The sequence below is a fragment of the Mytilus trossulus genome, chromosome 10, assembly GCF_036588685.1.
Source record: "Mytilus trossulus isolate FHL-02 chromosome 10, PNRI_Mtr1.1.1.hap1, whole genome shotgun sequence".
NCBI classification, from domain to species: Eukaryota; Metazoa; Mollusca; class Bivalvia; order Mytilida; family Mytilidae; genus Mytilus; species Mytilus trossulus.
This window is the reverse complement of record NC_086382.1, coordinates 38,854,616-38,923,305: the sequence shown is the minus strand read 5'-3', so window position 1 is coordinate 38,923,305 and position 68,690 is coordinate 38,854,616. Positions and strand designations below refer to the sequence as shown.

The following is a 68,690-nucleotide window of genomic DNA, read 5'->3' as shown; positions in this document are numbered from 1 at the left end:
TTTCTAAACACGATTTAAAAACAACATTTTCGTATAATAACATCTTATATCAGTACCGTTGTGCAAATTTCCAGACTGATATATTGTTTTCCTCATCTGCATAGTATCGTCTAGACGATCGTTTAGACGATCCGGTAAGTAGTAAATTTACTGGTTGGTCTTTTTTATAGACTGCTTTATAAATATATATGTGTGTCAATTAAATCGAAATAAAGCATAGAACACTGCAACTTTAGTTGAACTGATGCATCAACCACTGTTAACCACCCCGTGGTTTATCATATACAGGATGAGAACATGATATAATGAGATATGAATGTTGAGCCTTAATGTACTTTAATCTAGGCCAATGCATTTTCACACTGAGCCAGATAAAAATACTTCCATCATGTGATTGAATTCCAGTTATAAAAACCATGTCAAAAAGTGGAAGCTCATCACACTTTGCAGCAATGCAGGAGCTCAATATATGACATCTCATATTGCTTATTTTAGAAAAAGAATGCGGTAAGGCACGTACCATTTGCCTTAGTAGGGGAGAGTGTGACATTTTATTTTGAGCCAAATCTATCATATATAGTAAACGTTTAATTCTATTGTTGAGAAAACACGGGTGTCATTCGGTTTATCGAGAGAAATGATCGTGAAAGAATATCTAACGGCGGTCAAGTATTGAGAGACGATCGTGAAAGTTCTGGTAACGGATCGTAAAAGACATTTAATGTACATTCTAGTTCAGAATCTTTGAAAAAATCGCTTAATTTTCAAAACGCAGAACAAATCCGAAAAAAACAAATATGTCTGTCAAAATGGTTTAACTTCCTCAACATAACTGTGAAAGAAGATAAAGACAATATGAAGTACTTTTTGAAAAAACACAAAAGGCGCAATGCGTGTCTATGAAATTAATTACATATAACACGCTAATGGTCATATTTCAGTTTATCGGGATATATTTGAAATTTAATCTTTGGTGTATCTGATAGTACAGTAAAATTAAGGTATGTTCTTCTCTTAAAAGCATTAATTTGTATATGAAAAGCTTGAATTTGTTGAATATCCATCAAACTTGATCGTGAAAGATTAGGCAACGCATTATTTTGATCGTGAAAGATAATGCGTGACCAGACTTATTACTAGTAATCAGAAATCAGTATTTCTTTTACCATTTGATAAACCTGCAACTGGTTGAAGCCTGTAACTATTTTGATAAGGATGAACATTAAAGCTATTTTTTTAATTCAACACTTTTAATACCTCGAAAGAAAGAAAAAAAAAAAAAAACTAAAAACGTCTCTAAATAAGTTTGAAAGATTCAGCTCTGAGAATCGGCCAAGTGCAATTCAGGCAGACCGACACTATTTAGCCAATAATATGGATATGCAAAATGATATCCATCAAACAAAAAATTACAGCAAAACAGCATCTTTCATGAGCAGTTTGAGATTGAACGATAACCAACATTTTGTGCAACAGTACTTTCTTTCTTCGCAGATGTGGATTGGTTTAACTGTATACTACAGACTATAGAGTACCAGAGCGCAAATGATGTAATGTCTCGTCTGCTTTACTTATGATAGTTAATTTTTGGAACGTCTATAATATCAAGGGCTTTTACTAGAAGTGTCAAATGCGCTTAATGTTTTTTTTTCCATCTGATGAGCTACGCCTTTTCAAATGATTTTTATAGTTCGTTCTTATGTTTTACTGTTATACCACTGTCTCAGGTTAGGGGAGGGTTGGGATCCCGCTAACATGTCTAACCCTGTCACAGTATTTACTAATGTGTCTGTCCAAAGTCAGGAGCCTGTAATTCAGTGGTTGTCGTTTGTTTATGTGTTACATATTTGTTTTTCGTTTATTCTTCTATTCAAATAAGGCCGTTAGTTTTCTCGTTTGAATTGTTTTACATTGTCATATCAGGGCCTTTTATAGCTGACTATGCGGTATGGGCTTTGCTAATTGTTGAAAGCTATACGGCGACTTATAATTGTTAATGTCTGTGTCATTTTGGTTTCTTTGTGGATAGTTGTCTCTTTGGCAATCATATCACATCTTCTTTTTTCTAAATTATGATTGTCAATGGTTCATAAAAAGAGTGCAAGGTCAGATGAACCAAGACATACAGATCTCTACAAATATCCCGTAGACCAAATAAATGTGTTCCGTTTGTTACAGTGCCTTAGAAACTGACAAATGTGAAAGTTATGCTTGGCAAATTAATTCGAAACCTAAGGTCAAAAGTTTATGAACCCTGACCGACATCCAGACATAGATATCATTCAATATATCAAATACAATTGACGTCATCGTGGTCATATATGAAACATGCAGACAGACATGTACACCATACACGAAATATCATGGCGCTATAGCATACAGGTATATATCCAAAAGGCTAGACAACATGAAACGAGCATTGCCGAATGATGCATGATAATGAGTTCGATGTTATTTGAAACCTTGCAGAAGTCGAAAATGTACACCTCATAATCATAACAACAGACAGTCATCCAAAAGCTTAAAGAATCCGCGGTCAAGTCCACAAATTTGAATCTTCATCCATGAAATAAGGCAAATTTGGGGTCAGGTGAATCCTGCCTGACGGACATGTAGTTTATAGGATCCAATATACAAAATGTGGGTATCATATAACTCGTAATAACTTCACATGACAGTAAAAAGCTTCAGCCTAAAATCATCCAACTATTTTACATTTCATTTTCTGGAAATATTAATAAATATTTTGAAAAGCTTAAACCTTTTGAGGATGCTGACCTATATAGCTTTTCCCAACATAAATAACAAATATTAATTATGATATAATTGAAGAATAATTTAACGACTTCGTAGCATCAGATCTTTCACGATCCTTTTAACGATCTTCAAAAATGCGGTACGTGATTTTTCACGATCCGAAAAATCTATTTTTGTGTAAATAGTTCTTTATTTACCAAGTTTCAGATTATGTTTATACAAAATAACTATGAGAACAATTTGATTAATTCAAATAGAATGTCCTTATTCATAATAAAGTAGTTTTTTCTAGTCGAATTTGTGAAAAAATCATGTTTGTTTACATTTTTTTATGTCACTGAAATGTCGAGAAGCAATCTGCCTTTTGTTGTTTTGTAATAACTATGTACTTTTAAAACTGGATATTCTCACATACTGATCATATTGTTGAACCATTTTGACAGACAGTTTTATTTTGTCGCAAATTTGTCTTTGTAATTAATTAAATTAGAATATGTATTGACCTATCATATGTCTTCTCGATTAAATGTCTTTCACGATCCGTTACCAGAACTTTCACGATCGTCTCTCAATACTCGACCGCCGTTTCTCTCGATAAACCGAATGACAACTGTGGAAAAGCTAGCATTAATTTATTAAATATTTTTTTATCATGAAGCCATATATGCACATTCTGAAAATGATAGATACTACTAAGAGAGACAACTACATATGCACTTCTATATTCTGTCAACATGCATCTCTATGAATTTTATATAAATTATGCGACACAAAGGAATGGTTTTATTCAATACAATGACTGTACCTTTTATAACGAACAGATGATGATAACAGAATTAATGGTTGAAATACTCAAAGATTTCCGGTCCGTTCAAGATTACAAAATTATTTGATTGTGGTGTGAACATATATTTGTTCATCATTATACTTATTTCCCCTGGAACAAAACGAAGGATAATACAGATTCCCGGGAACAAACATTACATACTATTATTTCCACTTTCATAAGAAATTTTCCTGGTTTAATGGTTTCATAATATTTCATTTGATTTTTACATCCGATTACAGATTAATCAATGTTGACCTCACATGAAATTTACCTGTACATATAGAACATACAATGGATGCAGTCTGAGTAAAACAACACAATTTTAATAAGAACTATTTTGGAACATTTATAATATAGCCAATATTCCAATTCCAATACGCCGGGAACTAGCCCAATAATACTAGATTGGCAAATTTTGTTCTCCTCAGTGAATACATTGTCATGCTTCTGTAACACCGTAGAGAGGTAATCCTATAATGTGCACACTTATCTCTCGACCAACAATGTCAAAGGAAGATATAGCCTTCGTTAGTTATTTAAAAATTATGTATCAAATATCAGATACTGATAGAAAATATAAAATTCAGTTGTTTCAGCGTTAGAAACTTGAAAAAGCAGAGCTCGCCCAATGATTCTCCTGTTTTCTATATTTTCCTACAAGGTATGTATATGGTTATTATCGTGAAATTATTCAACATTGACGCTTGTATATCCAGTATTCACATCGCTTAGAAGCAGACTGCGATGATCTTTGAAATAAACAGTCTTTGTAGGAAACAGGAGGAGTATACCAGAAGACGTTACACGTATGCTATAATTGATGTATATTGCTTTGTATTATCTGTTCACCCGTATTTGCATAGTAAGATTGTCGATAGCATGATAATTATATATTTGAATATATGTACTGGTAATGTCACATACAAATAAACAATCACCTGTCACATGTTTTATCATTTTTTTATCAATATTTGTTCATTTGATACTCAACCTTTTTCCTAGTTGGCTGGTGAAAGATTACAGAGGTAACTATATTATTAAATATGTAACTGAATATGTATAGTGAATAATACATGAAAAAATCCGTATCATATGTCGTATCATCCCGAGACACCAATACCAGCCCAAGGACCTCATGGCATGTGATACGGATTTTGCCATGTTTTATACGCTTTGTCATATATTTCAACAGACGAGTGTATATTATATGAACTGTTTTCAGATCCATAGCACTGGGTTACCTTGAGTTCTGCTTTTGTCTTGTGTCAAAGGCCTTAAAAGAACTGCTCAATTACTTATATGAAGCACCTGGGTTACCCTACAATTTGCGTGCTGTTGTTTTAAAAAATATTTTGTTTATAATTGTATTTTTTTTTGTTTTTATTTTTTTTTATAGTTCCATTTAGTGTGCCAAAAATATGAAACCTTGACGTTCGTGACGTCACATAACAAGCGATGGCGTCATCCAATAAATTGCGTCACGCCCGAATAACTCTATTGGACCTATTTTGAGGAAAATCTGTCATAAGCAATGAAAAAAAAACTTTATGTAAAAAAAAAATAATTAGGGGTGTGATAAAGGGTATGCGATAAAGGGTAGGGGTGTGATAAAAGGTATGCAATAAAGGGTGCGCATCAAAGTAGCGCGATATGGATTCAACAGCAGGCTATTTATCAAAGATGCAAAACTACTGTATTTACTACTAAACATATGATAAATATATATGTATATATGATTATATTATTTTATTACAATGACTAATCGGGTAGTTTTCAATGTCATGCTATGTAATATTTTTTTGATGCGGTGTTTGTATTTTCAGGTACATTCTTAACTAATGAAATGAGTAAATCATTAGAAAGTTATGTGAATTTCTGTGTGAAAAGCAGATAATTCGAAAGTTCAGATCGTTTACTGTAGTATCACATTTTTTAATGTCAAAGAAATTAGTAAATATTAAAAGCCAGTTGTCCATATGCGGACACAGTGTCCATTCGACTACTAAATTGCAGACAAAAAATCTTAACAATTCATTTGTCCATGTGAAGTTAATTTTTAAGTGTATGGTAATATATGATATATGCATGTGCGAACTATTAATTTTACAATTTGGTCTATAAAAGATAAAAAAAAGTTACTACCTATTTAGTCTGCTTATTAATTTGATCTTTTGATACGTTAAATACCTAAAAGACTATTATAAAAAGTTTGTTTAGCCTTCAAATATCCTATATATAGCCCTCACTAAATACTCATATGTTTAAAACCTACGTTTGTGTTTGAAATAATATTGACTAATAGTTGTTTTCCGGATTGATTTGCATGTTCATTTGATTATTTAAAAAAAATAAAAAACATTTTCAATAGCCATTTATATATACCATTTTAGATCAGAAAAGCTATGTACGACATGAAAAGTAAAACAAATAAAAAACAAAGTCGGATACTACGCTCAATCTTGTTTAATATCTTATCGTCGTCTACGTTTATAACAGAGTCCTGCTGATCGGAAGTTATCTGGAGAGCAGAGCCAATCACCACCGGCGTTAAGGTGCTTCCCGTTACATTCCAGAAACTCTTTCAACACTATACAGTCTGGGATGATTTTTTTTTTCTGGACTATGCCGTGTCACATGTGATAGCTTCTGCGGTATCGGATCAAAATTTCACAATTTCATATGTTGTTAGTATATAATTCCATTACAATGACATGATTTGGAGAAAGGAGTAGATCCGGTAAGGGCCGATTTTGGCCTCAGATTTCAGGTTCATCTAACGAAGGATTTTGGACTCTTTTTAAGCACTTAAGTGTCTATTTTCATATATTCCATTAGTTTATGTGAAAAATTTTTACTGATTCAGTCATTAAAAACGCTCGGATTCAAGCTTAATTTAACAAATCTATCAAATGTGCCAAAACACGTCACTTTTCAGAAGTTTTTTGTGAAAAATGAAAGTGGCCGCATCCGTGTTCGTCCTCAACCTTTATATATGTTATGTATTATCATCAAATACAACTTACATTTCAATATTATGGATGAACACGAATGCGGCCACTTTCATTCAAGACGAACACCGTCTAAACTTTAACTCAAATGCCGAAATTGTGAAGATTTTAGTAATTTAGCACGTCTTAATGATGTTAGTACCCGATTGATGTGCATTGTATTGTCAAAAACAGATCGTGCCGAATACGAACCATCATCGTGATATTCTTTAAGGCGGAATCAGGTTGATGTCGTGTTTTCAACAATCGATAGATACAAATTGGATCGGAATTGAATAGTCGACGTGATCATCGACACAACATCTGCTGGAAACGATCGAAGCGAAATTTTCCGTAACAAAGTATGATCGCTGTCTTGATGAGATAAATGTTTTTACAGAACGGCTACTTTCCACGATTTACAGGACCGTAATTTGACGTTTTACAAATTAGATCAGGAAAAAGTTTCAAGGACGGCAATTAAAATCCTGTTTATGCAAGTTCATTTACATGGATTGCACATTGTTGACGAAACCTTATCATGGAGGTTATCAGTAGTTTACACTAAATATTTTATTTATCTATTTCTAAAATCAACATGACTTATGTGCAAATGTTATATTTAAGATAACATATATGATCATTAAAATGCGTAATCAATTGAACATATGTGTTAATTTACAGCGACACGTAATAGTTCTGTATTAACCCTTTCATATGACTAAGACAACTATTTTTGTGTAAAACAGGACAATTATCAGAATATATATGTACACACATTCACCTGATTCACTCACCCTCGAAATATAAATATTGATTTTTATCATATTTAATTTGATGAACAAATTATTTCATTATATAACATGTATAACAACTCTTGTTTTCATTATCTCAAATGTGTGGTGGACAGTTAAGACCATTTCGCATTTTTTTAATTTTCGCCCTTCATATTCTACAGGGTGAAAAAAACCGGACTATACCAGGACTATATTTTATATATACGCCAGACGCGCGTTTCGTCTACAAAAGATTCATCAGTGACGCTCGAATCCAAAAAAGTTTTAAAAAGCCAAATAAAGAACGAAGTTGAGGAGCATTTAAACGCGTAATCGAAAAGTCAGTGTGATAACTGTACAACATGAGTACAAAGTACAAATATAAGACTCAATTTATCAGGTCGATAAGAAGCACATTTTTAAACAATAACAAAAACAAGAAAGATGCAAATAAAATAGAGAATGGAAATGAGGAATGTGTCAATGAGACAACAACCCGACCAAAGAGCAGACAACAGCCGAAGTTCACTAATGGGTCTTCAATATTGTTCAATGCAGCGAGAAACTCCCACAACCGAAGTCGTCATTCAGCTGGCCCCAGAACAATTTTGTATACTAGTTCAGTGATAATGGACGTCATACTGAATATAATTTGATGATCTTAAAATGATGTTCAGGAAGAAACAGTATCCCTTACATACCATTAAACTAATTATAATCTTCGAAAAATCAATGTTACGAATATAACCCTGGCCTTACAACTTTTTTGGAGCTTTTTGTCCTCTTCGATCTTCAACTTTGTAGTTGTTATGGCTTTCAAACTGTTTTTTACATCTGAGCATAGTAACAAATGCCCTGTACCAAATCAGGAAAATGGCCATTGTTACATTATAGTTCGTTTCTATGTGTGTTACATTTCGGAGTCAAATTTCTCTTATTTTGATACGTTCCCTCAGTTTTTGTTTGTAACCCTGATTTGTTTTTTCTCTATCGATTTGTGAATTTTGAACAGCGGTATACTACTATTGTCTTTATTCATCAGATCGACAAGCAAATACATATGAAATGATTAATTTAAGGACTCGAAAAACAGTATAAAATTTAATTCAAGCAAAACCTAGTCAAAATTTATTGCCTCAATACACCCTCTGCATTTAAACTTTAGTGAATGATTGTTTCATAGGCAATTATACAACAAGTCATCACTTTCATACTGTTATATATATAATTCCTGAACGATGTTTTATTTGCAGATGGCGGAAGGTGGTGCAGTTTCGGGCAAATATCTAATGGTAGCAGCCATTGACTTTGGCACCTCTTATTCTGGTTATGCATATTCAACGCGGGAGGATTTTGAAACAGATCCAAACAAAATAATAGTTAATAATCCATACAATGCAGGAGCTATTGGTTTGATGTCTTTGAAAGAACCCACATGTATATTATTAGACGAAGAAAGAAAGTGTGTTGCATTCGGATATGATGCAGAAAATCAGTTTGTCGATCTTGCCAGCGACAACAAGCAGGACCGTTATTACTTTTTTCAAAGATTCAAAATGAAGCTTCACGAGGTATTACCGTATAGCGGTTTTATTTGGCGGGTGTAAAATTTCGCGATTTTCACTGAATAAGTTATACGAAATAATTTTGCGGTAATAATTTTGGCGAATACAAAACATATATCAATACATTTGCATGAACACTTTAAATTTTGTGGAATTTATTTTGGCGGTTTTGTTATATCCGCAAAAATAAGCGAAAATTTACACCCCGCAAAAATAACCCGCTAAACGTTATTATAATATGATATGTATTTTTTTTTAACTGATATTGATTGAAGTTTATCATATCTAGAACATATGACGAAGTTACAGGGGAGGTTATGACGATGCTAACGTAAATTAATATATAGCAGTTATCATTTTGTATATATAATGTTTTCATAATTTTTAAGTTGCAAGCGTTGAACAATTAGACCTCCGCGTAAACTATTTCACCGCAAGCGTCATAATATTTATCTAAATTTCAAAAGCAGGTACGAGATAAGATAATGTTGCGGAAAATGTTGGAGCTACGTCGTCGCATTTTAGCTATTGTATCTAGGGTTGATGTCAGTGCAAGACGTGAACGGGATATAGTTGTGTTTCTGCTTTTCATATTGCGATAGTTTATTTTGACCCGACTCACTTATATACTGTTACACTGAGATATTGTTAAACCTTAATAGTTGTTTTTGAATGACAATGACAGTTTGGTAGTTTTCCTTCACTATTCACATCAATGCGTACATATTAGTCACAAGTAAAGTCTCAAAAGTCTTTGGTTCAATCACATTTTGTTAATCAAAAGCTTTTGTTTATTAGAGTTTATTAAAATAAAAACGTAAATTCATTCGTCCATTCGACATTTATACATCTTTACCACTTGAGTTTACGTTTTAGTAACCTCTATTCTTCCGAGGGTGAAATAGTATTCTGTTGTAAATAAACTCAACATAGATACATGGATTCAAATTTTAGACCATTTTTTTCACCAGACGCGCGTTTCGTCTACAAAAGATTCATCAGTGACGCTCTAATAAAAAAAGTTTTAAAGGCCAAATAAAGTACTAAGTTGAAGAACATTGAGGACCAAAAATTCCTCTAGGTTTTGCCAAATACAGCTAAAGTAATCTAATCCTGAGGTAGAAAAGCCTTACTGTAGTAATTCAAAAATCCGAAGTTTTGATTATTTATAATAATGAACATATCAATGATAACTCAAATCAACACAGAAGTGCTGACTACTGGGCTGGTGATACCATCGGGGAAATAAATCTCCACCAGCAGTGGTATAGTTAACATTTATTATAAAAAATATTCAAAAATATTCAATCGATTGAAAAAAAATTTGTTCTCTATAAATACATGACTTTTTATTGTAGATTAAAATGAAAGTGAACTCTTCAAAACTAAAAGGAAGGCAATTTTCAAAGATAAAGAGCAAAAACATCATAATTACTGTTATTTGCCTTATTAATAACAAATGAGATCAGAACATTGTAATGGTGTATGTATAGACCCCTCTCACAAAACAAAGAAATAAAGGGGCAAAAGTGTGGGTAACATCCATTTATTATAAAATCTAATTTTCTAATCAAGACATTAAAACCAATGAGTAAAAATCAATGGCGGTTTATAGAAGAGAAAGTTTTTAAAAAAACAATAGATATTCACCAAGATAAAATTAAGTATCAGAAACGATTGTAAATCAAAATTAATTGATGAGGTTTTTTCATTTAAATTACAAATGATATACCTTTTAAGAAAACAATATTTATATCACATTGTGTTTATAAATGAATAAATACATAAGATTATATTCTACCGGAAACTGAAAAGATTTTCATGTTTTAATAACTTATCATTTCATGTTATGACAAAACTATCTCATTGTTCTTTCATTCCATTAATTCATTAAAATTACCACATCAATGAAAAACATCCCTTTGACTCATCAAGTCAGTATCTAAAGTGATTTAATATCAAATTAATACAATGAGAGTCTACTTTTGTCATATCACTCGAAGTTGCGAATATATTCTAAATTGGTCAGATAATACTTGGTCATTAATAGTTATTCCATGAGAACGCGGTGTGTCAGTGTAGGATCGACCCGATGGCCATTCATAAAATCAAGTTTAGAACGCCATAATCATTATGATATACTTTATTTTACTAAATAATATATACCCTATATGACCCCCCGAACACGATGTTTGAATATCAATCTATATCAACTCGCTCCACTAACCAAGTGGCCAACACAAAATCGCTACTTTCTAAAATATTGCCCCTCTCTTGTTTTCCAAATTGCCCCATTTAAGAAAAAGGATGACATCCGATTTAACAACTCGCCTCATTATTTCATTTGTATTTATAGGATTAAAATCCCACAGAGCCGGTCGTCACTTAGATAGTACTAGACTAGAGCGCTTTTTTTTTTAAATGGCACCAGTTGGTGGAAAAGTAGGGCGATTTGGTGTGGGGAGAGTTTTTTACCTCCTTTAAATACGCGGAATTACTAAGAGTTTTTATCCAGTCGTCCTGGTGTGGAGATATGCTTTGTTGGTTTATATGCTAAAGGTCTTGAGTTTAAACCCCAGTATGGACACTGGATTTTTTATACACAAATTTTGAAAGTGAGTCTTCTCCGCATGAATATTTCTAAGTCTTGTTGTGGATTTAGCACTCCCGCCAAAAAGTTACAGAACAAATGAAATCATGCAGAACAAGCAAATTCCAGCTGAGATGATCTGGTAGGGGTGATCCGGCTCAGATCACCCCCGGTAGAACAAAGGAACTTGGGTGTAATGTTTTATGTCTTGGGCTTTAAGTCGCCATAACAACATGACCATGTATTGTTTAACCTATGAAACGAAACTTGCAATCGTCAAAAACATTTTTAGATCCAACGACTAATTTGCAGAACATTTTCAAATCAATGCGTTTCAAACTTATTGCCAGCTATTTAATTTAGTTTGAAACACAGAATTTTAAAAGAAAATACAATGAAATCTTACCCTTCTGGTCATCCATGCGTAGTTACTTAGTACACATATATAGTATGTACTATGCAAATTAAAAGGATAATTAAAGCAATGTGATTGGATGAGATGTTGTTGGTATGAGCTAAATTGGATAGTCTTTGAAAAGGTATACACTATGAAATGTTGGAGCTCAGGGCACGGTCCTAAATTTCATATTTTGATACATTTTAATACACTAACATACACCTGTTTAATTTGGTAAGCAAAAAGTAAAAACACAAAAATACCGAACTCCAAGGAAAATTCAAAAAGGAAAATCAAAAATCAAAAGGCAAAATCAAAAGTCCAAACACATCAAACGAATGGATAACAACTGTTATATTCCTGACTTGGTACAGGCATTTTCTAATGTACAAAATGGTGGATTGCACCTGGTTTTATAGCTAGCTAAACCTCTCACTTGTATGACAGTCGCATCAAATTCCATTACATTGTCAACGATGTATGAACAAAACAAACATACTCAAAGAGTAAAAATGTCAAAAATAAGGGTACAGCAGTCAATATTGTGTTATCATCTTAATATCACTATAAAAACAACAAATGTAACGAAGAATCACAAAAAGGCATACATCAAATTTAACATACTCATTTTGCTTTTCTTGTACCACTTAATTTATGTATATAAAGTCTACCCGTAAAGGAAAGAAGGTTATCATTGCTGGTGTAAAAATTCGCGTTTCAAATTCGTACAGGTAGACATAAAAATAATTTTGTCGTTAAAAGTATGAACAAAACAAACATACTTGCATCACTATAAAAACAACAAATGTAACGAAGAATCACAAAAAGGCATACATCAAATTTAACATACTCATTTTGCTTTTCTTGTACCACTTAATTTATGTATATAAAGTCTACCCGTAAAGGAAAGAAGGTTTTCATTGCTGGTATAAAAATGCGCGTTTGAAATTCGTACAGGTAGACATAAAAACAATTTTGTCGTTAAAAGTATGAACAAAACAAACATACTTGCAACACTATAAAAACAACAAATGTTAACGAAGAAGCACAAAAAGGCATACATCAAATTTAATATACTCATTTTGCTTTTCTTATACCACTTAATTTATCTACATAAAGTCTACCCGGAAAGAATAGAAGGTTTTCATTGCTGGTGTAAAATTGCGCGTTTGAAATTCGCACAGGTAGACATACAAATAATTTTGTCGTTCAAAGTATGAAGGTTTACATACATACATAGTCACATAAAGTTGATATAACAAACAACAGACTCAACAGTAAATGTAATAATATTGAATAAATAAGGTGTAGTTCAAAGTATGACGGGATACATACGTACAGTATCACGTCAAATGTATGAAATAAAAAACAGACTTAACAGAAATTTAAAGTATTTTATTGAATAAATAATTTTATCATTCATAGTATGTCAAAATCCATAAGTAAGAGTAATTTAAGTAAATGAAATAATTTTGTCGTTCAAAGCATGATGTTTTTATATAACCACAGAGTCAATTCAAAAGAATATCTCAAAAATTTAACAAGCAATATTAATAAAGACTAATAAAATAATACTATAACGCGTTATTAAGATGATAACCAACGTCAGTACGGAAAATCTATACTTCAAGACCATCTTATATTGTTTTTGAAGTTGATACGGAATATTTATCAACAAGTTCTGGGTATCTTCCGATGAACTTTTTTAGAAAAAGGACGAGACGTTCTTTGACATACCCCTGGTTCATCAACTTTCTGCTCAGACACTGGTGACGTTGTACAAAGTTTGAATAGGAGTTGCAAGCTCTTGAATACCTAATAAGTTTGGAAATGTATATTCCATATGCAGGTGAAGTTGGTATATTACTACTAAGGTGGGGGAAATTGATAATTTCAAAATTGAAATCGTCTCGTTTATCATAGATTCTGGTACTGAGATGACTGTGTATGCCAAATTCGAGGTATAAGTCTAAAAATGAGGCGGAGGAAGCCGTGTCTGTGGTCTCTTTAATTTCTAGTTCTGGTGGGTATATTAATGGAACCCAATCAGAAAAGTTCGGATTGTTAATGGAAAGAACATCATCAATATACTAGTATCTGAAAGTGAAATTAAATAACCTGGCTTCTTTGATCTTCTTGTTTTTAACAAGTGTCTGAAGGAACTCCGATTCATATGAAAATAAGACGAGATCGGCAAGGAGAGGCGCACAATTCGTTCCCATAGGAAAGCCGACAATTAGTTGAAAAATTCTACCTCCAAATTCAACAAATATATTGTCAATAAGAAACTCTAGCATACTGATAACTTGTTCCTCTGTGCAGTATGTTTTACCCTTTTGTTCCTTATTAACAAAATATGCCTTATGGTATCCCAACGTGATAAATTTATAGCGTATGCTACCATTTTTATGATGAAAAGCATTGTGGATTATTTCTTTTAGACGATTTTTCAATTTCACATGGGGAATGGTTGTATACAAGGTTGAAAAATCAAAAGTTTTAATAGAACTAATTTCAGAAAAAGATCGAGATTTAAAATTATCCAGAAGTTCTTTAGAGTTTTTAAGAATCCACATATGATTAATACCACTGCGTGAGTAAACAGTTTCACAGTATATCTGAAGTCCCTCTTTAACTGCTGACAGAATTTTAGTCAATCTTATGGACAATACTTTAGTAGAACAAGCAGATGAGCCAGCAATGTACCGTTGATTGTACGGAATTTTGTGTGAAGTTTAGGTATCCAATACAAACAAGGTAAGTCCTCCGATTTGTTGTTCAATGTAATGTTCATAGAAGCAATGAAGGACTTATGATTCGCTAAAATTAATGAATTTAATTAATCATAAATACGGATGCGTCATGTGATCTAAACTCAGATTGCAATGTATCAATGAACTGCGTTTCCAGGCCCTAATTGTTAAGTATAACAGTTGGATGTCTTTTTAATACTTTACAAATATCATCATTGGGATACATTGTACTGGCCGAGGTAAATATATATATATGTGTATGGAAAATTTAATGGGTAGGTATATATGCTAACATCGACACATATTTCAGTAGATGATTTGTTTACAGATTCACGTTGCAACTATTGATGATTTTATCAGCAAATTGTGAACACTTCATATCAAATAAATGAAAAGGGATTATTATAATTCGAAATATATTTGATATTAAAATCATCTTATAAACCAATTTGAATTTCTTTTTTTTCTAAAACTCCTGGAGGATCTAAATCTGTCGGCCCAAAACATCGTCCTGGAAATACATGAAATATTCGTCAATGGACAAACAAGAAACAACAATCAATTTTGATTTTTCTAAACGTTCTCAAAGCTCTACAGTTCGGTTGATTTGTAAGAAGTCCCTTATGTCAAAACAAAACAAAAAAACATCCACGTATGCAATGCAAGCAATGTCGGTAGCTTAAATAAATGTGTTCCAGAGGTTCTGCGTCTGGTATGTATTTGGCATTTAAATTATTGTGAAGTGCCAACACTGTGAACATTTAATGTCCCCCACGTAGTTGCTTCCTATTTTCTACGGTCGACTTAAAAGTATTTAGTGCAGATATTTCACAAAGAATCGGTATCTAAGTATTATGTGTGCATATCTCCTGACTTCTTGTATGAATGTAAAAAAATGATAACACCATGACGGTTAAAAAGACCAAGTCAAACAACATGTAACCCTTAAGACTGAGCAAAACAAAATATTGTATGTAATTCAAGTCTCATTTCCGGGCTAAGTGTTCATATTCCCCGAGCCATACTCAAGGTAATATAAACCCTAAGCCTGGAATGTCAAATTATATACGCTGTCTTATACATAAATTACCAATATATTACGGATAACCTGTGCATAAATGTTTTATTTATTAAAGATTGACAATGCGGAATATATGTTCATTACCATGTTTATTTTTCTGAAGGTTTTGTGTAATTATGTATAATAATTGCGTTTTGGCGGTTCAAATTGGGGTAAACACGTTGTATATACACCAGCTGTTTTCTGATATGTACCGACATCTCTGTGATGTTATATAATCACAAAACTGGACACATTTGTAATCATGTGAAAATTTATAAGTGCGAAGAAAACAGAAATACCTGAATTATGAACAAAAAGCATTTTGCAAGCTGAAAACTGCAAATAAAAAGAATAATGATAACGTTTACATATGGTGTGTCGAGAGAATGTCGACAACTTAAATCAGATATTGCAATTCAGTGATTTTGTTTTTATTTTCAAAATATATACCATATTATAATACGTTATCAATTCATTTTATAGGGATTTCTATACGAAGAGCTATTTGGAGATTTGTTCGAGCTTTTAAACAGCATGATGGCTCTTTATTCTTTATTGAATGGATTGATTAATAGAGGTAGTAACACTCAGTATCGGCAGGTACGTTTTTATCATTTAGACAACATCTACACACACGCTTCATTCTACTAGTAATACTAGTAGTATGCCTTTATAGATTTTCCCTAACATTAATGTAGCGACCTTTTTGTTTTACAGAATTAGATATTTAGATACTAGAATAGATCTTGAGACACAATAACATTTCAAATTATATCGAGTGCGTCCAATTCCAAATTGTGACATTTTAACTGCGTGTGGATTTGAATGACGAATAAAGCATGCATTACATAAGATTTTTTTCCTGTAGTCTCGGTTTTCATTGCATCCCCTAAACTTAAGTACTTTACAAAGATGTTTCTAAAAACAATTAAACTGTGTAATCATATAGGAATATTCAGGAAATTTTCTGTTTTATGTTAAGCATGAATAAAATACGGTGACCTCAATGTATTTTATAAGGGTTATTACAATGTATCTCATATTTTATTTCAAATTGTTATCCTATATTGTATCGCCTGTACACATAATAGTGCTTTTTTACTGAATAGTTTGTTCAGAATATGTCATATTGTTACACAAACGGGTTTGTTCAGAATATGTCATATTGTTACACAAACGGGTTTCCCAGCATTTGTTTTTTCCCCTTTATCCTGACAATTTTTTTACATAAATTATCATCCTGCCTGAACATAATGTTTTGTCGACGGTCAAAAATTAAATTAACAGAGATGTGGTAATTTACTTGTAGATAATTTCTCCTTCTATGACTGCCACTGAGATTGGAGGAAAAGAAATTCCAGCAATAGACGTGTTTGCTTTATCAATTAAGGCATTGATGGAAAAAGTAATTGAAGTATGTAGAAGACAAGGAGCTGATTTCATCAAAATCGAAGATATAAAATGGGTATTGACAGTGCCAGCAATTTGGAGTGAGAAAGCGAAACGCTTCATGAGGCAAAGCGCAGAAAAGGTAATAGAGATAATCAACTACTATTACTATGAACACTATTAAGTATTGCATGTCCTTATCTTCGGCTATTCATCTTAAATATGTATCATATACATATTTTGTATACACATATTCTACTGTGGATTCATTAATTTTCGTGGGTATCAAATTTGGTGGATTGAGAAAAACTCGCATTTTCTTTGATATTTTATTTCGTCACTTTGCCAAAGTCTGCATGCAAACATAAAGAAAATGTGAAATTTGTTCAACATTTCAGTTTGTCATTTTTCTTGTATCTACGAAATCCACGAAAATTGGTACCCAACGAATAATAACTAATCCTTAGGTTTTTTTTTTGCAATGACAAGAAGCATACTGAGTAAAGATATGATAATTAAAATAACTATCAGACAATTAAAAATATAATACCATTTTGTCATAAACTTATAGGCAGGGATTCCTGAGGAAAATCTTTTGATTGCATTAGAACCAGAATGTGCATCCGTTTATTGTCAGTATTTAAAAACAGAACATATGGTCGGAGCAGAAGGAGGTTTTAAAGCATCCTCACCAAACAGTAAATACATGGTTGTTGATTTAGGAGGTTAGTTGAAATACATTCATAATTATCATATTGTACATGTGTAAGCAGTACCGTTATTTACTTTCAATATTGCAACTTTTTTTATAGTCAGATAAAATTTACATATTTGTTAAGAAGTCTATGATTTAGTTGTAATCCAATCCCGCATACCTAACAAATGTTAAAAGGGCTCTGTCACTAACATGAACATTACACTTTTTAAAAAGTTACAATAAAAGGGCAAAGAAGATAAAACAATAAAAGTGATATTCAATCATAGACAAACTGCATATTTAGTGAATTTAAAACAAAAAGTTTATCCTCTGTTCAATGTTTATGTTACAGTTAAATGACATGAGGCCATTTATCAATTAAATGTTTTTACCTAACTTTTATGGTAAATAGATCATATTAGGATAGTCAAATAGATTATGACGAACACAATGATTGATTGATGCATTTATATATATCTTTGATTTAAATATCCTGGTTATTTCTTACAATTATTTTAAACCTTAATTTGACATTCTTTCATATAACTGATCCAGTCTTTGATTACGATATTCTGTGTTTTTTGGTAACATATTGATTGTTCGTTGGTGTTTAGTGCCACTTTTGGCAAGCTTGGCTATGGTGAATTTTGACGAACTTAAGTGTTTGGCTTCTGGTTTCTTTAACTGACAATTGTTTGGATATAACAATAAGGACAAAGTGTGCATTGCACAAAACAACAGTAAAACAATGTCATCGAAAATAAAATACACTATTGCAATAATGCTTACGATTTACTTAGTTTCGAATTCAGGTTTAGAGAGACTTTCGTATTTTATATATTCTTATTCTAATCTTATGTAAAAAGTTTTGGGAATACTCTTGTATATTTCAGGTGGAACAGCGGATATAGCGGTGCATGAAAAAATGGAAGGCCATCATCTTAAAGAGCTATGCCGTGCAACCGGTGGAGCATGTGGTGGAACGTCGGTGGATGACGAGTTTTTGCTATTTCTACAAGAAATATTTGAAAGTGAAGTAATCAAGCAATTTAAAATCGATGACCCTGAATCATTCTTGTTGCTCTTGAGAAGTTTTGAGTCAGCAAAGAGAAAAATACAGCCAAATACAACAAGGAAGGTTAGTATTCACTTGCCATATGTTCCCTTGTCCAAACTTTGCGAGGATTATCACCAACAGAAAGTAGAAGAAGTCATTAATAGCTCCAGTTTACACCATGTTGTCGTTTTTAAAAACGGACATCTACGAATAGACGCCGACTATTTCAAAAGTTTTTTCAATAAAACATTGAAAAAGCTTGAATCTGTGATGCAAAAGGTTTTTGAGGATACTCGTGTTCAAGGCGTAGAAAATATTATTCTAGTTGGTGGTTTTGCTGAATGTGAACTGGTTCAAAAGACAATCAGAAGCTGCTTTCCTTCAAAACGTGTGATAATACCATACGAATGCGGATTAGCTGTTTTGAAAGGAGCCGTAATGTACGGACACAAACCGTCGTACATTTCGGCACGAGTTATTGCGTTTACTTATGGTGTATGTGTAGCTAAGCCTTATGACAAAAGAATTCATGATCGAAATCATCTTACAATGATCAATGGGAAGGAATACAGTAAAGGTCTTTTCCACAAAACAGTGGAACGGGAAACAGATTTAGAGATTGGCACAAAGATAGTTTTGAAATTTATCACATCTCAGCCTTTTCAAAAATACATCAAAATTAAGTTATATATGTCTAAAAGTAAGAGTCCAGTGTATGTAGATGAAGAAGATTGTTCCTATGTTGGTAGGTCAATCTTGACGGTAAATCATCCAACAAGAGAAGCACAGCATGTGTCCGTTATCTTTACCTTTGGCGATACAGAAATCAAATTAGAAATGGCGAAAAATGATACTGGTGATAAATATGAAGGTTCGCTCGACCTTCTATCTGAAGACCATTCCGATGAACAGTTAGAGGGTGACATTATCCCAGATATTCTGCTAATAGACAACTAAGTTTTCTTATGCATGAAATATTAAACAAACTGTAAATATGCTTATTCAAGAGAATTAAATTCAGGAAATATAAACTTCGAACAATGACAGATCTAAATGTAATGGTGTATTGTGGATGAATGCAGGTAAAGCGTTTTTGGACGATCGTAGTAGAACGTCTTAAATGAAGATTGTTTTGCCTAATTTAAAACTTCATATTTTCACATTTGCATAAATATTTCCATCCACTTGATTAGACGTGTTTACAAGATGATTATCAACCGTCGTGGAAGTAAATTATACAGTTTGAACCGAAGGGAAATGATCAGTAATCGATCTAGATCCAGTTACTTGTTACATGAATTTCATTAAATTAATTCTTTTATTCCCGTGTGTATCACAATGTCTTTCATGATAATGTGTATATCCCTTAAATATGCATGTATTTTTCCTTATACCAACACTTTTGAAATTAATATTTTCAAATGAAATGTGTATTTTTATCAATATTAATGCACAACATTTCAGTAAGTCATTTATGCCCGCGTCACACTGTCCCGATTTTCATATACGATGGACACCCGAATGCGAAAATTATACGTTCGTACGAAGTTGGTCCCGATTTCGTTTAAATACCAAAAAGTGCCCGAAGCAAGTACGATGAATAACGAAGTCTATACAATGGTGCTGAAATTATATACGATAGCAAAAGATGGACGGACGAAGCTTAACCGAAGACGGATATTTAAGCTTCATAACTGATCCGAAGCCTACACGATGGATCACGAAGGCTACACGATGGATTACGAAGGCTACACGATGGGTTATAATGATGGCGCGATGGTCTAAAAGACATGGTGTACAGCTTACGATGCATTTAAATGATATGTCCCTTTAATTCAAAAAGAGCTCTTTCCAGGTGAATATCATAATAATATAAGCAACAAATGTGGCAAAATATGACATAGAAAAAACAAAATGGTTATGGAGTAAACATTCGTGTGACAACTGAGACGATACATAAAAAATCAGAATAATGAAGAAAAAGTTGGTTTCCCTATATACGTGTACCTGCAGTGTCGGTGTTCGAGGCGCGTTTATGATTTTCATTATGTTACTTGATATGAAAAATTGACAAAAAATAATAATTTACTTGCAAAAGTAAATCCTGAGCCTGTAATAGCTGCTCTTCTTGTTCCATTTGAATTAATAGAAACAACGCTGTCGCCTTTCTTGTTCTCATAGAATCATACGATATGAGGTCCATGTTTTATGAACGTCTTTCTTAACTGTCGTATTAGACTGACCAGTGCATATCGCGCATGGGACCATTGCGCATGGCACTTTAAATGTATGTTAGCGCGAAAAATTAACTTACATTTAGCTGGATTTATTGTCTTCGTAGTACCATCTTATCGCCTTCGTAATTTTATTCGATGGCAACACGACGGGATTACGAGGTCTTCACCAAGTCGTGTTGCCATCGTAAGACCTTCGGGTAGCTTCGTGATTCATTCGTGTAGACATCGTAATGTCAAAACTGCACGATGGAAACGATGGAAACACGAATGCAATACGATGTTCAAAGATGCATTCCCGGCGACATTACGACGGTGAGGATGGTGATACGAACTCAATACGAACCCTCAAAATCGGACGCACCTTCGGGGATTATTTAACATGTTAAAAAATTTAGAACCCTTCCCGAAGTTGTCCCCCAAGGTTAGAAAAAGTGACAGATGGTTCTCCGATAGTTAAAGATGGCACTACGAATAGCCCGATCTGGATACGATCAGTCCCGATTTTGAAAATTTCCATAATTGTGTTTCCATCGGGGTAAAAATCGGGACAGTGTGACGCGGGCATAACAAAACACACCTGATTTCTCAACGTGAATACAAACAACATCAAATTAACGTTATTTCAAATACGAACTACTTTGGAAATATTAACTTTAATCTTCGAATTTCTCAATCTCATTAAAATCTGATGTTCTGATACGCTACACTTTTTTTTAATAGTAACTTACTTACAAAATTGAGAAGCAGTACTTTGAAACTGAATTTGGAACTAGGGCGATATAAAAATATTCCTAGACATTTGCGTGTAAGTGAATGCTGCAATATGGCTTGTATTGAAAATGAATACCATTTCGTACTTGTACGTCCAGCCTACAGAACTGTGAAACAAGAACATTTGCCACAGTTTTATTGTTCTTGGCCAAATAATTTAAAACTTTTTCATTTATTTCAAGCAAAATCAAAATCAATCACAATTAAACTGTGTTAAACTATCTGAAATATACTTGTAAAATTAGATCATGTACTGTGAATTAATTGTACCTTTATTATATTATGTATTGTTCTCCGCTATCTGTTATTTTGTCACATTGTATATACTTGTTTATGTATTGCCATACCATATTACTAGTATTTATGATTTCGCAAATAAAATGTTCATTCATTCATTCATTCATGTTGGAATCATCAACTCTCATGTTGGAATTATCAATTTCAATTGTGAAATTTTGAACTCTTATCTTGGAACCATCAACTTTAATCTTGTAATCAACGTAAATTAACAAAACGCTAATGAACTGTAAACACACACAATTAAACTGCGGTAATAAATCTTTATAAAAAAGCCTTTAGACATGAAATATTGTTAACTACTAACATCCACTTCATTTGCAGTTATTCTGATAGTTGTCTCATTAACAAGTTTACCACATCTTCCTATATTTATATAGATAGGTAAAAGTGAGTGTAGTTCGTTAATTTCAAAAAAAATAATTCAATGACTTCACATGAATAGTTATCAAAGGTACCAGGATTATAATTTAGTACGCCAGACGCTCGTTTCGTCTACATAAGACTCATCAGTGACGCACATATTAAAATATTTATGAAGCCAAACAAGTACAAAGTTGAAGAGCATTGAGGATTCAAAATTCCAAAAAGGTTGTGCTAAATACGGATTAGGTAATCTATGCCTGGGATAAGAAAATCCTTAGTTTTTCGAACAATTCAAAGTTTTTTAAACAGGAAATTTATAAAAATAACCACATAATTTATATTCAGCATTGTTCATGTTGACACAGAAGTGTTGACTACTGGGCTGGTGATACCCTCGGTGACGAAACGTCCACCAGAAGTGGCATCGACCTAGTGGTGTAAATAGTTATCAAAGGTTCCAGGATTATAATTTAGTATGTCAGACGCGCGTTTCGTCTACATAAGACTCATCACTGACGCTCATATTAAAATATTTGTGAAGCCAAACAAGTACAAAGTTGAAGAGCATTAAGAATCCAAAATTCAAAAAAGTTGCGCCAAATACAGATAAGGTCATCTATGCCTGGGATAAGAAAATCCTTAGTTTTTCGAACAATTTGAAGTTTTTTAAACAGGAAATTTATAAAAGTGACCACATTATTTATATTCATCATTCTTCATGTTAACACAGAAGTGTTGATTACTGGGCTGGTGATACCCTCGGGGACGAAACGTCAACCAGAAGTGGTACGGACCCAGTTCTGTAAATAGTTATCAAATGTACATGGATTATAATTTAGTATGCCAAACGCGTGTTTCGTCTACATAAGACTCATCAGTGACGCTCATATTAAAATATTTATGAAGCCAAACAAGTTCAAAGTTGAAGAGCATTGAGAATCCAAAATTCCAAAAAGTTGTGCCAAATACGGATAAGGTAATCTATGCCTGGGATAAGAAAATCCTTAGTTTTTCGAACAATTCAAAGTTTTTCAAACAGGAAATTTATAAAACAAATGACCACATTATTGATATTCATGTCAGCTCAGAAGTGTTGACTACTGGGCTGGTGATACCATCGGGGACGAAACGTCCACCTGCAGTGGCATAGACCCAGTGGTGTAAATAGTTATCAAAGGAAAGAGGATTATAATTTAGTACGCCAGACGCACGTTTCGTCTACATAAGACTCACCAGTGACGCTCATATCAAAATATTAATAGAATGGACAACAAGTGGTTTTTTTTTTATTTTAAAGAACATATATGAACCGACCGGAGTTACCACTCTTTGATATGTTAAATTCAACTATTTTGATATATTAGAGAAAAAATTAAGTTTTTACCCTATAAAGCTAATAAATTCAGAAGAGTAATACATTATGTATATACAAATGAAAATAACATATGACGACTTTCTTCCAAAAAGTTAAATTGCAAAAAAAAAGAAAGAAAAAAGACCACAAATTGCATTATTTCAAGTCAGACAAAAATGTATCAATTAGTTGGGTGAGCTCTTACCTTATGTAGGAAACTGAAGGTGAATGCACCAACCTGTTCAAAGTACTGGTATGTAGTGGTGTTCTCATCCATGTCAAGTGCACAATATTTAATCATTTGTATGAACTCTCACCTATTGTTTACGCCATGACATGATTAACATCATGATGTAAACAATGTTCACACGATATCGTATCAACAGCGATTAAATTGACAACATGAGCGAGTGACTGGCTAAAGAATTGAACGATTGAAGAAATATTGACAACGTGAGTGAGAAACTTGGAGAAAGAGAGTGAGGGAATGAAAAGAAGAGATAACTTTTAACAGCTTGAATGAGCAAACGCGAGAGAGTGATAAAATGAAAATCAGTGAATATGTGGGAGAGAGTATGAAAGAATTAAGAGGCACTGCAGTCTTTCATAGTTAGAAAGACAAACAAGTTTAAAGTGGAAGAGCATTGTGGCCCCAAAACTCCCCCAAAAATGTGCCTTATACGGCTTAGGTGATCTTTGCCTGGGATGAGAAATCCTTAGTATTTTGAACAAGTCATACTTCAGATAAAAGTAAATTTATAAAAAATGACTATACAATTGATATTAATATCAACATCGATGTGCTGACTACTGAACTGATCATACCCTCGGGGAAAAAACGTCCACCAGCAGAGGCATAGTGTAAATAGTTATCTTGTACTAGTAATATTTTTTGTTTGTTTTCTTTTTCTTAGTGAAAATAATTTTATTTAGCTAAATGTGTAATAAAGAATGGCAGGTTGAGTTTGCCTGATAACGGTTGTTTTATTTTGGAACCAGGTTAGGAATTTCTGTCAAAAAAATTCCATCTAGCTAATTGTCGATCAGATATGACCGCCAAATGCGTAAACCTTCTGATTGTCATTGTACATGTAGCTTGTTTTTGTTTTGATATATGTTTTGTATGATCGAGTCTTGTAAGTCTTTAACTGTAATGCAGATACAAATAAGAAGCGTTTTTAAGACTAGAAAACGAGATGTAAAGTATAGCGCTGAAGATCTGAAGATGTTAAGTGAGATCGAAACAAAACTATCCTACAGTTATACATTTTAAACGAGATAAAAGAAGTCGATATATAAGCGACAGCATTACTTTGTTAACTTTACTCACACTAATAGTCATATATTGGTATGAAACGGCCATTTTGGTCTGATCAGGTCTTAATCGACTTAATTTACCACTAGAGAAAAACGTTTAGACCTGTTTAGACACTCATACTCTGTTAAGATATATCGTGTTCAGTCAGATCAGACGTGTCAAGATACACAAGACAGATTCATCTAGCATTCAAATACGACTTGATTAGATCACGTTCAGATTAAATAAGAAGAAAGGTAAAAACCCTGTTTAGTTGCTGTAAGATCGTGTTCAGTTGTGTTAAGATTTTGAATATTTTGAATAAAACGGGCTACACTTTATCTGTTTTTATCAAGGGTTACTCCCCCTTTATGAATAACATCTCTACATCTTGTATAATATTATTTTGCGGTCTTTTAATATGACTGTATGTCTATTTCATCAAATAAAGTATGCAAACTTTAAAAACAATTTATTTATTTCCGATAGAATCTTTAACATTCTTTGGTTATATGAGAAAAGATTAATTGTTGTAACCGGGAAAAGTGTCATAAAAACTTTGCAGTCATGCTTTCTGACATAAAGAAGTCCTGTATGTACGCATTTCGCCTCTAAAGATATAATGATCAGTACTAAATATATCTCAAAGATGTTCTGAAACTTTTTTTGTTTCTTATGTAGAGTTGTAGTTCTTATCTATATTTGGTTAAGAAACGTATATTTTTTTAGTTTATAATTTACTTTATATTTTACACAGATGACAGATGCTTTGTGAAAGTTATTTACATTTTAATAAAAGGATTATTTAAGCAGTCAACCGAAACGGATGATCATAAACCAACTAAATAATTACCTATTCGTGGACGTATGATGAATGAAGTTCCATGTTTTATCTTTTATATAAAATGTATAAGGTTAACCGGGTTAATTTTTTTTATCATTTAAAAATAAAACATTAATTTTTTTAAATGAATGTAACAACAATATAATCATATTTCAAAATTTTAATTGACAGTTTATATTGACCATTATATACATATAAAGACCGATGTCGATAACTCCCTTGAACTTATTTTTTATCGTCATTTTTTATAGCACGAACTAAATGCAGGAGTAAATCATACCATAGAAAAATATCAAACAACTTTAGTAAAGACACGATTGATAAAATCTAATGTACGGTATATATTTCAGTTTCGTATCAGATCTTTTAAGCACCAGTGTAACTACTCATTTTGAAAAAAACAGTGAGACGCTTACTTGCTATTTTGGATATTAGAAAAATAGCTATAAAATAACGTAGCGAAATGACCCTACTTGTAGATTAGACTTTTGTTTTCAATTTTAATTGTTTTACACTAGTCATTTTAGGGACCGTTATAGCTTGGTGTTCGATGAGGGCCAAATCTCCGTGTTGAGGCCGTAATTTTGACCTCTAATTAAATTATACCATGTGACTTGATGAAGAGTTGTTTCATTGGCACAGAAACCACATCTTCTTATTTATATTAACCCGGAGCAGTTTATAACATTTTCATTTAGATAAAAAAAATCATTAAATTAAATTGATTTGTACCATATTGTTACATGTCCTTTCAAAAATCTTTAATTTTGATTGATAGTATCCATTATATGTATTGTTTTGGTCAACAAATAATGTCCAGTGTCAAATATAACACATCGATGACCACTTAGATAAGTTACTTTATAGAAACTCATTTCCTTGAATGGTAGTACACGCTAGTATTGTGTCCTTTAAAGTTAGTCTGTCTGTTTTATAATTCATAGTTTAAGGAGAAATCTTCGTCATTTGCATACGATTGCATTCAGGCAGAGAGAAATATGTTTTATTTTATTTCAGATTATTTAGTACAGATATAAAAAATATTCTTAATCTTTTACAATTTACAAAATATAATTTGATAGTGTATTTATGCACATGGTACATGAAACCTGTGTGATTAATCTTTTTCAGAGGTCTGTGAAATATTGAAAATATTACGTACCGGAAAGTCGCTATATAAACTTTGATGCTCGTAAAATTCTGTTACATGTGGTATGTTCTTACTTGAATACCTTTCTGTTTAATAAGAAAGTGAACAACAGTTATTGAAATTCACCTGAAAACGAGTAAACGAATAGTGACTATCTAACTTATTTTTCAAAAATCGAATACACAAATAAATCTCTAATTTATCCACGCTTGCCATTTGCTTTTACTGACAGGTGTCTGTTGGTATTCAATTGGACATCAGTATGAAAGTAGGCGTAACAACCTATCACAATAATCCAATCAGCTGTTTTGTATGCGATGACATACGGTCCACATAGTTTAGTTTTTTTTATAATGAATTATAAATTGATTACAATAAAAAATATTTATTATACTATAAAAACAAACAATTTCCAGCCCAAAATGACATACAATAAAATTTAGAAAGGAAATGGTGAATATGTCAAAGCGACAACCACCCGACCATAGAGCAAACAACAGCCGAAGGCAACCAATGGGTCTTCAATGTAGCGAGAATTCCCGCACCCGTAGGTGTCCTTCAGCTGGCCCCTAAAATATGCATAATAGTACAGTGACAATGGACGTCATACTAAACTCCGAATTATACACAAGAAATCAAAATTTAAAATCATACAAGACTAACAAAGGCCAGAGGCTCCTGACTATGGACAGGCGCAAAATTGCGGCGGGGTTAAACACGTTTATGAGATCTCAACCCTCCCCCTATACCTCTAATCAATGTAGAAAAGTAAAAGAATAACAATACACACATTAAAATTCAATTCAAGAGAAGTCCGCGTCCGATGTCAAAAGTTGTAACAAAAGAAAATAAATAAAATGACAATAATACATAAATAACAACAGACTACTAGCAGTTAACTGACATGCCAGCTCCAGACCTCAATTAAACTGATTGAAAGATTATGTCTTCATCATATGAATATCAGGTACAATCCCTCCCGTTAGGGGTTTAGTATCATACTATCATAAAATATATGAGAAGAACATAACCCGTGTCATGCCAACAACTGCTTTTTTTAGAAATAAATGTGTTTAGTTCCGATGCAAAGACCCTATCAGTGAATCAATGTTAAAGCTAAAATATGCAATCTTTAATGACCTGACAACAGTATCGTAACTATATCCCCTTTTAATAAGTCTATTCAAAGGTTTTGTTAGTTTCTGAGGAGAATACTGACATTTTTGTGCTTTATAAAGAATATTTCCATAAAATTTTGGATGTGAAATACCTGAACGTATAAGATGTCTGCATGTTGAGTTATATTTACGAATTATTTCCTTATACCGGTGATAAAATTTAGTAAATGTTTTGACCAGTTTGTGATATCGAAAACCCTGTTGTAATAATTTTTCAGTAATACATAAATTTCTCTCGCTAAAATCTAATACGTTGTTACATACACGAGCGAATCGTACAAGTTGAGATATATACACACCATAAGATGGTGACAAGGGAACGTCACCATCTAAAAATGGATAATTAACAATAGGAAATGAAAAATCATCTCTTTTATCATAAATTTTTGTATTAAGCTTCCCGTTTATGATATAGATATCAAGATCGAGGAAAGGGCAGTGGTCATTGTTATCATAAGCTTTATTTAAAGTAAGTTCTACAGGATAAATTTCTTTAGTATACATACTGAAGTCGTCATTATTGAAAGCCAATATATCATCCAAATATTTAAAAGTATTGTTAATTTTTTGTATCAAATGTTGATTGATGGGTCTTTGCTAATTTTAGTCATAAATTGTAACTCATAACAATACAAAAACAGGTCCGCAATAAGTGGTGCACAGTTAGTCTCCATTGGAATTCCAATAACTTGACGATTTACGGAATCTCCAAAGCGAACAAAAATGTTATCAAGTAAAAATTCAAGCGCATAAATAGTATCAAAGCATGTCCAATTGACATAGTTCTTTTGTTTATTGCTACTAAAAAATGATCTAAAAGAGTTTGAACATATGTACTCGCATTCCGACTTTTTAAATGCCCAGTTAATTAGGGATGTGATTTTTTTCTTAATAAGAATATGAGGCAAAGTGGTATATAGGGTAGAAAAATCAAAACTTTGAACAGATTCAAAATCACCAGTATATGCATGCGATTTATCAAGTACTTCCAACGAGTTTTTGACACTCCAAAAGTAATTAATTCCACTATTTTCAAAGGCCTTATTTGAACAATTTATTATCAGGTTTGTTATTGTACCAAGTGTACTAGTAAGTAAAACAGACAATTTAGTAGTTGAACACTGGCTAGAAGATGAAATAAATCTATATTTGTAAGGTTTTTTGTGCAGCTTCGGAAGCAAGTACATAGTTGGGGCTTTCATTGTGTTTGGTTCTGCTTGTAAAGAAGTAGCTAAAAGTTTATGTTTGTTACAGATGTCGTTTTCTGAAAATGAAGTCAGTTGGCATGTTGGTGACTTCGTGATTTCCTTTTGCAGAACCTCTATATAAAATTTACGTCAAATAATAATGATATTATTAGCAGCTTTATCAGCCGGGACAAATACAAATTCCTTGGCTAGTTCTGTTAGTTTATTTTTGATACGCGAAATAGGGTTTTTATAGTTATTGTTAAGAGTAAAATGTTCTTTAAAATGTTGTATTCGAATATCAATTATCTTCATTACTGAATTAAAAAAAGAGTCCAAAGATTTTTTGTCAGCTTTTTCCCGTTTTACCCATTTCAAACAGTAGACACGGAGTGAGTCGTTGATGATATTACGACACTCATTCCAGTTAATAGTTGACGGGGGACGATATTTAGGTCCTTTACTGATGAATGATTTTAACTCTCGGTCGCGAACGATGTTAAGGTCTCCTGTTATAACATGGGAAATTGGAACATAGGTGTATTCCGAATTATTGCAATTACACGACATAGGTGTATTTTCAGTGATATTTACATCTTTACACAATTGGCTATGATTAAACACATATTTTTGCGTAGATTTCTTGTCAATATAACAAATGAGAGGGAGTTCAGTATTTTCAAAATATCCAGGAATTTGGTCTTTAACAAAATGGTCGTTAAAAATACCGGCAATATTTACAAAATCAAAACCTTTATTGACACACTTTATTTTAATAAAATGTTTTTTATGATCTTCAGGGCGATCAATTTTTGGAAACAGTTTAGAATAACAATATGCCATTATAATTTGGACAATTTCATACTTAGGACTGTAATATGAAATTGTGTTGCAATCCTCTAAAATTTTATTTAATTTATTTATAGGTAAAGAACAGAGCTTGGTTAACAGATAATGTCTGCCGTTGTTTTTTGACACTATATTATTCTTAATAACTATTTACAAATTAAGACAGCGTAAAAAAAAATTAAAACATTCATAACAATTACTATTTAACGATAGAGCTATGATTTAGCGGGGATTATTATGCTATTACATTGTAGTATGATAGTCCCAGCAATTTAACAAATTGATCATCAAAAGGACGGTTGTGCTATTGTGGGCCAGGGACTTGCCGGTACGTCTAAAAACCATCTAGCCGCTTTGGTGCACTAAGCTCTCGAACCAGCACCAAGACATTGATGGAACACTATTGGGAACTTTCTAGAATAATGAAAAGTTCATGTGTGGACTTTTCAGATAAAAATAGACAACGCTTATAATCAAGACTAAACAAAGAAATATTATTATACATTGTACGGACATTTAGACTAATGCAATAGCTTTGATATAGCGGAAGCAATAAACTCGAGTGTACTAGTATCAAAGATAAATAAAAAGATTTTAATAATGCTAAAATTATTTATTTTCAAATGAGTGTACAATTTACTATAATAAAACAATTACTTACCAATAACTGTGTTTCTTTAAACAAGAGTTTTTCTTTCTTTTGTCACAACAAATTACTTTAAAGTCATATGAAACCTAAAATTAAAAAAGTATTATGCATATGATTTTTTTTTATCTAAATGGATAGTTTTCATAATAAAACTTATATGTACATATACTTTTTTCTGAAAAAAATCTTTCATTAATCAACATTTAGAAGAATTTAATTCATTTTAATTGCTTGCGTCCAGGAAGCAATTATCCGCCATATTTTCCGTATATGCAAATGAACCTAGTGAAAATTGTGATCGCAATACACGTGGATCTGTCATTAAATTAAACTATTATATGATAGTATACCTTATACATGTGCTCAATATCCATGCTTGTTTGGTGATTGTTTACTATAAGGTGACAATTAGTTTACTTCGATTTCAAAACACAGCCTTACATGAGCTGTCATATTTGTTAAATGATTACAGACAGCGAGAGGAAAAAATGACGATTATACGATATATTTGCGTAAAAAATGATAAAATCGTGCTCAGAAGATTAAGTTCATGATATATACATGCATTGGTTTAAGAATTGGATAAGCATTAAAAGCAAAAACCATCATCACTATAGTTAAAAACTTGAAACAATCAGATGTGTAGAATACCAATGTTAAATGTAACTTAGAATTACATAACGGCCGAAGCAGTTAAGTTTTATACAATAAGAAAATCAGCATACATCAAATTATACGTATTATTGATAAATACTTTCCATATTGCTTTCAATTGAAATATTTCTGTTATTTTGACGCATTACACCAATATTTATAAATGTGTCCAAACATGTAGTAGCATGTTAAAAGGATAAGAGCATTGATACAAGTCAAAGCAAGAATCAATAACATTCTGTTAGTTGATATGGGGTCTTATGTACTTTGGAAAGCATTGGATTTCCGACGGCCCATTGTGCAAATTTGTGAATCAGACATGCCTCGTTCAGCAGCATTTGTAGCTGCTCCTATCATAAAACTATGGTCTTTATATCTAGTGTTATATAAACCACATGATTGTAAACATGTGTGCAGCATATCATCAAAATATGAACGTTTTAAAGGGATGCTGGTCATATTACAAAAAAAACGAAGTGTCTAATGGGGTAAGTGGTCTAATTTATGGATACTTTACTATAGCTCCTACTGTTGATTCAATTGCAGGTCCATTTGAAAATTTGATGATTTTTAATAGGCCTAAAATATTATGTTTAAATTTACGAAAACACACTTCAACCTCTGTAACTTTCAACATAAATTAACGATATATCTCGTAATTGTAAAACATGCTCTTCTGTTACATTTTTTTTTGTGAAATTTAATTCTCCTATTCTAGCAAAGACTGAGAAGGTTAATAGAAAAATGCTTTAAATATTATCCTTTCATATGATTTCGTTAGCACAATAGGAATATTCTGAAGTAATTTGTTCAGTATTGGAACTGTTATTGGTAGCCGATTATTAACTGTACTAGATAATCTAAATGTTCCTGTTACAAGCTTATCAACTAAAAAAGATTGAGTATTGTCTGGTAAGGCTAAAATTTTATGTACATATACTATTGCTGAAAGTTATGATGATATCATTGGTGGGGCAAATGAATTTTGAAACATATATGCAATGAATAATGATATAGTAGCCACAGATAATGGGAGATGAATTGATAAGTTCATTTCTAAAAGGAAAAGTTCTAACTGTTTCCATGCCCGTTTGCAGATGGCTTGAGTAGATGGTGTTAACGCAGCTTGTGTTAAAATGTTAATGTATTCCAGAACTCCTGTAAAGGACTGTTCTGGTACAGACGTTTGCATGCGTTGAGCACTCGGAGCGGACTTTAAGAACTGTTCTACCCGTAAATGAGAAAGGTAATCAGCCTAAATGTTCTTTTTCCCAGCAATGTGTTTTGCTTTAAAAAGAATGTTGTGTTGTTAAAAATTCAAAACCAAGAATCGCACCATTTTTAAAACCCTACAGTCTGGTGAAGTTGTTGATAAAATAAACAAGAGCTTCATTGTCTGTAAAAAATAAAATTGAGTGGTTTTTCCATAAAGAACCCCATATTTGAAAGGCAAAAATAATTGGATAAAACTTTAAGGTCATAATATTGAAAGTTTTTCATTCCCCTGGAAAGGATCTATAAAACCATTTTGAACTGTAAATGTCTGCATAACCTTCTGACTTTATTTGGCCTTTTTAACTTTTTTGGATTCAAGCGTCACTGATGTGTCTTTTGAAGACGAAACGAGCTTCTGGCGTTTATACAAATTAAGTCGTGGTATCTATGATGAGTTTATTCACAACCACTGGGTCGATGCCCCTGTTGGTGGAGATTTATTTTCCCGAGGGTATCACCAGCCCAGTAGTGAGCACTTTTGTGCTGACATGAATTATCATTGATATGGTTATATTCATTAATTAACTGTTTACCAAATTTTGAATTTTTTAAATACAAAGGCATTTCTTCCTCAGGCATAGATTACCTTAGCTGTATTTGGCAATACTTTTAGGAATTTCGGTCCTTAATGCTCTTTAACTTCCTTCTTTATTTGGCATTTTTTTACTTTTTTGGATTCGAGCGTCACAGATGAGTCTTTTGAAGACGAAAAACGCGTCTGGTATCTATAAAAATTTGGTCCTGGTATCTATAATGAGTTTATTTACAATCACTGGGTCGATGCCACTGCTAGTGGAGATTTTTTCTCCCGAGGGTATCACCAGCCTAGTAGTCAGCAATTTTGTGCTGGCATGAATTATCATTAAATATGGTTATATTCATAAATTAACTGTTTACCACCTCAGGCATAGATTACCTTAGCTGTATTTGGCAAAATTTTTAGGAATTCTGGTCCTCAATGTTCTTCAACTTCGTACTTTATTTGGCCTTTTTAACTTTTTTAGATTCTAGTACTGATAAGTCTTTTGAAGAAGAAACGCGTGTCTGGCGTATATACAAAATTTAGTGTTGGTATTTATGATGAGTTTATTTACAACCACTGGGTCGATGCCACTGCTGCCAGAGATTTATTTCCCCAAGGGTATCACAAGCCCAGAAGTCAGCAATTTTGTGCTGACATGAATCATCATTGAATATTTATATATTTTTGAATTATCTGTTTACAAAAGTTTGATTTTTCAAATACTAAGGCTTTTCCACCTCAGGCATAGATTACCTTAGCTGTATTTTGCAAAACCTTTAGGAATTTTGGTCCTCAATGTTCTTCAACTTCGTATCTTATTTGGCCTTTTTGTCCTTTTTGAATTCGAGCGTCACTGATGAGTCTTTTGAGGACAAAACGCGCGTCTGGCGTTTATACGAAATTTAGTCCTTGTATATATGATGAGTTTATTTACAACAAAACAAAAATTTTCATTTTTCAATCGTAAACCTTCGAAAGCCTATAAGGGTCACAAAAGAGTATTTATGTCGTAATAACGTAAATTCGTAAATAGTAAATACGAGAAAACTATCGCATAATATCGAGATAATTATCGCGTAAAATAGTGTTTTTAATTGACGTAAATTTTAATTACGAGATAAAAAAAAATGATTATCTCGTAATAACGTGGTAGTTTCCAAGTAATAACGCGATAATTATCTCGTAATTACGCGATGATTATCTCGTTATTACGCGACGGTTAGCCCTTAAAAAGGCGACAGCATTACTTTGTTAACTTTACTCACACTAATAGTCATATATTGGTATGAAACGGCCATTTTGGTCTGATCAGGTCTTAATCGACTTAATTTACCACTAGAGAAAAACGTTTAGACCTGTTTAGACACTCATACTCTGTTAAGATATATCGTGTTCAGTCAGATCAGACGTGTCAAGATACACAAGACAGATTCATCTAGCATTCAAATACGACTTGATTAGATCACGTTCAGATTAAATAAGAAGAAAGGTAAAAACCCTGTTTAGTTGCTGTAAGATCGTGTTCAGTTGTGTTAAGATTTTGAATATTTTGAATAAAACGGGCTACACTTTATCTGTTTTTATCAAGGGTTACTCCCCCTTTATGAATAACATCTCTACATCTTGTATAATATTATTTTGCGGTCTTTTAATATGACTGTATGTCTATTTCATCAAATAAAGTATGCAAACTTTAAAAACAATTTATTTATTTCCGATAGAATCTTTAACATTCTTTGGTTATATGAGAAAAGATTAATTGTTGTAACCGGGAAAAGTGTCATAAAAACTTTGCAGTCATGCTTTCTGACATAAAGAAGTCCTGTATGTACGCATTTCGCCTCTAAAGATATAATGATCAGTACTAAATATATCTCAAAGATGTTCTGAAACTTTTTTTGTTTCTTATGTAGAGTTGTAGTTCTTATCTATATTTGGTTAAGAAACGTATATTTTTTTAGTTTATAATTTACTTTATATTTTACACAGATGACAGATGCTTTGTGAAAGTTATTTACATTTTAATAAAAGGATTATTTAAGCAGTCAACCGAAACGGATGATCATAAACCAACTAAATAATTACCTATTCGTGGACGTATGATGAATGAAGTTCCATGTTTTATCTTTTATATAAAATGTATAAGGTTAACCGGGTTAATTTTTTTTATCATTTAAAAATAAAACATTAATTTTTTTAAATGAATGTAACAACAATATAATCATATTTCAAAATTTTAATTGACAGTTTATATTGACCATTATATACATATAAAGACCGATGTCGATAACTCCCTTGAACTTATTTTTTATCGTCATTTTTTATAGCACGAACTAAATGCAGGAGTAAATCATACCATAGAAAAATATCAAACAACTTTAGTAAAGACACGATTGATAAAATCTAATGTACGGTATATATTTCAGTTTCGTATCAGATCTTTTAAGCACCAGTGTAACTACTCATTTTGAAAAAAACAGTGAGACGCTTACTTGCTATTTTGGATATTAGAAAAATAGCTATAAAATAACGTAGCGAAATGACCCTACTTGTAGATTAGACTTTTGTTTTCAATTTTAATTGTTTTACACTAGTCATTTTAGGGACCGTTATAGCTTGGTGTTCGATGAGGGCCAAATCTCCGTGTTGAGGCCGTAATTTTGACCTCTAATTAAATTATACCATGTGACTTGATGAAGAGTTGTTTCATTGGCACAGAAACCACATCTTCTTATTTATATTAACCCGGAGCAGTTTATAACATTTTCATTTAGATAAAAAAAATCATTAAATTAAATTGATTTGTACCATATTGTTACATGTCCTTTCAAAAATCTTTAATTTTGATTGATAGTATCCATTATATGTATTGTTTTGGTCAACAAATAATGTCCAGTGTCAAATATAACACATCGATGACCACTTAGATAAGTTACTTTATAGAAACTCATTTCCTTGAATGGTAGTACACGCTAGTATTGTGTCCTTTAAAGTTAGTCTGTCTGTTTTATAATTCATAGTTTAAGGAGAAATCTTCGTCATTTGCATACGATTGCATTCAGGCAGAGAGAAATATGTTTTATTTTATTTCAGATTATTTAGTACAGATATAAAAAATATTCTTAATCTTTTACAATTTACAAAATATAATTTGATAGTGTATTTATGCACATGGTACATGAAACCTGTGTGATTAATCTTTTTCAGAGGTCTGTGAAATATTGAAAATATTACGTACCGGAAAGTCGCTATATAAACTTTGATGCTCGTAAAATTCTGTTACATGTGGTATGTTCTTACTTGAATACCTTTCTGTTTAATAAGAAAGTGAACAACAGTTATTGAAATTCACCTGAAAACGAGTAAACGAATAGTGACTATCTAACTTATTTTTCAAAAATCGAATACACAAATAAATCTCTAATTTATCCACGCTTGCCATTTGCTTTTACTGACAGGTGTCTGTTGGTATTCAATTGGACATCAGTATGAAAGTAGGCGTAACAACCTATCACAATAATCCAATCAGCTGTTTTGTATGCGATGACATACGGTCCACATAGTTTAGTTTTTTTTATAATGAATTATAAATTGATTACAATAAAAAATATTTATTATACTATAAAAACAAACAATTTCCAGCCCAAAATGACATACAATAAAATTTAGAAAGGAAATGGTGAATATGTCAAAGCGACAACCACCCGACCATAGAGCAAACAACAGCCGAAGGCAACCAATGGGTCTTCAATGTAGCGAGAATTCCCGCACCCGTAGGTGTCCTTCAGCTGGCCCCTAAAATATGCATAATAGTACAGTGACAATGGACGTCATACTAAACTCCGAATTATACACAAGAAATCAAAATTTAAAATCATACAAGACTAACAAAGGCCAGAGGCTCCTGACTATGGACAGGCGCAAAATTGCGGCGGGGTTAAACACGTTTATGAGATCTCAACCCTCCCCCTATACCTCTAATCAATGTAGAAAAGTAAAAGAATAACAATACACACATTAAAATTCAATTCAAGAGAAGTCCGCGTCCGATGTCAAAAGTTGTAACAAAAGAAAATAAATAAAATGACAATAATACATAAATAACAACAGACTACTAGCAGTTAACTGACATGCCAGCTCCAGACCTCAATTAAACTGATTGAAAGATTATGTCTTCATCATATGAATATCAGGTACAATCCCTCCCGTTAGGGGTTTAGTATCATACTATCATAAAATATATGAGAAGAACATAACCCGTGTCATGCCAACAACTGCTTTTTTTAGAAATAAATGTGTTTAGTTCCGATGCAAAGACCCTATCAGTGAATCAATGTTAAAGCTAAAATATGCAATCTTTAATGACCTGACAACAGTATCGTAACTATATCCCCTTTTAATAAGTCTATTCAAAGGTTTTGTTAGTTTCTGAGGAGAATACTGACATTTTTGTGCTTTATAAAGAATATTTCCATAAAATTTTGGATGTGAAATACCTGAACGTATAAGATGTCTGCATGTTGAGTTATATTTACGAATTATTTCCTTATACCGGTGATAAAATTTAGTAAATGTTTTGACCAGTTTGTGATATCGAAAACCCTGTTGTAATAATTTTTCAGTAATACATAAATTTCTCTCGCTAAAATCTAATACGTTGTTACATACACGAGCGAATCGTACAAGTTGAGATATATACACACCATAAGATGGTGACAAGGGAACGTCACCATCTAAAAATGGATAATTAACAATAGGAAATGAAAAATCATCTCTTTTATCATAAATTTTTGTATTAAGCTTCCCGTTTATGATATAGATATCAAGATCGAGGAAAGGGCAGTGGTCATTGTTATCATAAGCTTTATTTAAAGTAAGTTCTACAGGATAAATTTCTTTAGTATACATACTGAAGTCGTCATTATTGAAAGCCAATATATCATCCAAATATTTAAAAGTATTGTTAATTTTTTGTATCAAATGTTGATTGATGGGTCTTTGCTAATTTTAGTCATAAATTGTAACTCATAACAATACAAAAACAGGTCCGCAATAAGTGGTGCACAGTTAGTCTCCATTGGAATTCCAATAACTTGACGATTTACGGAATCTCCAAAGCGAACAAAAATGTTATCAAGTAAAAATTCAAGCGCATAAATAGTATCAAAGCATGTCCAATTGACATAGTTCTTTTGTTTATTGCTACTAAAAAATGATCTAAAAGAGTTTGAACATATGTACTCGCATTCCGACTTTTTAAATGCCCAGTTAATTAGGGATGTGATTTTTTTCTTAATAAGAATATGAGGCAAAGTGGTATATAGGGTAGAAAAATCAAAACTTTGAACAGATTCAAAATCACCAGTATATGCATGCGATTTATCAAGTACTTCCAACGAGTTTTTGACACTCCAAAAGTAATTAATTCCACTATTTTCAAAGGCCTTATTTGAACAATTTATTATCAGGTTTGTTATTGTACCAAGTGTACTAGTAAGTAAAACAGACAATTTAGTAGTTGAACACTGGCTAGAAGATGAAATAAATCTATATTTGTAAGGTTTTTTGTGCAGCTTCGGAAGCAAGTACATAGTTGGGGCTTTCATTGTGTTTGGTTCTGCTTGTAAAGAAGTAGCTAAAAGTTTATGTTTGTTACAGATGTCGTTTTCTGAAAATGAAGTCAGTTGGCATGTTGGTGACTTCGTGATTTCCTTTTGCAGAACCTCTATATAAAATTTACGTCAAATAATAATGATATTATTAGCAGCTTTATCAGCCGGGACAAATACAAATTCCTTGGCTAGTTCTGTTAGTTTATTTTTGATACGCGAAATAGGGTTTTTATAGTTATTGTTAAGAGTAAAATGTTCTTTAAAATGTTGTATTCGAATATCAATTATCTTCATTACTGAATTAAAAAAAGAGTCCAAAGATTTTTTGTCAGCTTTTTCCCGTTTTACCCATTTCAAACAGTAGACACGGAGTGAGTCGTTGATGATATTACGACACTCATTCCAGTTAATAGTTGACGGGGGACGATATTTAGGTCCTTTACTGATGAATGATTTTAACTCTCGGTCGCGAACGATGTTAAGGTCTCCTGTTATAACATGGGAAATTGGAACATAGGTGTATTCCGAATTATTGCAATTACACGACATAGGTGTATTTTCAGTGATATTTACATCTTTACACAATTGGCTATGATTAAACACATATTTTTGCGTAGATTTCTTGTCAATATAACAAATGAGAGGGAGTTCAGTATTTTCAAAATATCCAGGAATTTGGTCTTTAACAAAATGGTCGTTAAAAATACCGGCAATATTTACAAAATCAAAACCTTTATTGACACACTTTATTTTAATAAAATGTTTTTTATGATCTTCAGGGCGATCAATTTTTGGAAACAGTTTAGAATAACAATATGCCATTATAATTTGGACAATTTCATACTTAGGACTGTAATATGAAATTGTGTTGCAATCCTCTAAAATTTTATTTAATTTATTTATAGGTAAAGAACAGAGCTTGGTTAACAGATAATGTCTGCCGTTGTTTTTTGACACTATATTATTCTTAATAACTATTTACAAATTAAGACAGCGTAAAAAAAAATTAAAACATTCATAACAATTACTATTTAACGATAGAGCTATGATTTAGCGGGGATTATTATGCTATTACATTGTAGTATGATAGTCCCAGCAATTTAACAAATTGATCATCAAAAGGACGGTTGTGCTATTGTGGGCCAGGGACTTGCCGGTACGTCTAAAAACCATCTAGCCGCTTTGGTGCACTAAGCTCTCGAACCAGCACCAAGACATTGATGGAACACTATTGGGAACTTTCTAGAATAATGAAAAGTTCATGTGTGGACTTTTCAGATAAAAATAGACAACGCTTATAATCAAGACTAAACAAAGAAATATTATTATACATTGTACGGACATTTAGACTAATGCAATAGCTTTGATATAGCGGAAGCAATAAACTCGAGTGTACTAGTATCAAAGATAAATAAAAAGATTTTAATAATGCTAAAATTATTTATTTTCAAATGAGTGTACAATTTACTATAATAAAACAATTACTTACCAATAACTGTGTTTCTTTAAACAAGAGTTTTTCTTTCTTTTGTCACAACAAATTACTTTAAAGTCATATGAAACCTAAAATTAAAAAAGTATTATGCATATGATTTTTTTTTATCTAAATGGATAGTTTTCATAATAAAACTTATATGTACATATACTTTTTTCTGAAAAAAATCTTTCATTAATCAACATTTAGAAGAATTTAATTCATTTTAATTGCTTGCGTCCAGGAAGCAATTATCCGCCATATTTTCCGTATATGCAAATGAACCTAGTGAAAATTGTGATCGCAATACACGTGGATCTGTCATTAAATTAAACTATTATATGATAGTATACCTTATACATGTGCTCAATATCCATGCTTGTTTGGTGATTGTTTACTATAAGGTGACAATTAGTTTACTTCGATTTCAAAACACAGCCTTACATGAGCTGTCATATTTGTTAAATGATTACAGACAGCGAGAGGAAAAAATGACGATTATACGATATATTTGCGTAAAAAATGATAAAATCGTGCTCAGAAGATTAAGTTCATGATATATACATGCATTGGTTTAAGAATTGGATAAGCATTAAAAGCAAAAACCATCATCACTATAGTTAAAAACTTGAAACAATCAGATGTGTAGAATACCAATGTTAAATGTAACTTAGAATTACATAACGGCCGAAGCAGTTAAGTTTTATACAATAAGAAAATCAGCATACATCAAATTATACGTATTATTGATAAATACTTTCCATATTGCTTTCAATTGAAATATTTCTGTTATTTTGACGCATTACACCAATATTTATAAATGTGTCCAAACATGTAGTAGCATGTTAAAAGGATAAGAGCATTGATACAAGTCAAAGCAAGAATCAATAACATTCTGTTAGTTGATATGGGGTCTTATGTACTTTGGAAAGCATTGGATTTCCGACGGCCCATTGTGCAAATTTGTGAATCAGACATGCCTCGTTCAGCAGCATTTGTAGCTGCTCCTATCATAAAACTATGGTCTTTATATCTAGTGTTATATAAACCACATGATTGTAAACATGTGTGCAGCATATCATCAAAATATGAACGTTTTAAAGGGATGCTGGTCATATTACAAAAAAAACGAAGTGTCTAATGGGGTAAGTGGTCTAATTTATGGATACTTTACTATAGCTCCTACTGTTGATTCAATTGCAGGTCCATTTGAAAATTTGATGATTTTTAATAGGCCTAAAATATTATGTTTAAATTTACGAAAACACACTTCAACCTCTGTAACTTTCAACATAAATTAACGATATATCTCGTAATTGTAAAACATGCTCTTCTGTTACATTTTTTTTTGTGAAATTTAATTCTCCTATTCTAGCAAAGACTGAGAAGGTTAATAGAAAAATGCTTTAAATATTATCCTTTCATATGATTTCGTTAGCACAATAGGAATATTCTGAAGTAATTTGTTCAGTATTGGAACTGTTATTGGTAGCCGATTATTAACTGTACTAGATAATCTAAATGTTCCTGTTACAAGCTTATCAACTAAAAAAGATTGAGTATTGTCTGGTAAGGCTAAAATTTTATGTACATATACTATTGCTGAAAGTTATGATGATATCATTGGTGGGGCAAATGAATTTTGAAACATATATGCAATGAATAATGATATAGTAGCCACAGATAATGGGAGATGAATTGATAAGTTCATTTCTAAAAGGAAAAGTTCTAACTGTTTCCATGCCCGTTTGCAGATGGCTTGAGTAGATGGTGTTAACGCAGCTTGTGTTAAAATGTTAATGTATTCCAGAACTCCTGTAAAGGACTGTTCTGGTACAGACGTTTGCATGCGTTGAGCACTCGGAGCGGACTTTAAGAACTGTTCTACCCGTAAATGAGAAAGGTAATCAGCCTAAATGTTCTTTTTCCCAGCAATGTGTTTTGCTTTAAAAAGAATGTTGTGTTGTTAAAAATTCAAAACCAAGAATCGCACCATTTTTAAAACCCTACAGTCTGGTGAAGTTGTTGATAAAATAAACAAGAGCTTCATTGTCTGTAAAAAATAAAATTGAGTGGTTTTTCCATAAAGAACCCCATATTTGAAAGGCAAAAATAATTGGATAAAACTTTAAGGTCATAATATTGAAAGTTTTTCATTCCCCTGGAAAGGATCTATAAAACCATTTTGAACTGTAAATGTCTGCATAACCTTCTGACTTTATTTGGCCTTTTTAACTTTTTTGGATTCAAGCGTCACTGATGTGTCTTTTGAAGACGAAACGAGCTTCTGGCGTTTATACAAATTAAGTCGTGGTATCTATGATGAGTTTATTCACAACCACTGGGTCGATGCCCCTGTTGGTGGAGATTTATTTTCCCGAGGGTATCACCAGCCCAGTAGTGAGCACTTTTGTGCTGACATGAATTATCATTGATATGGTTATATTCATTAATTAACTGTTTACCAAATTTTGAATTTTTTAAATACAAAGGCATTTCTTCCTCAGGCATAGATTACCTTAGCTGTATTTGGCAATACTTTTAGGAATTTCGGTCCTTAATGCTCTTTAACTTCCTTCTTTATTTGGCATTTTTTTACTTTTTTGGATTCGAGCGTCACAGATGAGTCTTTTGAAGACGAAAAACGCGTCTGGTATCTATAAAAATTTGGTCCTGGTATCTATAATGAGTTTATTTACAATCACTGGGTCGATGCCACTGCTAGTGGAGATTTTTTCTCCCGAGGGTATCACCAGCCTAGTAGTCAGCAATTTTGTGCTGGCATGAATTATCATTAAATATGGTTATATTCATAAATTAACTGTTTACCACCTCAGGCATAGATTACCTTAGCTGTATTTGGCAAAATTTTTAGGAATTCTGGTCCTCAATGTTCTTCAACTTCGTACTTTATTTGGCCTTTTTAACTTTTTTAGATTCTAGTACTGATAAGTCTTTTGAAGAAGAAACGCGTGTCTGGCGTATATACAAAATTTAGTGTTGGTATTTATGATGAGTTTATTTACAACCACTGGGTCGATGCCACTGCTGCCAGAGATTTATTTCCCCAAGGGTATCACAAGCCCAGAAGTCAGCAATTTTGTGCTGACATGAATCATCATTGAATATTTATATATTTTTGAATTATCTGTTTACAAAAGTTTGATTTTTCAAATACTAAGGCTTTTCCACCTCAGGCATAGATTACCTTAGCTGTATTTTGCAAAACCTTTAGGAATTTTGGTCCTCAATGTTCTTCAACTTCGTATCTTATTTGGCCTTTTTGTCCTTTTTGAATTCGAGCGTCACTGATGAGTCTTTTGAGGACAAAACGCGCGTCTGGCGTTTATACGAAATTTAGTCCTTGTATATATGATGAGTTTATTTACAACAAAACAAAAATTTTCATTTTTCAATCGTAAACCTTCGAAAGCCTATAAGGGTCACAAAAGAGTATTTATGTCGTAATAACGTAAATTCGTAAATAGTAAATACGAGAAAACTATCGCATAATATCGAGATAATTATCGCGTAAAATAGTGTTTTTAATTGACGTAAATTTTAATTACGAGATAAAAAAAAATGATTATCTCGTAATAACGTGGTAGTTTCCAAGTAATAACGCGATAATTATCTCGTAATTACGCGATGATTATCTCGTTATTACGCGACGGTTAGCCCTTAAAAAGGGGCGACCAGGTAATTACGAGGTAATAATCGCGTAATTACGAGAAAATATCGCGTAATTACGAGATAATAAAAATTTTTTATCTTGTAATCACGAGATATTTTTTTCGTTAATACGCAATATTTATCGTGTAATTTAGCGATAATTATCTCATTGTATCCGATGACTATCTCGTAATTACGAAATAAATTTTTAAAAACTTTTTATCTCGTTACTACGCGACAGTTTTCTCTAGATTACGCGATGATTATCTCGTTTTAACGAGATAAAAATTTGATCTCGTAATTACGTGATACTTTTCTCGTAATTACGCGATAATTATCTCGTATGTAACAAAACCCAAGCATCGCCTACATATGGGTATAAATCTCTCAGTTGATGTGATACACCATATCTTGCATTTACGATCATTTCATTTAGGCAGAATTTTGACCTTCAAGAACGCTATTAAACAAAGTATTCCAAGAGGTAACATTTTGGTCATCTACTCAAATTGTTAATGGACGCAATCACCAGTGGTTGACCGATATGGAATGTCTTGTTCAGATATGACGACGCATATATTGTGACCACAATCCCGTTCTCTGTTATTTTAATGAAATATACTGAATAAGATTTATTGACTTGTTTTTAATATGTTGGAGCTTAACGACGGATGCTACGTGAAGCAGGATTTGTTTACTCTTCTGGATAACCTGAAATCGTTCTGGCATTACTTGGGTTGTGTGTTTTCTTACCGAGTTTGATATTTTTACTTGTGGTAGTTTTTCTTTAAATGGCGTTGTTAGTTTAAAATGTGATGAAATTATGGGTTTAATATATCTTTGGTATTTTCCTCCTCTGTAAGAAACAATATCATTCTCAGTCATATTTGATTAAAAGCTATTTAAATAGCTATAAATAACAAACGGAATGAGAACAAGTGTTACCACTTTTCTTTGTTGTGTTTTGTGAACTATTGTTTGTCCGATTGTCTTTTATTAGCCATGTTCTTCGGATACCTTTCGCCCCCATTTTGTAAACAAAACCTACGATCTGATTAAAGCTGAAATAATAGCAGAGACACATATAGAGACAACAGCAAATAGCGAAAACCTTACCAAAGGCCCAGCAGAATTAGAATGGTTTAACATGTTTGTTATCTCGTAAGATTCGTGTATCACTAAACAGAAAAACACACTGTTAACATCGGTATGTTCCAAGTATTTAAACAGTTTTAGCGCAAAAACAACCACCCGACCATAGAACAGACAACAGCAAAAGGTCACCAATAGGTCTTCAACGCAGCGAGTAACTCCGGCAATCGGAGGCATCCTTCAGCTAGCCCCGAAACACATATATATATATATACTAGTTCAGTGATAATGAACGACATACTAAACTCCAAATTATAAACAAGAAACTGAAATTAAAAATCATACTAGACTAACAAAAAACAGAAGAATGTATGCAGACTTTGTCAACAACCCGAAATCAAATGTCAAAAAACATTTCGCTATCTTTCACGTATTTTTTGTCGTTTTCACTAAATAAGTCGTTGATTCTTTTTTAATTTTCTCATTCCAGTAGGAATGTTATTTGTTTTTCAATATAAATAAATTTTTAATGATTCCAATTAAGATTCACACAAGTGTTTTTTGTGATGTGAGCAACTGACGCTAGCCCATTTGCTACCGCTCAAAATCAAGCATTGATGCTGACGTTCTTCACCCGGGGATTGCCAATGACTGTCATGTGCACTTATCCCAACACCATTCGTCCAGTGCCAGCGTTTATTGTGATCCAAACTATATGACGCTCCTAACCAGACCTGTCCTTCGTCTAAATGAAAAACAACATTTATATAAATACACGTATCGTATACTAATGTCTCGTGTCATGTAACGTGTATAAAATTATGTGAGCTAGTTTTTGGTATACTATTTCATGTTTCGATATACGTAATATAATTACTAAAACATAAAATATACAGCTGTTGAATACATTAGACTACACTTGTATATTAAAGTTTTTTTTGTTTGTATTTACACCAAGGTGTCTATTTAAACAAAACTGATCGAAGATACCAGGCTTTTAGTTTTGTACTCTGGAGTCGCGAGTTGTATTTTTTGTATATTAAGGTCGTTCCTAACACTACAGGGGGATAACTCTGTAAAATCGGCTAAACGTTTTAACTACGTTGTGTTGGTAAGGGAATATTTAGCTTCTCGATGATCAAAATAAGTGCTTGTCAAACTGCTATATAACAAGTGTATTTTTGTCTGATAAAACAATTGGTTTAAATCTTTAAAAAAATTTATGTTTTTGTCACAGGGTCAAAGTAAATACTTTGTCAAAATTTTATGAAAAAAATTAAACGAGCCAAATTAATTTTAGTTAAGGTGTTGGGTAACACCTCAATCAAACATGTATAAGAAATTTTCATTATGTCTCTTTTTTAATCGTACCACTTTTATTTTATTTAAGAATGCAGTTTTTATAAAATAAGAGGCATTTAATACTCAGTTAGTACCGATGTTCAAAACCAGTAAATCTATTGTAAATATACAGACCTAAATTAAAATGAAAAATAAGAAAACAATAAAAGTACCGGATTCATTTTTTTACAAATTAAGACTCATTTGAATTGCTTACCATTGATATAAATGTCAATTATATATACATGCATGAAGAAATCCCTTTCCCTCTCTATTGTATTACACAAATGTAGCATTTGTATGAGGTCGATACAAGGATATATTGACATGAAAGATGTATATTGACTGAGGACAAAGCTTTATTTGAAACATAACTTTCCTAGAACTATTCTTCCTTTTGTATTAAGTATGTACTACTTTCCATTATGATCTTTTTTAACCTGGCCTAATTTACTGCATGTACTGATCTAAGAGCATAGACATATGCACCTTATCCTTTGTGTTTCTATCATACATAATCTTACAATGTAATATATGCCGGATGAAGTTAAAGGGAAACTTCGCAAAAAAATCAAAAATTGATATTATGTCCATTCTGTATAAAAATGCTCAAATTTATAGATATTAAAGTTTTATTCCGCTAAATAAGAGATCACCATCGATTTTAAATTTTGAGTATCAGCTTCTGCTCTCCGCCATCTTGTCACCTTCACCGATGAAAAATCCCGATATGTCTATAAACCACAAAGGAACAAAACTACAGTAAACGATGTAGTCGTAATTGCGTGTCGATATCTTGTCAATCGTACGGTTGTTTTATCTGACTGACTAACTTGATACGGAAAATGGTCTTATATTTTAAAATAACCCTATAGTCTGTTATTTTTAAACTGATAATATTGTAATTAGTTAAAAAGTCAAAGTTCAAATCATAAATAAGTGTTCCGTGGAAATTGTTTTCGAAAATCTAATTCGTTCATAATTCTTTCAAGTAATAAACTTTATTTAAATAAATTCGGATCTTCCCTCATCTGATCACCAGCATGGCTAAAGGTATTACTCCAAAGGTATTGGAAGGGGTGTAAGGTGACACGTCCAGGTATTCAATCGATTTCCTGTCCGGCGGGCTTGCAAGTTCATGCATCGTTTCACTTCTGTAGGTATTGATCAGTGTACACATCCGTTACTGATAACTTTCCATTTTGAACTATCAGGTGCATGTATAATATACATTTTTGTCTTGCGTGTCCGAAAGTGATATAATATACTAGTCATTACTGAACTCATACGCTTGTTTATAAATAACATTTCTGGTGTAAAGAATATTATTTATTAAAAAAAATAAATACAAAAAATATATTTTGAAGAAATACAAATCTATTTACATATTTTTCCAAGGGTTAATTAGGGAAAATGTAATATATACTCGTTGTCAATAGTTTAGGACAGATTGGAACACACCAGAATTATTGATTTAAAAAATGTGCGCACTTGTCGACGATTCGTGTATACATACGCCTGGGTAGAAAGTTACGGAACTATAGTCAGTAGCGCAATTTAAAATATGTATACATTTGTACATGTATACATTGAACATAAGAAAGAAACATACATTTAGGGGAAATTGTGGTAAAAGTTTTGTAAATAGACTAGTCCACGTATGCCAACAGTATGTAATCAACGAATTCGATAGACTATTGTATACCAAAAGAAGAAGAAGAAAAAAAGAAACAATTTGATTTAAATACAGGTCAATTTAACACTTGCTTTGGTTCATCGAAGTTAAGAATATAGTAAACTCACAGATTAATATATATCAATTAGATTGTTTTCGAATAAAGGACGAAATTCGTCATCATCACAATTGTTCCAACATTCATGTAAAATATATGCAACTGGACGTACACTAATAATCCCCAAGGGATGTGAATATTTTCTAGGAAAACTATTGAGTATCAATTTCGGGATTTATTTTCTTTCTTGATATTCAATGACAGCAATTAAAAGAATAAACTGCTTGTCGGATATTTGTCCGCTTTAGGGGTATTCTTGCAAGTTGAACAGACTTATAATAACATTCAAAAATAGGGAAAGATAGCATTAAATTCGTTGTCTTTTAATTTTAAACATCGTTGGTCAAATAGTTATTTAAGTATATATATACGTTGGGAGACGACGATTATTATAGAAGTCTCAGATTTTAATAAGGACGTTCCCGATTATGAATAAATTTGGTTGACGTTTTTCACACTTGAAAAGAATATCTATTCGTAATTTTTCGATTCCATTCCAATACAAAAGTATTTTTTTCTTTATTCGTACATATTATATTCCGCTTCGGTAGAGTTATCTTCAGATAGTTTCATATATTAATTAATACATGGCTTTCAAAAGTCTAAATGTAAGTGTTCTCGTACATTTTTTCGCCTAATAAAGACAAATAAAAATGATTTAGTAAAGCTATTTCTAATTTCTAAGTCCCCCTTTTTTATGAGACATAAATCAAGGACAAGACTTGTATATCATTTCATTCTGACATATGAATTAAGTTTCCTGTCTTTAACCGAAAATTGTGTATTTCTTAGTAAATTAACTTATTTGAATTCAAATAAATAATAGCACCAAATATAATTAAATAATTCCACGGCGACCAATTTTTATTTGTCACCAATTTGAATATGTATTTTTAATGTGTGTATTAAATGCTCCCATTGATCCGAATAGACAGTCACACCTGGCAAGGTGTGCCCTAGAGGCGTGGTTTAATACCGAAGTGCAAATAACAATTTACCTTTCAACAAGCCATCTACGAGTATTGCCACAGAACCGTGAACACACACATTGTATAAACCAGAACCGTGAATACACACATTGTATAAACCTAGTCATAGCAGAGATAGTAAAAGGTCAATAATAGTACACCAACATATTGTCTTTACAGATTATTGTACTTTAATTTGTTCACCTTATCAGTCCGAAAATGCATTTATTAAAAATAAATTTATAACTTTTTGTGTTGTCTACAAAAATAATTCGAATATATACGTTTAACATAGATAATTTATCTCACGAATGAGTACAATTGAACGTCTGTGCGTTTTATCTTCTTATTATCGGATGGTTATTAGATAAAGCATAAGTCATCGGCGCGCTTACGATTACGTTAAAATATGATTAAAAACCAAGACTTTTAATGATTGTATTTTAAATCCCGGCATGCAAAAATCAGGAGAAAACGTCACGACCTACAGGAAGTAGTTGATATTTTTTCATTAATTATTGAATTTCTCCTTTATTACTGCACATATAGCGATAAAACTTTGTGAATATATATATTATGTCACAATGAACATATTTAAACCATAAGTAAAAAATCGTGAATTTTCCCTTTAACTATTGCATTATGCTCCTCGTCGCTGTCAATGACTACCATATGCATATTGTGTCCAATGCAAGGATCCTGTAATATTATAAATATGTTTGGTTTAAAGTACAAACGAGAAGGTACATATAACTGGAACCAAAACAAATATAGCTATTGAACCCTGTCAGAATTATCTGAATTAATTTATTTATGTACAAGTCAAATTTATCTGGGTACTATACTTTTCATACATTATAATATGTAATATCAAAGAAACGTCCTTAGACAAATTATAAAAATAGATAAAAGAGGGGCGAAAGATACTAAAGGAGGGACGAAAGATACCAAAGGGACAGTCAAACTTATAAATCTAAAACAAACTGACAACGCCATGGCTAAAAAGGAAAAAAGACAAACAGACAAACAATAGTACACATACCACAACATAGAAAACCAAAGAATAAACAACACGAACCCCACCAAAAACTAGGGGTGATCTCAGGTGCTCCGGAAGGGTAAGCAGATCCTGCTCCATATGTGGCACCCGTCATGTTGCTTATGTGATATCAAATCCGGTAAATAGTCTAATTTGGTAGGTCACATTTATGAAAGGGAAGGGGATTGTAGTTACGACGTAAGGAACATATCTGATATCATTTGTGGAACGGTTATTCCATAACGCTCAACCATCTCGTGATGGCGTCCGTTAAATTTACGAAGGGATGATTTCAACTTCACCGTTTGAAACTCTTGGTTTAATAGCTTCCTTGTGAGCAGCAACCCTATATCAAGAAAATCATGATAGGAAATTCAAGCACGGTAATATCGTATCAATTGGGAGATATATAACCCGTATGCAGGTGCTGCTGGAATGTTGCTACTTAGAAATGGACAGTTCACAATTGGAAAGCTGAAATCATCTCTTTTATCGTAAAGTTTTTTTTTAACCGACCCTCGTTGTCAATTTCTAGAAGTAAGTCAAGATATGAAGCCGACTTTACTGTATCTGTAGTATCCTTCATCTCTAGTTCAATGGGATAGATGCGTTCCACATAGTCACCAAATTTTGAACTATTTAGTGAAAGAACATCATCTATATAGTGGAAAGTAGAGTTAACGGATATTGCTAACTTCTTATCGTTCTTCCTAAGAAGTTCCTGCGTGAAGTCAGCCTCATAATTATGACGAAATCAGTCGGCAAGTAAAGGGGCACAGTCAAATGGACAATCAAACTTTTACATAGAAAATAAACTATTAAAATAAATCTATTTTTAGATGCAATTTAATATATGAGGCTGACTTAATTGTATCTGTTATATCCTTAACTGTAGTTCGATTTGAGAGATATGTTCAACATAGCCACCAAATTTTGATTTATTTAGTGAAATAACATCATCTTTATATCGGAAAATAAAGTTGAAGTACATTGCTTACTTCTTATCTTTCTTCCGAAGAAGTTCCTTTATGAAGTCAGCCTGATATAAATAAGGAAACAAGTTGACAAGAAGATGGACACAATTGGTTTCCATTGGAATGCTGACAGTCTGTTGAAAAAAACACGCCCTCCAAACTTAACAAATACTTTTTTAATCAAGAAATCAAGCATCTTAATAATGTCAGTTTTAGCATTTTTTGTTAGTTTGAATCAGAGTGATCTTTTACAAAGTAGGATGTATCCCTCCCTTTGACAATATATTTGTAAGGCAAGATAAAAATTATGCACCTTCAGCGCTACTCTCGGTTACTTTTATAAGTAACGCACAAACCCCGTTATTTGAAGATCAAGAATGTATTACTAGTTGAATATTTTTTAAAGAAGATTATGAGCAAGATAGCACAAAACATGGATCTATTGATATTTATCTAAAAACTACATAGTTTGGGAAAAAAGAGATTCAAGACCTTACCTCAAAAGATATTTAACACACCTTTACATAATGTCTCTAAATTAAGAACTTTAACACTGTTTACACTTGTGCACTAAATGTTAGAAGTTTGATCTTATTAGTGTTATTGAAGCAACCTATGGGTAACTTTTATGGTTTTGTTTATCTTTGTTTGTCTGCTCAGATGTATTATATACTTACTTCAACTTTCGCTATTGTCTTTAGAATTAGAGAAGACTTTGGAAGACGTAAATTAAAATGTTCAGTCAACGACAAAAACAAGAAGGCTGTTTTCTTTGTTGTGGTAAATATCTAAGCTGTCATTGGTGATCAAAACTACTTACTTTTGAATATCATTAAGCTTTTTTGTGTTTCAATACGTATATCCATGCTTTGCTTAAACCTATTTAGCTTTGAGTGTTTATCAAGAAGAGCACTCCCAACAATTCAAATTCATAAAATGTTTCTATAATTTTTTTATGATTATTACAATATATACGAATCCAATATTTCTATATTTTTTTTCTATTACATTTAGTTGAATCTGAATGAAATATGATTCACCGTCTAAAAAATGTAATTAATAAGTATTTTATTTCAAAATTAAATTGAATCATAGGACTAAAACGATAAAGATACATGAGCATAAATGGAATATACCTTATGGTGGCCATTCCTGTTTACTCCCCAGGGTGTGCTATGAGTCGTTATGTAATAACAGTGCCCGTGCCACTGGTAGAATGAATGTCCACTACAATTTAAAGCATCTGGAAAAGAAAGCAAATAAATTAATGAATTGCAGCAATAATGAATTACAAACAAATTGTAGTGAAAATACTAAAGAAGGATGAGAAATTTCAAGGACATTACTATATTAAAGCATCTAATTAGTTGTTCATATGTTACTGAATGTCTTTGTATTTTTGAAGATATTGGTTTTCTTTAAACCATTTGTTGATATATCCATGAAACATAATAATCTTGTTTCGCGTTTTTTTCTCTTTTACTGTATAAATTGAAGACATGAATCGCTTGCAAAATGGTTTTGGTTATATTATATGATACATAAATTGCAATGATTAAGCCATCTTGAGATTCAAAATTTTCATCTATATGTCGTCTTTGAAATGAAAATATATAGTGCTCTGCGTTTAAAGTCGTTTCTTAAATGGACATGACTAAAAGTTTATCATATCGGTTCAACAAATTCATTTCAAGCTAATTGTGGAAAAAGTTTTCATATGTGTAAATCTATAAAAATTTTAAAAAAAAAGTAAAAATGATGCCAACATTAATATATCCCACGTTTCTGTAATGTGCTAAACAACCGACAATGCAAAAGAAACACGATAGAGATCAAAAGTAGTCGATATAAGATATCTCTATATGGAAATTATTGAATCACTGCTTACGTGAAGTTTGATTAGTAATATGGTTTGGATTTGTGTTTGCGTCTGTCCTAATAGTTATTGCCTCTATCCCAATAGTTGTTACTTCTGTCCCAATATGTTCTGCTTTTGTGGTAGAATGTGTTGCTGTTCCTCCATTTGTTATAATACTTTGAACAGTGGATGTTGCTATTTGTTTTGATGTGGTTGTTTCATCAAGATTATATGCATTGCAGTAATCGCTTGAACAACAAGAGTGTTTGAATACCGACATCAGTGGTCCCTCACACACCTAAAATAAAACATTTAGAAACGTGGTCTATCAAAGTACTTTGAAGTTTTCGAAATCTTGGATGATAATGGTAGATACAAATATGCTATCACTATTCTTGTGTACCCTACTTGTGGTTGTCGTATAGCTAGGAATAAAGGTTCTTAACAAAATACAAGTGTCCGATATGCTTTATTTATAATGTATAAATACATGTACGTAAAACATGTAAGATAAGTGCGAGAGTGGGCATATTTTAGGGTGTGAAAGATTTAAAATAACTGATGATGAGACGGTCACTTATTTGGACTGTTTGAATGTATAAAAGTATAGGACAGGAATCAGAGAAAAATAATTCCGTCACGAACTACTACGATGTGTTTGTTTCTCAATTTGTTAGCCACATGCTTAGAAAACGTAGTTCTTAAGACACTTGTTTATCCATCTGATCGTTTTCGCCGTATTTAAGATTGATTGTACTATTTTGACTGAGTGAGAATTTTCATAACTTTTGTTGCAGAAAGCCCGTCATAGGGATAGTGATCCGGCGGAGGCTTCCTAAAAGCATTATATTTTATAAGGTGGAAGACATGGATGCTTCATACTTTGTATATATATATGCCTCATGTTACGAAGTTGTCCAATGTCCTTTACCTCATTTTCATAATTCAGTGACCACTTGAAAAAAAGTTCAGATTTTTTATAATGTTGAATTCTCTCTTTTTAAAAGGAATAGGATACCTATTTTTGGTATGTGCGTACCTTGCAAGGTCCTCATGCCCATCAGACAGTTTTCACTTGACCTTGACCTCATTTCATGGATCAGTGAACAAGGTTAGGTTTTGGTGGTCAAGTCCATATCTCAGATACTATAAGCAATAGGTCTAGTATATTTGGTGTATGGAAGGACTGTAAGGTGTACATGTCCAACTGGCAGGTGTCATCTGACCTTGACCTCATTTTCATGGTTCGGTGGTTATAGTTAGGTTTTTGTGTTTTGGTCTGTTTTTCTCAGTTTGTACCCGGATTTGTTTTTTTCTCTATCGATTTATGAATTTTGAACAGCGGTAAAGTACTGTTGCCTTTATTTATGCAATGGGTCTACTATATTTGTTGTATGGAATGATTGTAAGGTGTACATGTCTAGCGGGCAGATGTCATCTGACCTTGATCATATTTTCATGGTTCAGTGGTCAAAGTTAGATTTGAGTTTTGGTTTTTTATCAAATACTCTATGCCATATGTCAACTATATTCGGTGTATGGAAATATTTTATGATCTACAAAATGTATATGTCAGTCACGCAGGATTTATTAGACCTTGACATCATTTTCACGGTTCATTGCTCAGTGTTAAGTTTTTGTGTTTTGGTCTTTTTTTCTTAAACTAAAAGCAATAGGTCAACTATATTTGTTGTATGGAAGAATTGTTAGCTGTACATGTACATGACTGCCTGAGATGGTTCATCTCACATTGGCCTTATTTAAATGTACATTGTATCCTTTAGCATATTATTGATATCTTTTTATCTTATCGACGTACTTTTACCTAATTATTTATACGAACGCCCATCAGTTGTTATTTTAGAGGCGTAAAAAGGAAGTAGCTGCACGGAAGAACGCGCAATAAAACATTGTTCACGTGAAATAAATATGGCAAAACACGATGCACGAAAATAACTCTTTACCACCTTTTGATTTGTATCACTGCTATGTTAAAAAATGTGAATTGCATTAATTCAAACTATAGTAAATAAACCAATATTCCACAAAAACCAATACGACCCATTATCGTTCAACTTTAAGTAGAAATTGAGTGCACGAACAATATACTGCGGATTCATTTATTTTCGTGGGTACCAATTTTCGTGAATTATGGAAAACTTGCAAGTTCGTGGATATTTAATTTCGTGGTTTTGCCGAAGTCCACATATAAGCCTATAGAAAATTTGTTATTCGTTGAACATTTAATTTCGTGGTTCGCCAGTACCCACGAAAGCCACGAAAATTGGTATCCCACGAATAATAATGAATCCACAGTAACTAAATCGTCTCATAAACAATATGATGCACATAGTCGCACATAGTTTAAATCGAAAGCATACCAGTTGTATGTTTGCTATATAAAATAACCACAATTCTTGAAAATGTCATGTGAAAATACTAATACAGTTACCACACGATATGGTTCGTTAATCCTCGTGAAATAAACTTTTAAAAGGTTGATAACTTTGATTTCACCTTTTTCAGTCCTTAAGTTTTGCAACCTAAAATTCAATGTTTTCCATAACAAAACATTTGTTATAGGATATCAAGATGATATAGGAGCCTCGGGTTGATAAAAGTTAAATAATTTTGAAATTGTAACAACTATTTATTGAAATTTTTAGAAATGACTTTTAGTAGAACAAAACATTAATAACGACACCAACAGCGTTACACTTATTCACGAAACCAACTATGCTTATGTTACTAGTCCTACAGTGAGTTGACTATAGGTGTTACTGTAAAATTTTACCTATAGCTCAACCTGTTTTTAAAATTGACAACACAATAGGGACATTTAAATTGACCAGTTGGTATTGTTAGATTTAAATCTACCTTGATGCTACCTGTAAAAAAATGTATTCACCTAACCAAAAGTTTCAGCATGCTTTTTTCTGGAACTTTTTTTTACCTAGGATTATTCTATTGAGAGGTTTTTATTTTACTGTCATTCAAAATGTTGTGAGTGATCAAGCCAAACAAGAATGACTATATCATATATTTTCTTTTCTTGCAGTTTATTTAAAATTGCATGGCCTAAAATGCAGTACATTTCATCTTAATGTTTGCATAGCCACTACTAGCAGTGTTTAATACCCTAAATGGTCCGAGACCACAATTATTTCGTAGTGCATTTCTTTTAGAACATAAATGAAAATAAAAAAGAAACTTTTACAGTGTGTTGTACTACTTTTGGGACAAATTATATCAAAATTATAGAAAACTTCATTGCCTCTAACTCAAAATATGGATAATTTTATGTTTAGGGCGTCTTGAAATCTTGTGACAGCTTCCGAAGTGCTAATTTTAAACCTTTTTCAGCTGGAAAAAATCACTACTTTCCTTTAAAATTCTGGACCCAAATTTTTTTTACAGTCTAATTTCAACTCCCCTACTTGCAATTTGAGGCAGTAAACATGGAGAAATAAATTTGGAAGGGGTATAAAAATTAATGGCAAGTAACCACTGTCAACACTAGGGACTATATTTGTGAACAACGAAAATCAAGGGACGACAATGGTGGTCTGGGACCAAATAATCCAGTCGTAATATTTCACTCAATTTAATGAAACATCAAAATCATATTTGAATAAACAATTTCATTTATTTTTTTACACTAATATTTGACATCTCATCCAGAATTTCAAAGATTTTAAATAAGTCCCAATTTAATTCATTTTTCACTACTTCACTAGATTTTTTTCTAAATCCATAGTATAAATTCTGATTAACTTCCAATGATCCTAATTTAACAGGTGCAGAATCTATACATAATTCAGAATCATTTCCAGTGCTATATTCCAAATAGTTATCCTCACTTTACAAATATTTTGTAATATTTTATTTATAATTTTTCTATATATATATCACCTGATTTTACTTTATCCACAGTAAACATTTTATTTCATTTCCTATGATAAATTTCCAAATCAAACAATATTTGATCCAGAATTTTATAAAGACTATTTCCAATTTCACTTTCACTTAAAACATTTCCTCAAGTTAGGAATATTTTAGAATATTTTACTTTCATTTTTCACTTTATCACTAGATTAGACTATATTCACTGCAATACTTCAACATTTTATTTCATTTCCAAGATCCCATTTAAATGGAGAATCATCTTAAATTTGTAATAGATCCCAAAATTAATACTGAATATTTTAAAATCACATTTAAAGCCACAGAAACAAATTGGATGAACTCACACTATATCTCCTACTTGAATTCCAGTTTTGAAATTTTTAAATCTTTAACATAACTAAATCCCATCGTATGAAAAATTGAATTTCCTTTAGTGAACACAGCATTTTATGCACAAAACTCCTACTAATATTATAATAGATTTCAAAGAAAAAGGTATACAGCAAGGTATACTCCAAAATCATTTCGAATTTTACATGTACAACATCATATGTAAGCCCCACAAAACGGTTTTATAGAATTATTTCCTCCTTGATGTCCTTCATGACAATAAAATCTTGAAAAAAACACATCACATTTTAAGAAGCAAATTTGCTATAAAAAGTCTGAAAAGTGAATTCAAATAAAATATCCAATATTGTATGCACAATGGCACCAAAAGATTTCAAACATTGCAAATAATAATCCAAAATGAGAATCTTGAAGGGTCATGTGAAGAAATGAACAACATATCCCTCTGAAAATTTAAACTGTAAACACCTGAACAGCTATTTCTTGTTTCACTGACAGCTGGACAATACTATATATAAGGGTTAGAATTTTAAAGAAGCATTTTGGTGTAAAAACAGTTTAAATTTTCAAACATAGTAATACATATTTAATTTAATCATTTACTGATTTAGAATTTTAAGTAAAAAATAGATAAATCATATATATCAGGGATTTAAAACTATGAAAACCAAAACAATTTTCTTCCCTATCAATTTTTTTAAAGAATAATCCTAGGTAAAAAAAAGTTCTGGAAAAAAGCATGCTGAAACTTTTGGTTAGGTGAATAAAATTCTTTACAGGTAGCATCAAGGTAGATGTAAATCTTACAAAACCAACTGGTCAATTTAAATGTCCCTATTTTGTTGTCAATTTTAAAAACAGGTTGAGCTATAGGTAAAATTTTACAGTAATACCTATAGGCAAATCACTGTAACACTTACTTCCTTTTTCACACATCCTAGCCTGTATGAAATCTGGTAGTTATCATTTAAATCTTTCACTGTTAAACACACCTATATAATAGAATATATTGTAATTAGAATATTGTTAAACCTTGAAAAACATTATTTGAATAAATCGTATTATAAATAAACTTTACTAAGTATCCTCGATTTTTTTTAATTGTTGGAACCTTGTGTATATCTCATTTTATTAATTGTGACTGTTTATTTAACGCATCATGTAAATATAACGGAATTTGATGAGACTGTTATTAAAGAGAGAGGGTTAGCGCTATAGAACCAGGTTTAATTCACCATTTTCTACATTTGAAAATGCCTGTACCAAGTCAGGAATATGACAGTTCTTGTCTATTCGTTTTGATGCGTTTTGTTATTTGATTTTGCCATGTGATTATGGACTTTCGTATTGATTTTCCTCTGAGTTCAGTATTTTTGTGATTTTACTTTTTATCACCAGCCCAATAGTGAGTACTTCTGTGTTTACTTGAGTTATCATTGATATGTTCATAATAATTAATTTACTGTTGGCAAACCTTTAATTTTTTTAAATACTAAGGCTTTTCTACCTCAGAAATACATTTCGATAGCTGTATTTGGCAAAACTTTTAGGAACTTTTGGTCCTTAATGATCTTCAATTTCGCATTTTATTTGGCCTTTTAAACTTTTTTGTAATAGAGCTTCACTGATGAGTTTTTTGTAGACTGTAGACGAAACGCGCGTCTGGCGTATATATAAATTTATATGCAGGTTTCTATGATGAGTTTATTTACAACCACTCGGTCGATAGCACTGCTGGTGGGGATTTATTTCCACGAGGGTATCAACAGCTTTTTGTGGTGACATGAAATATCATTGATATGGTTATATTAATAAATTAACCTTTTATGGAATTTAGAATTTTTGAAAATCTAAGACCTATTCTACCTCAGGCATATATTACCTTAGCTGTATTTGGCAAAACTTTTAGGAACTTTGGTCCTTAATGGTCTTCAACTTCGTACTTTATTTGGGCCTTTCAACCTTTTTGGATTCGAGCGTCACTGATGAGTCTTTTGAAGTTTGAAGACGAAACGCGCGTCTCGCGTACATACATTTTTTTTGTCCTGGTATCTATGATGAGTTTTTTAGCTGATAAGGGTCGGGTAAAAGCATATCTAAACAAGTTTACTCAAATGAAGTGTTTAATGATTTGTAGTATGCATCAGTAGTTTCGCCTCATTTAAAAGCATTGTTTACAAACATTTGTCGAATAAGGTGCATGCTTTTATAAATTTGATTTCGGTTTCTTTTACATATAAATTATTTACAACTGTACGTCCTTAGTATTGAATGGCAGATTGAAACATGATCCAGGCATTTAGATAAGAATAATAATGTTTTATATATGAAGGTATTAGAATGTTGAATGGCATTCATACCTGGTCTGCGTGAGAACAAACATCCATTACAGTGCAAAGAGAAGCGTCCCGTAAATCCTCACAACGGAAACATCGTAAACCTGTTATATAGACACAATTGGTATATGCTATATTTTGTTGTTCTTATTTGCATGTGAAATAAACCTGTTATGTAGACACAGTTGTTGTTTGCTATACTTTGTCGTCTTCATGTGCATGTTTTTAATGATTTTTATTCAAAAATAAATGAATTTCAGCACGGTTGTTGAAAATACAACTGAGTAATCATTTAACGCTCAAACTCAAAGTTATTTGTTGGCTCCTTTTTTCTATCTCATCTCTGTTCAAACTGACCAGATAGTGGTTTTTTTATCAAGTTTTTAAAATGTAAATTAAAAAGATGAATAAATGAAAGGGCTGTAACTGCTATTTGAATAGTTCACATTTACTGTTACCAACTAAATACCTGTTACTTCATGAACACAAAGTGACCAAATACAGACAAGCCATACGTGACCTTAAAAGAAATCATGAATACTTATTATACATACATGTATAGGTGATATAAACTACGATAACAAAAAAATTGATAATATAATGTCAAAGAAATACAAAATATCAAAAGCTTTCAAACTATTACAAATATTTTTAATCAATCGGCAATATGGAATGATTGATATGTTAGCATATAGAAATACTACTCATCTATGTTTTTTAACTCATTTTTCTACTGAGTCACACTACTAATTTATACTTATTGTGATATCTTAAATTTAACTGCATAATCATTAGGCCTATTTGCCGGGTTGATAATAACATGAGTAACACGACGGTTGCTTCATGTGAAGCAGGATTTGCTTACCCTTCCAGAGTTCATGGAATCACTCCCAGATTAGGTGGGGTTGTGGTTGCTTAGTCTATAGTTTTCTATGTTTTGTCTTTTATTGGTCTGTTTGTCTTTTTTCTTTTATAACCATGCCCCTCTGGTATCTTTCGCCCCTCTTTTACTGCTGTAGTATGTTTCATAAACAACAGAAAGGAATAGAAACGAAATGTGTAGCTACCTTTTTATACTTCACATTTTCCAGCGGATACTTTTGTTTATTATTGGATGTTGTATCCAACGTTTAAGAATTGTTGCTGAATGTTAGAACGCATGCCAACCAATTTAGTATGTAATTGTATAACGATTTGGTAGTAGTCCTAATGAAACAAATCTCCATCCAAATTACAAATAGTTAAGGTTTACCATTTAATGTAAAGTACGACCTTCAAAACGGAGCCTCGGCTCACACTGAACAGTAAGCTAAGAGGGAACCACACAATCACGCAGAAATAAACAGCTTTTTGTCTGATGCTTGGTCCGTTTCTGTGTGTGTTGCGTTTTGGTGTTGTGTCGTTGTTCTTCTCTTATATTTAATGCGTTTCCCTCGGTTTTAGTTTGTTACCCCGATTTTGTTTTTTTGTCCATGGATTGATGAGTTTTGAACAGCGGTACACTACTGTTGCCTTTATTAGGCTATATGTTTCATGTTAAAATCTTTATTTACTTAGATGGAGTTATGCTCATTGCTTTATATCTCCTAGTATGTAAATTACTTTTCAATTAATCTTTAAAAAATCAGCTTAGAACAATTGACCAGTGTTTTAATAGTGAGCGCAAAACAGTGATATTTTAGCTAACGTTTATAACAGCACCTGCATTTCATACTTAATTCAATCACCAAATAAGCTGATAAAAGATATGATATTAGAATAGAAGTAACTAATGATGCATGGCAAAGTATTTATGATTGATTCTTTTGCATGTTGATTAATTAAACTTTTGCCACGCTTTGGGCAATGTTGAGAACCAAAAAAATATCTAATTTGTTCAAAATGATTATACAAAAGCTAACTGTTACTGAAAAGGAATACGTAGATGTCTTTATTTTGAAAAAAAAAACCAACAACATAAAAAACTTATAGCATCTGTTGTATCGGAAAGCATACACATATATATCTAGCTTGAACAGCTTAACATTTGTCCATTTATTCCTTTGTTATGATATATGTATACTATAGTTCAAAACTTACCGCTGAACGTATGCATTTCAACTTACAGATCTGTTCTTATCGTCTAGAGGTTAAGTACTAATAAATGACAGGACAGGTAACATTTCGTCATTGAACATTGAAAATCTTAACCAGAGGGAGGTCACAATCATAACATCGTTACATTGTAGAAGATACATTTGGAGAAAAATTTGAAGCTAGTTTAATTATCAGTCTCCCCAAGAAACAAAACGAAGGAAATAATTCTTATCAATTTCAGTACATGGCCAAGACTATTTGTCACTGGTGATTTTTATTGGGGAACATTTAGGTCAAATTTTAATTAATTTTGTACCAATACAAGCAGAATTGTCACAGACGTAATTGCGTATTTTATTATAATTGAGCTCTGTGGCGCTGTCGATGTCTGATGATATAACTATTTTATGTTCATATATGGTAATATATTTCAACTAAATTTTAGTTTAAATGATATTGTACATGTATCTAATGAGAGATCAAATGTTACAAATGACAAATATATGACCAAATAAGCAAGTATACTTAAGACGATTTGCGTTCTTTACCATCTTGGTTGTAAATGTCCAGAAATAAATTTCTGCAAAATCATTTCAACAAATGTTTTTTAAATAAATTGCGCATAAAAAGAAATAAGTGTAATACTCCTTGCTACGCACTGTATGTTTGTGCAGTGCATTTGTGCATTTTAGAATTTAAATAATCAGTTTGCGTGGGAGACATTCAAGGTCTTTATTCACTTGGCCTACTGATGACCAGTTAACTTATTACATAATTTTGATCTAAATTTAAACAAACATTCTTGTTATCAGCAGACAGAAAATGTATGTATATTGTTATAAACAAGTTTTAAAATATGTATGGTACCAATAACAATGCACCAAATGTGCATGTAGACACGATTTTCTCTATCCCACCGAAAGCTCAAGTATTTATAAACCAAAACCGTTTTCATAAGATCAAGGACCCTTGAAACAAAAGCTACAAAGGTCAAATCAAAACATGACAAAGATTTAAGTTGTACAGAAGAGATTGAATGCCCGAATTGCAATAAAATGTGTCGGTATGTGTATGTCTGAACTACTGGTCCCAATATACCATAAAGGACTTGTGGTCCACCAGAATAGGCATTGTTATCAAATGTCTTCTTATAAAGTAACATTTTCACTTTCAACTTCGTTTAAATTCATTTACATTGAATGAATGCAATAAATTGAAGGGTACGCTCTTGCTGCATATATTGATACAGTATAAGAAGTTGGTTTGTGTAAACAAAACAACAATGTGTTACATTCAAATTCACCGATTGAGTAAGATATCTATTCCTATTTCTTTCTATCCATAACATACGTCATCATTTACTGTTATTGCAGTGCTATACCTTAGGATTACATTGAATACGCAATGAATGCATTATAAATATAAATGTTGCTTCGAAACATCAACTTCAACGAACTAACACAAATTGGGCTATTTGGTAAACAGAAATATGCACTTGTTGTCATTCCATTTAATCAGTGAACGTAAGTGACCTTAATGTCACCAGCGAAGTGCATGTACAATGCTCAACCAAGACATCTGTAAGTCTTTATTCATTTCTGTAAAAATTGCATACATAAAATATGTTTGGTAGATATCACATACATTATTTTGTACGTTTTGAACTTGTATGTTTGGTCTTTCAGATTAAAAGGTGCATTTACTAAAAACTAAGAAATGTTACACCCTCTGACACTCTCTTTCATATTAAGTTATACATGTTATAAACCTTACAGAGAGAACAAAATATCTCATCATAATCTTTATGAGCTAAATTGGGATATGACTCATAAGTTAGCTTTCAGTAACTGTAAATATTCTGTGAAAAAGAATATTAGTCCTTTGATTGTTATAAGCTGTTTCAATGACTTTTATGAATGTTATCATAGAGTGGTCTTGCTTCCGTTTAACATTAACGAATCGTATACGATGGATTGTAATTGTTTAGAACCTTTCCTGCTGTTTTTAATTGTTATATATATATATATGAAATTGAGAATGCAAATGAGGAATGTGCCAAAGAAACAACAGCCCGACTAGAGAGCAAACATCAGCCAAAGCCACCTATTGGTTTTCATCACATTGATAAAATCTCGCACCCGAAATTTAAACATTGATATAAACAACACATCTCCTTATTTTAATCATTACATAGAAATATTTGAATTTTAGTCTTTTGTACTAAACATATAAATTGATATTTGTTCTGCAATTGAATTGTCAATCACAACACATCTCCTTATTCTTATAAATTGTTGTTCATACATTTCATATAAATGAAGTAACTGTAGACTTCTGCACTAACATTATGAATTAATATTTGTTTTGCAAGTGATTTCTCATATCTTTGAAAGTATGTTATTCTTTTTTAATGATTTTTACTTATAAGTTAAAAGTGTCTTTAAATTCGCTTGTTTTTTTTCTGCAACTACCATACTAGATAAAGGCTTAGCCAGCTATAAAACCAGATTTAATCCACCATTTTCACACAAGCAAATGTCTGTACCAAAGTAGAAGAATGACAATTGTTTTTCATTCCTTAGATGTTTTTAAGGTTATATTTTTGCAATTGGTCAAGTTTATATTTAAATTGCTTGTAGTGTGTTTTTGTTTTGTTATTCAAATTTTTATTTGACACGCCTGTTTCTGTTTTTTAACCGATACGTTGATACTTTCCCGTTCTTTTAAAACAATATCACTAAATCATGTGTTAGAAAATAAACACATAAAACCAATCAAAGCAGTTATGGATGATGCAAAGAATTCAGCATTTCCATTTCCACCAAGGAGCCAGGTCGTTAAACATGTATTAAATTCTTGGAGGTACTAGTAGTCATTTTTTAGTAGCAATAAACAAAAAAACTATGTCAATTGGACATGCTTTGATACTATATATGCCCTTGAATTTTCACTAGATAACATTTTTGTTCGCTTTGGGGATTCCGTATATCGTCAGATTATTGGATTCCAATGGGGACTATCTGTGCACCACTTATTGCGGACCTGTTTGTGAGTTACAATTTATGACAAAAATAAGCAAAGACCCATCGGAACAACATCTGATAAACAAATTTAATAATACTTTTAGATATTTGGATGATATTTTGCCTCTCAATAATGACGACTTCAGTATGTATATTAAAGAAATTTATCCTGTTGAACTTGCTTTAAATAAAGCTAATACTAACAATGACCACTGCCCTTTCCTCGATCTTGATATCTATATCACTAACGGAAAATTGAATTTATGATAAAAGAGATGATTTTTCATTTCCTATCGTTAATTATCCATTTTTAGATGGTGACTTTCCTTGTCAAAATCTTACGGTGTTTATATATCTCAACTTGTACGATTCACTCGTGTAAGTAACAATGTTTGATTTTAACGAGAGAAATTTATGTATTACTGAAAAATTATTACAACAGGGTTTTCGATATCACAAACTAGTCAAAATATATACTAAATTTTATCATCGGTATAAGGAAATCATTCGTAAATATAGCTCTACATGCAGACTTCTTATAAGTTCAGGTATTTCACATTCAATTTCTATGGAAATATTCTTTATAAAGCACAAAGATGTCAGTATTCACTTCAGAAACTAACAAAACCTTTCAATAGACTTATTAAGAAGGGATATAGTTACGATACTGTTGTCAGGTCATTAAAGATTGCATATTTTGGCATTAATATTGATTCACTTATAGGGTATTTGCATCAGAACTAAACACATTTATTAAAAAAACAGTTGTTGGCATGACACGGGTTATGTTCTTCTCATATATGTTATGATGGTATGATACTAAACCCCTTACGGGAAGGATTGTGCCTGATGTTCCTATGATGAAATCATAATCTTTCAGTCAGTTTCATTGAAGTCTGGAGCTGGCATGTCAGTTAACTGCTAGTTTATATTCATCCTTAAAGTAGACAGAGATGGAAATAACATTATTGTTGAAGACTGTATTTGACCTTAAAAAGTCCTAAGTTTCCAAGACAGGACTATCTCACTGATGTATACCTTGCATCTCCTTTGATATCCAATATTGTGATAAGTAACTCTATCTAAGTGTTGTATTTCAATGTGGAATATAATTATCCTCAGACTAAATAAATATCAAGTGCTAATAAAACTATTTATTAAAACTAATATATTTTGAATTTTTCGAAAATATAAGGATTTTCTTACGCCCAGGAGTAGATTACCTTAGCCGTATTTGGCACAACTTTTTGGAATTTTGGTTCCTCAATGCTCTTCAACTTCGTATTGGTTTGGCTTTTTAAATGTTTTGATCTGAGCGTCACTGATGAGTCTTATGTAGACGAAACGCGCGTCTGGCGTATTAAATTATAATCCTGGTACCTTTGATAACTATTTACACCACTTGGTCGATGCCACTGCTGGTGGACGTTTCGTCCCCGAGGGTATCACCAGCCCAGTAGTCAGCACTTCGGTGTTGACATGAATATCAATTATATTGTCCTTTTTTTTATATAAATTTTCTGTTTACAAAACTTTGAATTTTTCGAAAATATAAGGATTTTCTTACGCCCAGGAGTAGATTAATACCTTAGCCGTATTTGGCACAACTTTTTGGAATTTTGGGTCCTCAATGCTCTTCAACTTCGTATTGGTTTGGCTTTTTAAATGTTTTGATCTGAGCGTCACTGATGAGTCTTATGTAGACGAAACGCGCGTCTGGCGTATTAAATTATAATCCTGGTACCTTTGATAACTATTTACACCACTGGGTCGATGCCACTGCTGGTGGACGTTTCGTCCCCGAGGGTATCACCAGCCCAGTAGTCAGCACTTCGGTGTTGACATGAATATCAATTATATTGTCCTTTTTTTTTTATAAATTTTCTGTTTACAAAACTTTGAATTTTTCGAAAATATAAGGATTTTCTTACGCCCAGGAGTAGATAACCGTAGCCGTATTTGGCACAACTTTTTGGAATTTTGGGTCCTCAATGCTCTTCAACTTCGTCTTGGTTTGGCTTTTTAAATGTTTTGATCTGAGCGTCACTGATGAGTCTTATGTAGACGAAACGCGCGTCTGGCGTATTAAATTATAATCCTGGTACCTTTGATAACTTTATAATATGAAAATAGAAATTACATTGGAAAAACTGGGGACTAACAGCTGCATACACATAATAGATATTAAGAGTTATCCCCCTTTTAACATATAAATGAAAATTAATATATACAGAAAACTTGGGGGATAAGATAAAATTTGATGATAAAAGTATACAATTTTATCGAAAAGTCCAACATGATTAAAATTTAAAACCTTCATACGTCAGTAAGTAAATAAAATAAACTAACTCAAAAAAACAGTATGAGTATCAAATATAAGAGCTCATAATTTACAATACAAATTTGAGCTCATAAGTACATGAAAAATGAAAAGATAAAATAACAACCCATACGTCAGCATGAGTATAGAAAAGACATGACATCATACGTCAGCATGATGAGAATTAAAGAAACTCATACGTCAGCATGAGTAGAGATTTAAAAAACTCATACGTAAATATGAGAAGATGTAAAAGACACTCATACGTCAGCATGAGTGGTATAAACGCAACCCATACGTCAGCATGGGTAAAAATTAAGACCTCATACGTCAGCATGAGAAAGTAAAAGGAAAATCATACGTCAGCATGAGAAGAAAATAAGAGCTCATACGTAAGCATGAGAAAATATAAAAGAAACCCAAACGTCAGCTTGAGTAGTATAAAAGAAACTCATACGTCAGCATGAGTAGAGAATAAAAGAAAATCATACATCAATATAAAAATAATACAAAAATTAAGGTCATAAAATTACAGGTATAAGTTCATGTATATACAACAATAGTAATGACTACTAAATAGTCCCCAGAGGCACTGGCAAACTAGGAGAGAGGTGGGGATGGTGGCGGAAATTTAAAATATGAAAATCCAATCAAAATGTAATGAAAATATCTGATGAGAAAAGGGGCACTGCAATTGATCCAAGAGCAGCAATATAGATGACGTATATCCCAAAATAATTTGAAAATGAGGCTAACATGATAAAGAGGTACAAATGGGGAAATCCTATCTATGAATAAAACTGAGTTAATCCTTTATATAAACATCAATTATCCAAATAATTGTTAATTTATATTCATCCTTAAAGTAGACAGAGATGGAAATAACATTATTGTTGAAGACTGTATTTGACCTTAAAAAGTCCTAAGTTTCCAAGACAGGACTATCTCACTGATGTATACCTTGCATCTCCTTTGATATCCAATATTGTGATAAGTAACTCTATCTAAGTGTTGTATTTCAATGTTGAATATAATTATCATCAGATTAAATAAATATCCAGTGCTAATAAAACTATTTATTAAAACTAATATATAATATGAAAATAGAAATTACATTGGAAAACTGGGGACTAACAGCTGCATACACATAATAAACATTTAGAGTTATCCCCCTTTTAACATATAAATGAAAATTAATATATACAGAAAACTTGGGGGATAAGATAAAATTTGATGATAAAAGTATACAATTTTAACGAAAAGTCCAAATACAGATGCGAAGCAGCTGTAGCCCCAAGTTTAATTCTCCTTTTATTGCCAGTACAATAGTTTAAGACAAGGAAATTGATGAAACTAACTGATTT

General features: G+C 32.0%; 2 protein-coding genes across 2 annotated transcripts; one reads left to right on the top strand and one right to left on the bottom strand.

Annotated features, from left to right (window-relative positions):
* The first annotated feature begins 8,606 nt into the window (after positions 1 to 8,606).
* LOC134686224 (heat shock 70 kDa protein 12A-like) lies at positions 8,607 to 20,634 on the top strand. Its single transcript, XM_063545903.1, has 5 exons — positions 8,607 to 8,920; positions 16,201 to 16,317; positions 17,027 to 17,248; positions 17,678 to 17,831; positions 18,697 to 20,634. The coding sequence occupies exons 1-5, from the start codon at positions 8,639 to 8,641 to the stop codon at positions 19,815 to 19,817; spliced, it is 1,896 nt and encodes a 631-aa protein (XP_063401973.1). The 5' UTR covers positions 8,607 to 8,638; the 3' UTR covers positions 19,818 to 20,634.
* A 28,421-nt stretch (positions 20,635 to 49,055) lies between these two features.
* On the bottom strand, positions 49,056 to 60,423 carry LOC134687886 (uncharacterized). The gene is made up of 7 exons (XM_063548344.1): positions 60,377 to 60,423; positions 59,932 to 60,011; positions 58,492 to 58,563; positions 53,345 to 53,612; positions 52,593 to 52,699; positions 50,077 to 50,142; positions 49,056 to 49,109 (listed from the first exon to the last, which is right to left on the bottom strand). The coding sequence occupies exons 2-7, from the start codon at positions 59,956 to 59,958 to the stop codon at positions 49,056 to 49,058; spliced, it is 594 nt and encodes a 197-aa protein (XP_063404414.1). The 5' UTR covers positions 59,959 to 60,011; positions 60,377 to 60,423.
* Between the last annotated feature and the right edge of the window lie 8,267 nt (positions 60,424 to 68,690).

Excerpts from the sequence above, each read along its gene's own strand:
- LOC134687886 (XM_063548344.1), bottom strand. The coding sequence starts at position 59,958 with ATGGATGTTTGTTCTCACGCAGACCAG. Across the intron at positions 53,613-58,491 it reads TAGGATGTGTGAAAAAGGAA|GTGTGTGAGGGACCACTGAT; the intron begins GTAAGTGTTACA and ends GTTTTATTTTAG. Across the intron at positions 52,700-53,344 it reads TATTACTAATCAAACTTCAC|ATGCTTTAAATTGTAGTGGA; the intron begins GTAAGCAGTGAT and ends TTTCTTTTCCAG.
- LOC134686224 (XM_063545903.1), top strand. The coding sequence starts at position 8,639 with ATGGTAGCAGCCATTGACTTTGGCACCTCTTATTCTGGTTATGCATAT. Across the intron at positions 16,318-17,026 it reads GTAACACTCAGTATCGGCAG|ATAATTTCTCCTTCTATGAC; the intron begins GTACGTTTTTAT and ends ATTTACTTGTAG. Across the intron at positions 17,249-17,677 it reads TGAGGCAAAGCGCAGAAAAG|GCAGGGATTCCTGAGGAAAA; the intron begins GTAATAGAGATA and ends ATAAACTTATAG.